The sequence below is a fragment of the Lactuca sativa genome, chromosome 2 (genome assembly GCF_002870075.4).
Source record: "Lactuca sativa cultivar Salinas chromosome 2, Lsat_Salinas_v11, whole genome shotgun sequence".
Lineage (NCBI taxonomy): Eukaryota > Viridiplantae > Streptophyta > Magnoliopsida > Asterales > Asteraceae > Lactuca > Lactuca sativa.
Genome location: NC_056624.2, coordinates 92,454,288 through 92,526,376, shown reverse-complemented (window position 1 = coordinate 92,526,376; position 72,089 = coordinate 92,454,288). Strand labels below are relative to the sequence as shown.

At 41.5% G+C, this 72,089-nt stretch overlaps 1 protein-coding gene across 2 annotated transcripts in view; it reads right to left on the bottom strand.

Moving 5' to 3' along the window:
* Window positions 1-72,000: 72,000 nt before the first annotated feature.
* Window positions 72,001-72,089, bottom strand: part of LOC111918353 (outer envelope protein 39, chloroplastic) — a 5,895-nt gene continuing 5,806 nt past the window's right edge. For both annotated transcript variants that reach the window (XM_023914027.3, XM_023914025.3), the window contains one exon: window positions 72,001-72,089. This exon is cut by the window's right edge and continues 206 nt beyond it. The gene's annotated coding sequence lies outside the window, so the exon portion shown is untranslated.

Sequence of the window (72,089 nt, the reverse complement as noted above, 5' to 3'; positions counted from 1 at the left end):
CCCAAATCTCATAATTATGAAATGCGGCAATTGCTAACATCACTCTAATAGATTTAATCTTCGCAACTGGTGAGAAGGTCTCATCATAGTCAACTCCGGGAGTTTGAGTAAAGCCCTTCGCGACCAATCGCGCTTTATATGTGTGTACGTTCCCATCCACGTCGGTCTTCTTCTTGAAGATCCATTTGCACCCAACGGTCTTACGTCCGGGCACGTAATCAACCAAATTCCAAACTTGGTTATCATACATGGATTGGATCTCGCTATCCATTGCCTCTTTCCATTTTACAGACTCCGGGCCTGCCATGGCTTCCTTATAGCTATTAGGTTCATCAAGATTTATTAGTGTACCATCACTAATATACGTGTCCCCTTCGGTAGTAATATGAAAACCATAAAACTGGGGTTGAACTCTAAATCTATCGGAACGTCTAAGAGGTAAGGATTCGTCAATCGGTTCAACCGGAGTTTCCTCCTCGGGTTGAACGCCAGCGGTAGAGGTTCCTTCATCTATCTCTTCAAGTTCGATTTGCCTCCCACTGTCTCCTTGGCTTATGAGTTCTCGCTCTCGGAAAACTCCTCTCCTCGCAACGAAGACAACATTTTCCTTCGGTCTATAGAAGAGATATCCAAAGGAAGTTTGCGGGTAGCCGATGAAAATACATCGCTCACTTCGAGGTTCAAGCTTGTCGTGAGTATCTCGTCTTACGAAAGCCTCGCAACCCCAAACCTTGATATGTGCCAACGAGGGAGCTTTCCCTGTCCACATCTCGTGAGGTGTTTTGGCAACCTTCTTAGTAGGGACTCGGTTAAGGATATGGGCGGCAGTCTCTAAGGCATACCCCCAGAAAGAAATTGGTAGTGAAGCACGACTCATCATAGAGCGAACCATATCCAATAAGGTTCGATTACGCCTTTCTGCCACACCATTCAACTGCGGTGTCCTAGGAGGCGTCAATTGCGAAACTATTCCACACTCCTTGAGATAATCGTGGAATTCAAGACTTAGGTACTCTCCTCCTCGATCGGATCGAAGCATCTTGATTTTCCTGCCCAATTGATTCTCCACTTCATTCTTGAACTCTTTGAACTTTTCAAAGGTGTCTGACTTTTGCTTGATTAAGTAGATATACCCATATCTACTATAGTCATCGGTAAAAGTCACATAGAAGCGGTTCCCATCCTTCGTGGTTGATCTAAACGGTCCACATACATCGGTATGTATTAGGTCCAATAGACCCTCGCCCCTTTCACAAGTACTCGTGAAGGGCGACTTAGTCATCTTTCCAAGCAAACAAGACTCGCATGTGTCATCTTCCCTAAGGTCGAATGACTCCAACACTCCATCCTTTTGGAGTTGGGCTATGCGTTTCTTGTTGACATGTCCAAGACGACAATGCCACAAGGATGCTTTATCCATACTAGTGGAAGAATCAATATTCAAAACATCATTTCCAAAGTCATCAACAATCATAACAGTTTCATATATTCCATTACATGGTATAGCTTCAAAGTAAAAGACACCATTTAGATAAGCCAAAATAGAACCATTCTCATTATTAAAAGAAAATCTAAATCCTTGTCTATATAAACCATGAAATGAAATGATGTTTCTTGCCATTTCTGGCGAATAGCAACAATTGTTCAAATCTAAAACTAAACTATTCCTAAGCACTAAGGAATACACTCCAATCTTGGTCACAGGCGACGATCTTCTGTTCCCCATGATTAGATTGATCCTTCCTTGCTCCACATCCCTACTTCTTCTTAGTCCCTGCACATTAGAACAAATGTGATAACCACAACCGGTATCAAGAACCCAAGAAATAGCATGATTAGAATCGTTAGATTTGATTGTATATATACCTGCGAAAGATGGCTTGATCTTTCCTTCTTTGATTGCTTGCAGGTAATCTGGGCAGCTTCTCTTCCAATGTCCTATCTTGTGGCAGTGGTGGCACTCTGCCTCCTTCGGGTTAGAGCAGGGCTTGGCGGGATCAACTTTGGTCCCACTAGAAGAGGCACCATCTCGGGCTTTCACCTTGCGATAGTTCTTCGATGAAGCTTTCCTCTTCTTTCCCTTCCCTTGTCCAATAGCCAAGACAGGAGCAGCGGGCGGATTGGGAGTAGGTGCAACAGACTTGTCTTTGAAGTTGCTCTCAGCAACCCTCAAGAGACCTTGGAGCTTGCTTAGGGTGACCTCTTCTTTGTTCATGTGGTAGGTCATCCTAAATTGGTTGTACATCGGAGGTAAAGAGTGAAGCACCATGTCGATTGCCAAGTCCTCACCGAAGTCAACATTTAACTTGCGAAGGCGGTCGACATACCTTTGCATCTTTTGCAAGTGCACGGTAAGAGATTCTCCATGACCCATCTTCGCGGAAATCATGTTAGTGAAAATCTCGTACCTCTCTTGTCTCGCGTTTTGGTGATACCTCTCCAATAAGTCTTGGTGCATCTCGTACGGGTACATGTCCTCGTAGGACTTTTGGAATTCGGAGTTCATGGTGGCGATCATGATGCAATGTACCTTCGTTGCATCTCGTTCATGAGTTTCAAATGCGGTGATTTCGGCTGGAGTAGCGATTTCGGTGTTGATTTTCTCGAGCTTCTCATCAAGGACATACTCTTTGTCCTCATAGCGAGCAATGGTGCGAATGTATCTTATCCATTCGCTAAAGTTCGTTCCATCGAAGGTGACCTTTTGGCAAAGGCTCATCAATGTGAAAGAACTAGCAGCAGCGTTGTTTGCGTTCGACATCTTCAATTAGAAAAAGACAAAGATAGATTAGAATAAGAATCCCTAATTATCACCCAATAAGAAAATTAGGGCTAGGATCCAACAATAACATTTACATACTAGAAAAGGGATGCCGTAATCTAACATGCAAATAAATTGAAGGTAAGTGAATGACGATTCACTAATTCTCCATCACGAAACTTAAACTATTAGTCCTAAGTGTTTTTGAGAATTCGTAGGTTCGGATGAGATTCATTGAAACTATTCAATGGCATGTTTAAATCTCGATATGCCCCTCTTGTTTGTGACTGGGATGCCGAGGATCACAAAGCGGGTGTGAATTACCATGCAAATTCACATGGCGCCTTCATTGTAACAATCACCTATTCGATGTGCCGGTAAACCACACACGCTCCATTGAACTATGATAAACAACGAATCACCCTTTGCCACCTTCGCTTAGAACCAATTAGTGTGCCGGTAAACCACACACGCTCCACCAACATCTTAGCAAGGTGCAAAGTGTAATTTCATGGGATTGCATCAATTCACTTTTCCTAAAGTAACTAGGATTGGGAAATTTTAAAATATGTGTAGTTACTTTGTATTTCTTATTATACTTTTAATGAGAGGATGAGGTTGCCCTATCCTACCCGTTCGGCTAACGACCCTCCACCAATCAAGCAAGCGGTGGGTGTGAGTGTACACCCATTAAGCGCCATTTTATAGGCCGCAACCTTATACCCACCTTATAGATCGGCTTCGTGAATGAGGCCTACTAACGGTAAGACTAGCATTTAGTTATACATATATATATTATTCTAGTAATATCATATTAGTATAGGGTTGTATTTTAAAACTTTTAAAATCTAGGGCTTGAAATTTAAGTTGTCTAAATTAAAGCTTTTAATCACAAAAGTAAATTTCAAAACATGAGGGTAGGTTTTAAACATTTAAAACATGGAGGATCAAATAACAAATAATTCCAATTAACAATTAATATCCTAATTATCTATATTTGATTTATTCAAGATTTCTTTTTAAGATAATTACCAAAATAATCAAAATAATTAATTAATTATCATATAAGGAAATTAAATATTTAATTAGTTGATAATTACCTTTAACTAGATCAAGATAATAGTTATATTTATCAGAAAAACGAATTAATATTGATCTAATTAGTTTATGGTAAGTTAAGATAAGATAAACACAAAGAAATCCCGAATCTGGCCATTCCTGACGCCTGGACTCGCCGAGTGCACAAAGGGACTCGCCGAGTCAGGCCTACTCGCCGAGTCCACTTTGAGACTCGCCGAGTCCATGACTCAGAAACCTAAAAATCGAATTTTGCAGGTTTGTTTCAGTTAATCAAGCAACAATTTACAGAAAACCAAGCTAGGCTCTGATACCACTGATGGGTTTTAGCCATAAGAACTTTCCTATGTGCGCATGCAAAACCCTAATGCTTGGATCTAGGCTTTCTAATAAACATGCTTTGTATCCAAGACTTCTAATTACTAATTAGGTTAAATAACAACATTGAAACAGATCTAGAATCACACCTTTGAGTTCCTTGTTGATCTTGAGGTCTTGGAGCTTCTAGAGTCACAAATGTCACTCCTCTAATGGCTTACAAACACCAAAGCAAGGAGGATGATTTGGGAGAGAGGAGAGGGGAGGAATTTCGACCAGAGTTCTCTTACTTAATCAGAGGTGTCGAATTCCCTATGCCATGGGGTTTATTTATACTTGTAGACTCCTTAAGGGTTACAACCTAAACCCTAATTGGATAATCTTCTCTTAAGGCTATCCAAATCCATTCCTAGATAAGCATATGGACGATTTTAGCTTTCCTAATCCTCTTAGAATTCGTCCATAGTATATCCAAATGGATTTACAGTCTAAAGCTTAACTATCAAACAATTGACAGTTTATACCCCTTTATTTAATTAATCTCTTTAAGTCACCAAATTAATTCTAATTAACTCTATGACTTATATTAATCAAATAACAAATATATTATTCATTATCCCATAATATATATTAATAATATTTACTCTCTCTTATTAAATCATCCTATCAAGTTGCTATGGTGAAGGCAACCCAAAAGGACCATGCACAACCGGATATAGTTACGGCCTTAGACACTATTCCAACAGTTTTTACTATTATGCAATTGTTATGATATTGTACATGACGTCCTCCACCCCTGAATGTATTCCGCCGTTCTCGGTTTTGGGGTGTGACATCGAACAAGAAAGAAATAAGAATTCTATAGTGAGATAAGAGGAATTGAGTAAAGAAATATGAGGAATTCATCATCTATTTATAGGGGTTTGATCATAGAGTAGGCCCTAAGTTTCTTCCGTATCATCCGCGTACGATCTCCGTTTTCTACGTTATGTATATCTACGTGTTGGTATTTACGAGTACTACAATTCTACAACTTTCATTTACACCCCGTCGGCTAATTCTCATTCTATCTCAGATTTACAAATCTATGTCGAATTTATCGCACTCAAAGAGTAGGGACTAAGTTTCATCCATATCTTTAACATACAAGCTCTATTATTGACATTCTTTATATCCACGTGTTGGTATTTACGAGTGCTACAACTTTCATTTAGACTCCGTTGGCTAATTCTCATTCTATCATAGATTTACAAATCTGTATCGAATTTGTCGCGCTTGAAGAATATGGACTAAGTTTTGTCCATATCTTTTGCATACGAGCTCCGTTTTTGACTGTCTTTATATCATTGAGCTCTTATTAACGAGATCTTCAATTCTCATAGGTTGTGTCGGCTAAAAATTGGCCGATCGATTTCCAGGTTGTATACTGCTACACTGAATCTTAGAAAAATCATAACTTCCTCTCATGAAGTTAGATTTGGTCGTTCTCTATATGCATACTCTCAGTTTAATGTATACAATGACTTTCGTTTAGATATCTAAGTCTAAGAAGTATTTCGTCAAAAATTCACTTTTTACGATAAGCGGAACCATGTCGGTTTAATCACAAAAACTTCAACGGGTCATAACTTCTTCGTTATAAGTCGGATTTCGGCTTTCTTTATATGTACGGAATCCTTCTGACATATACTATAACTTTGTCTAAGATTATTTATCCTAAATAATATTCTATCTAAAAGACATTTTTAATGCTTATTATCTCTAAATTGACTAGCCCGAATATGCAGGTGTTACATAAAGGCCTTTGACAACAAGTTTAAAATGTTTGATTAAATCATCTACCAGGATAGATAAACAAATTTTTTTTAATAAGTATTAGTTAGCAAATAAATGCATTGAACAGATGAATATCGCATAGCTTGTTCATGTCATATGAAGTAAGAATATACCATAACTTATTTACATGAAGGCTAAATGGCACTGTAATTTCATTAATATGTACGTGTATTAGAGCATATTACTTACATTCCTTGTGTACAGATCTTAATGACTGTACTTTTTTCTAAAAGAATTACTTATTGTCACGATCGAAAAAAACAACCAATTTTAAATTTTTCAAAACATCTCGATTCCATTAATTCTTTACAAAAAGGGTTTTCAATACAAAATATTTAACATGTTCCTAGAATCACAACACAACAAAATCATGAGGAGCGGTACGATCACGCCTTCGCCTTGCCACGATCTCCTGAAGAACCTGAAAAAACATGAAACCACAACTGTAAGCCCGAAAGCTTAGTGAGATATCCCCAAAATACCAACCGCAAGTACCATACACGCATAACATGCCATAACATATCCGATCACAGAACAGCCATGCACTTCGGGTTCTACTGTGTGACTGGTCCGCCGCACCGGCCTACAGTCCACCCTCCGAGTCTATCCACATACATCAAGCCTACAGTGTGATTGGTCCGCCCGCTTCTGGGCCTTCAATCCACCTAGTCCACTCTCTGAGTCTACAGTATGACTGGTCCGCCCGCACCGGGCCTTCAGTCTATCTGGTCCACTCTCCGAGCCTTCGGCACGTCTGGTCCACCCTAATCGGGGCCTACAGCCTATCCGGACCGCTCGCGGGGCCTTCGGGACAACCGGTCCGCCCTGGGTATCTTGGCCTACAGCACGCAGCAGGACTCGCCTCAACCCAACTCCAGTCCAAACAACCATGTGCACATATACATATAATCATATAGCAACTCACAGTCAACAGGCAGATCAAACGGATCACATAGCATATCAACCTCATAACCAGGATACCGACCTAACGGGTCACTAGCATAGCATCTCCCTATCTCTCAGGATACCGATCTCAAACAGATCTCTAACATATACCATCCTAGCTCTCAGGATGCAAACATAACAAAACAACAACATAATAACAACTACCCGGATCTCAATCCGATAAGGGCCGACCTTGGTGCCTTAGACCCTGTTGATATAGTGAGGATGACTCACCTCGAAACTGCCGACTGAACAGATAACCCGAGCTGCTCCGACCACTGATACGATCTCTACCACTGGATAACCGCCAATGCACAGAACTCAAAACAACAATCAGCAATTACCAAAATGCCCCTGGAAACCACTGGTCAACCCTTGGTCAAAGACAAGGTCAAAGTCAACCCCTGACTGACCCTACTCGCCGAGTCAACCCTATGACTCGCCGAGTTCCCATAATCAGAACTTCACTCAATCCTATCTTCAACCTACTCGCCGAGTTGTTCATACAACTCGCCGAGTTCCAGGCCATCTTCATCCAACTCTCCGAGTTGTTCTTCCAACTCGTCGAGTTCCAGCTCATATTCAAGCAACTCGTCGAGTACACCCATGTGACTCGCCGAGTACCACCGGTCTGAATCCATTCAGAAGCATTCCAGGCCATGCAATTGCTCCAAAACATAGATCTAGCCTCCTACAACTCATCCATCACGTAAAGTGGCAAACTTTACATGAATCCAAAGAGATCTATGCATTTTGCACATTAGGGCTAAGGTTTGGGACAAGATAGCTTCATCCAACACTCAACACAGGGACTTTCATGCATTCTAACTCTTCTCCATCCCAGATCTGAGGTAGCAACCCCATATCTAGCCTCTAAACTCCAATACATCCAAAGGATATGATCTCAACACCCCCAAAATGAAGAATCTAGACAATAACAGCTCAAACAATGGAAAGATACCTCAAAAGGAAGCTCCATGAGAAGATTATCCCGAATCCTTGCAAAGCCCTTTGATCCAAGCCTCTTCTTCTTTGGAATCTCTTCAACAACCACCTCTTCAAGCTCCAATTTGCTCAATAATGGTGCTTCTCCACGATTTTAGGGTTTCTGGAACTTAAGGGGGAACAAAGAGGCTAGGAGGAAAACATAATGATCTTTATATAAGGCTCAACCCCGAGAATTAGGGTTTTCTCCACTCAGCGCCTACTCGCCGAGTCCATCATGCTGACTCGCCGAGTCGGCTACTTAACACGCGACCCAGTCGCGACTCTACTCGCTGAGTCCACCCATGGACTCGCCGAGTCACTCATCCCCAAATACTCTTTTAGCCCTTCCACTCTACTCTTGATATTTCGGGATGTTACAATTCTCCCCCACTTAAATTAGGCTTCGTCCTCGAAGCCTACAGCAATTCAATCCCAATGATACTCCCCCAACGTGCCGCCTGGCCTTAACCGGGCCAAGTCCTTCAAGGCATACCCATCGAAACTCAAACACACTTTCTCTTTCCTTACGGTGTCCTGACCACCGTCTCGAGCCGAGCACCCGGCTGCACCCTCTGATAATCACCCTCAACAACCAAGAATTACTCAAGACGCATCACTGACCCAAATCTCAACATTCACTCGACCCATAAAGGCTATAAGGCCATGAACCATCGGATCCTCGATCCGAATCCCACTCTATCCATTCCGTGACGACGGAAAGACCCACTCTTAATCTCAGAGCAACTCCCACGAGTTCTCTTCTTGCAATCGCATACATATGCAGAACTAGCTCTAACACTCTCAGGTTGGGAAAACCTGACACGCGGATAATATCCTCCAACATCCCCCAGGATGAACCACTAATACATAGCCAATACCCTGATCAGAATCACACTGAGAGCCCAAGGCTCTCTCCCTGTATCCCTTCCGAGTCTCTTGGTTCTACATCTGCGGAATTCCTCCGCAACCTCAGCAGACATCCCAAACCGGATGAACTTCTAATCCACTGCCGCAAACACGCTGCTCAAAAATCATACTCGAATTACTCTAATCATAACTCTACTCTGCCGCTTTCACTTCCGTGAACTTGCACTCCCTCTCGGAGTCACACACCTCTCTCACTTCCTTTTCCAAGGAATCCACTTGGCCATAATGCCACTCCAACAAGTGCCACGATGCTCGCCCAACGCTACACCACCCTTTTTAGCGTATCCGCTATCCATCCAACACACATACTCTGACTCTCATCGCAGGGACTCTCAAGCCCATGCACTATCTCAACTAATCAAGATCACTACCCGGGGCCAGACCTTCTAATGCAATCACACTGCAACATACACTAACCACATCCTCGAACTGATCCAACAATACCTGCAGAGTCTTCAGCATGACTAGACCGCCTCACCAGGCCTTCAGCCCATCTGGACCACTCTCTCAGAACCTTCAGCCAATCTGGACCGCTCTCAGTGCCTTCAATTTGGCTGGACCGTTCTCCGAGCCTTCGGTCTGATTGGTACGCCTTCCGGCCTTCAGTCTATCCGGACCGCTCAACTATCAATCAACATTCCGAGTTATCCCCCTCGGAATTCCTCCCATGTATACCGTTCTAGCCCTCTAGGGGTTCCGAATTCTAACTCCATCATACATACTCGATCCCGGCCTGCTCCCAGGCCCTCCACCATCAATGCCCTAGGCCTGTATCCCGCCCCGCATGCCCGACACTTACTCCTATCAGCCTATACTCTGGGCTGATAGAACACTTGCTGAATCCCAACAGCTAAGCACTCTCGAATACTCGTCGATTTTTCCGGAGAATTCTCCAATTCTCCCCCACTTGGGCACTAACTGTCAACCATCGGTCGCCATCGCCGACCTCCCAGAGCAACTCTTGCACAAAGAAAATACTTACACGCGGACTGCTTCTCTCAAGCATAAACAACCTCAATGAGATCTCACATCAACACCGATCAACCTGCTCGAAATAAACCCAATCTACATCTAACCACTCCTCAGAAAACAGATGCTACTCGGCTTTCAACCCAATGTCGGGTTTCCACTAATAACCCTCATGAATGATAGCCAACGGACTTCCCAAAACCATAACCCATAACCAAAACCACAACCCGCAAAATGACGAATACCACAACGAAAACCAAACAAAATACCGGCTCATAAACATTACACCACAATAATCACAAGATAACAAGATATCAAGAAGAAACATACCCGCAGCTGCATCCGGCACTGCTCTGACCTCCTCTACCGCAAGCTGATAAGCACGACCCTGAGCCCTCGGGGGCTCTGCTCCACCCTGACCTCCACCTGTGATCCTCAAAGTGGCCGGTGCTGGAGCCTGCACCGATCCTGCAGCAAACTGTGGACAGTTGGCCCTCAAATGTCCAACCTGATGACAATGATAGCAGATCCTTAAATCCTGAACTGGCGTTGACTGCCGACAATCCCTCGCATAGTGCCCATCCCTTCCGCACTTACGGCATGCACCACCGGTCCTACAAACCCCGGTGTGACCCTTCCCACACTTCCCACAAGTGTGGCTGCTCAAATCCCCCACTCTAACATCAATAGTCTTGGACCGTTTTGGCGCTGGCTGCGACTGCACCGGAGCCTGCCTCAACTCACGCATCTGCAACTCAATCTCTAACTCACGCCGCCTAGCGGCCTCCTGCAACTCCAACAAGGTCTCGCACCTCTGCGCAGACACAAATTGTCTTATGTCCCTCTTGAGCATGCTCAGATATCGGGACATCTGGGCCTGCTCCGAAGCGAACTCTGGGCAAAACATCGCCCTCTCAGTGAACATCCTGGTGATCTCAGTCACCGATTCCGAATCCTGCTTCAGCTCAAGGAACTCCTGAGCCAATCTTCCCCTCTCAACTTGCGGAACATAACGAGTACTGAACATTTCTCTGAACTGATCCCACGAAACCGCAGACCTCTGTGCATCCGAATATGACCCCGTGGTCAATCTCCACCAATCCTTCGCCCCGAGCCTCAACAAGTTCAGAGCACACCTCACCCTATGATCAGCAGGGCATGAACACGTGAAGAAACACCCCTCCACGTCTGACAACCACCTCATAGCAACAATCGGGTCCTGAACTCCGTCGAATGTGGGAGGCTTCGTCTTATCGAAGTCCCGATACTGAAAACCCCGACTAGCTCCTCCCCCTGCCGCCGCTACAGCCGTTGTAGCCACCGCGGCAGCCGTCTCTGTGAGAGCCGCATAGCGCTCATCAAAATACTCAACCATGGCGGTCTTAATCGACCCGAACAACTCTGGCAACTCAGCCCGGAACAACTCAGCAATCTCATCATGCAGGATCTCACGAATCCTTGCATCCAACTCGCTCGTGCTCATCTGACCGATAACCTCGGGCGGCACCGATTCACCCGGAACTCTCTCTCCAGCTCCTGATCCTGACCCGAATCCACTCTCATCATGCCTCGGAATCTCCATACTGAAAAGAAACACCACACAAAATCTCATACTCTTCCCACACCCTGGGATCCAACTCTCTCTCAACCCACCCTAGAGATCATGGTTTCCCTGATACGCGTATGGGTCCTGTGCTTTCAGTAGTACGGGCCCATACTACCTTCCACACCTACCCATATTTGTATGAAGTACTACCACAACACCCTAGTGAAAACATGCATAATAACTCTCAACCCTCACCACTAGAGGAACTCTGAAAATATCCCACAAGGAATCCCTAGGCTACAGGCATCACAAATCAGGCAACATTATCATGAAATCCTGAAGATCCCTAGCCTAACACTAGCATGCTGTTCTATCAAAGCTCAAAACAAATAACATGCATGGTATTTTGGGGTTACTTACTGGCTCCGGCTGATCGTACCTCCGCGTCCTCCTTTACTCATTTTGAAAACCATTTTTAAATACTCTTTTGAAAACTCTCCTCGATTTGAGACTGGAGTCACATGAGTGTTTCTCCAATTCACTCAAACCAAGGCTCTGATACCATTTGTAACATCCCCCTCTGGCACGTATCACAATATCGTCCGCTTTGGGCCACTCGGCATGAGGACTTCCCAGGGGGTCACCCATCCTGGTACTACTCCCGCCCGAGCACGCTTAACTGCAGAGTTCTTATGGGATCTGCTGCCCTCACGGCTTTAAAACGCGTTGTGACAAGGAAGGTATCCACACCCCTTTATAAGGAAATGTTTCGTTCTCCTTCCAAGCCGATGTGGGATCAGATCTAACCCACTTTCACCCCCCATTATAGGGTTCGACGTCCCTGTCGAACACATCGACCCGTGCCCTAGCTCTGATACCAACTTGTAACGACCGAAAAATACAACCAATTTTAAATTTTTCAAAACATCTCGATTCCATTAATTCTTTACAAAAAGGGTTTTCAATACAAAATATTTAACGTGTTCCTAGAATCACAACACAACAAAATCATGAGGAGCGGTACGATCACGCCTTCGCCTTGCCACGATCTCCTGAAGAACCTGAAAAAACATGAAACCACAACTGTAAGCCCGAAAGCTTAGTGAGATATCCCCAAAATACCAACCACAAGTACCATACACGCATAACATGCCATAACATATCCGATCACAGAACAGCCATGCACTTCGGGTTCTACTGTGTGACTGGTCCGCCGCACCGGCCTACAGTCCACCCTCCGAGTCTATCCACATACATCAAGTCTACAGTGTGATTGGTCCGCCCGCTTCCGGGCCTTCAATCCACCTGGTCCACTCTTTGAGTCTACAGTATCACTGGTCCGCCCGCACCGGGCCTTCAGTCTATCTGGTCCACTCTCCGAGCCTTCGGCACGTCTGGTCCGCCCTAATCGAGGCCTACAGCCAATCCGAACCGCTCGCGGGGCCTTCGGGACAACCGGTCCGCCCTGGGTATCTTGGCCTACAGCACGCAGCAGGACCCGCCTCAACCCAACTCCAGTCCAAACAACCATGTGCACATATACATATAATCATATAGCAACTCACAGTCAACAGGCAGATCAAACGGATCACATAGCATATCAACCTCATAACCAAGATACCGACCTAACGGGTCACTAGCATAGCATCTCCCTATCTCTCAGGATACCGATCTCAAACAGATCTCTAACATATACCATCCTAGCTCTCAGGATGCAAACATAACAAAACAACAACATAATAACAACTACCCGGATCTCAATCCGATAAGGGCCGGCCTTGGTGCCTTAGACCCTGTTGATATAGTGAGGATGACTCACCTCGAAACTGCCGACTGAACAGATACCCCGAGCTGCTCCGACCACTGATACGATCTCTACCACTGGACAACCACCAATGCACTGAACTCAAAACAACAATCAACAATTACCAAAATGCCCCTGGAAACCACTGGTCACCTTGGTCAAAGACAAGGTCAAAGTCAACCCCTGACTGACCCTACTCGCCGATTCAACCCTATGACTCGCCGAGTTCCCATAATCAGAACTTCACTCAATCCGTGACCCAACTCGCCGAGTCACCCCGAGACTCGTCGAGTTCAACAACTCTGAGTCCACTCGCCTACAACCCACCGAGTCATCCCTTGACTCACCGATTCTCGACTCGACCAGAAAACATTGGCACTCTTTGACAAGACTCGCCGAGCCCAAGAACAGACTCGCCGAGTCTAAGGCTATCTTCAACCTACTCGCCGAGTTGTTCATACAACTCGCCGAGTTCCAGGCCATCTTCATCCAACTCTCCGAGTTGTTCTTCCAACTCGTCGAGTTCCAGCTCATATTCAAGCAACTCGTCGAGTACACCCATGTGACTCGCCGAGTACCACCGGTCTGAATCCATTCAGAAGCATTCCAGGTCATGCAATTGCTCCAAAACATAGATCTAGCATCCTACAACTCATCCATCACGTAAAGTGGCAAACTTTACGTGAATCCAAAGAGATCTATGCATTTTGCACATTAGGGCTAAGGTTTGGGACAAGATAGCTTCATCCAACACTCAACATAGGGACTTTCATGCATTCTAACTCTTCTCCATCCCAGATTTGAGGTAGCAACCCCAGATCTAGCCTCTAAACTCCAATACATCCAAAGGATATGATCTCAACACCCCCAAAATGAAGAATCTAGACAATAACAGCTCAAACAATGGAAAGATACCTCAAAAGGAAGCTCCAGGAGAAGATTATCCCGAATCCTTGCAAAGCCCTTTGATCCAAGCCTCTTCTTCTTTGGAATCTCTTCAACAACCACCTCTTCAAGCTCCAATTTGCTCAACAATGGTGCTTCTCCACGATTTTAGGGTTTCTGGAACTTAAGGGGGAACAAAGAGGCTAGGAGGAAAACATAATGATCTTTATATAGGGCTCAACCCCGAGAATTAGGGTTTTCTCCACTCAGCGCCTACTCGCCGAGTCCATCATGCTGACTCGCCGAGTCGGCTACTTAACACGCGACCCAGTCGCGACTCTACTCGCCGAGTCCACCCATGGACTCGCCGAGTCACTCATCCCCAAATACTCTTTTAGCCCTTCCACTCTACTCTTAATATTTCGGGATGTTACACTTACTCCTTCTAGCCTTGCTATAGGAAGAAAGATTAATCAAGCCCATACGTGATATAGACATGGATTACTCTAAGTCATTTATCATATTCAAGATCTGATATAGCATTTTGGTAGTTGATGAATTTTCCAGAAACCGTCCAGAAGAACTTGCCAATGATAGATTCCATATTTCTCATGTTATAGATCATTTATACCATATATGTGAAGAGTTTGTGTTTATGAATACTTATTATTCATGTTCGTAATTTCGCGTTGAAACCATTGCCAACCTTTGTGACATCAGGCTATGGTTCTTGAGCCACTTTAAGTTCCATGTGACTCCTACTCGTTTTGTCATTAGAAACTTGCTTTCTGATAACTCAACTTTCAGAGGAATAAGAGAACTTATTCTTGGTGGGTTTGTATAAAATAATTTAAGCAACCTTTTAGAATATTTTACAAATATGTAATTAGTATATTTGGATTTCAGAAGCTTTATTTTAACATAGATAAGGATGGAGTCTTTCCATACTAAATCATATAAAGTGTTTTTATCTAATTATTAATTTGTGTATGTATTCAATATACAAGTGATCATGATTAAGGCATAATCTCAAATGGATAAAGGAAGACAAATTTCACCGATTAGAAAGTCAACCATATATGTTAAGGTTTAGTTCATCCTTTATTATATCTAAGGCTTTAAATGGTACTACTAAGTTGTATCTCAAATTTATATTTGAAAACTTCAACAAAGGTTTGACAATTATCTTTTAAAACGCAAAATATAATTACAACGATTATAGTTGTTAGTAAAGTTGATTAGGAATCTTGAACCAAATCTAGATATTCATTAGAAAGGAAGTCATACATCACAATGTATATCTCCTTAATAATTATTTTTCTCTATAGTTTAGTGAAAATAAAATTAGTAGTCTTTTATATATAAATAAGATTCACATATGTCAAATAAACTATTTTCCTTCAAAAATCCATTTCTTGAAGTTACAATATGTGTATATCAGTTATATATTAAAGATAACAAAGCCATAGATACCTCGTTATGATATGGTGATATGTGTATATCAGTTATATAATAAAGATAACAATGTCATAGATACCTCGTTATGATATGGTGTTCCTTGGCCTGTATTGGTGTTTTAGGTGGTTCGTTGTAAGGATGATGATAACTTTTTTCCCAGGTAGTATTTTTGGTAATGACTGTTTTAGGAATGGATGGAAGAGTAGTATTATATGTTGCTATTGTTGGAATTTATTCAAGAGTCATAAAGACTGGATGTTGAGGATGCTTGTTGCATGGATTTCTATTAATATTGGGATGTTTATGGTGTTCAAAGATTTTTGGGAGGAATATTATGTTGATTATGGCTGGTCTGTGAAGATGATTATTAAGAGAAGTAGATATGGCTTGATTTTGAGGGAAAATTGCTATGATTGGATGATTTTGAAGCTTATCCAAACTTGGGGTCAAGAAGCTGAAAAAACTCATCCATGGAGATCAAAAAGGAAACTTATCAAGGTACAAAATTTATACCTAAAAAAGATGCACAATGAGGAATGGTTTCTGGATCTACAAGCTTGTAAGAAACAACTCCTTCATCTCTAGCCTCCTTCTTCAACAATATACACCAAAGTCACTTAATAAGCTCCCAAACTCACACAAAAAACTTAGACTCAGGATTAGGGTTTGACGAATGAATGATGGCTGATAAGGATAGTCCAAGGGAGGCATAAGATGATTTAAATAGGAAGCAACCCTTAAAATTAGGGTTAACTGACTGGGCTAGTACACACGGCGTACTACACGTACGCCTAACTTATTGGCAGCAAACCCGCGATCCCGCGTCACATGAGTACGTTGTCACACTCCAAAACCGGAACGGCGGAAACGTTCTGGGGTAGATGACGTCATGTCAAGTATCACAACACATGCATTATAGTAATCAAAGTACAACAACCATTGCATTAATAGTAATAGTTTTACATGGTTTACATTACAATACATCAAAGTAATACAAGTAAATATCATAAGTACAGCATGGTACTAAGCTATCTTCATCAACAGCTCTGGGGATGTACATGTCTAATGCTGACCTGAGAATACAAGTTATTTGAAAAGCGAGTATCAGCATTTTTACAAATGCTGGTGAGTTCATAAGTATTTAGTGCCATTTTATTCAAATAACTTTAATAAAAGTGGTAGTTTTAGAGTATCCAATAAATTAGAGTCTTTTCCAGAAAATCCTATATTTTCTTTAATAAATGCAGTCTTCTACCAAGATTGGACGGAGTTATGTGGTAAAAAGTAGTTTTCCCTTCATCGCTATCATTATCAAAATACAAAATTTGATTATTAAAGAAAGCAAGAGAAATCAGGGAAAATAACATATACCTCAGCAGTGAAGACTGCTGACTAAGGCAAAAGGACTCATAGACTCCAGGAGAGTATCGAACAAACGGCACCCCTGGCTCAGTCTAACAAAGGGAGACACAGACCCCAGACGGTACCAAAAGAAAGGTACGGCGAGCAAGGTCTAAAAACAGAGACTACAGACCCCAGACAGTATCAAATGAAAGACACAGCTAGCAAGCTCTAAAAACAGGGAATATAGACCCCAGACAATATCAAATGAAAGATACAGCTAGCAAGGTCTAAAAACAGGGAATACAGACCCCAGATAGTATCAAATGGAAGATACAGCTAGCAAGGTCTAAAAACAGTGTGACTCTGAGAGTGGGTTTTCAGCATACAGTGTAAAGTACAGTGTAAAAATACAGTGTGAAATATCGTTACCTTAAGGCCATGAATTATAAGGTAACCTGGGATACTCATAACCATACTAACCGACACTAGAGTACCTGACACCCTACAAGCGTCAACATAAAATATGACATTTGTCACCCCTTGGCTTGGTAGGCTGTGGACTATAGCTAGCAGTCAGGGTGCGGGGGTGTCAATCCCGTATAGATCTATACACACAATGTCCGCTCTCCCTACAGGAGACTCTGGTTACCAACTAGACGGCGGAGAAGGCCGTATCCCGAAGATGCATCCCAAATAGTGGGTAGTGGGTTTCCAATATAAGTGTTGAACTAGAGGTAGAGACTTATAACTGAACTGACTAGAGTAAACCTATATGTCTATGCTCGTATACATAATATATAACTAATGAATCAAACGACCTTCGGACGGCCATCCGATCCCACCAGACCACATCTCAACGAAGAAAAGGAAATAGGGGAAACAAGCCTTCCTAAGTCCTTCACCCATTATTTATATGCATCTATACAAACATAGGCATACTTCCAACTACGCTTGAGTGTGTAACAAGTGAAAACGTATCGTGAAGTATAACCAAATCGTGATGTATAACCGAGTAGTGTGGAATAACCAAATCGTGATGTATAACCGAGTCGTGTGGAATAACCAAATCGTGATGTGTAAACGAACAGTGTGGACTAACCGACTCGTGATGTATAAGTGAATCGTGAAGCAAAAGTGTCATCAAGTATAAGTGTACCCCGAAGTGGAATCGTTATTGGGTATAAGTGAAACGGAAACGAAATCAAGTATAAGTGAAGAATAAGCATATCACTAGGTAAAAGCGTATCACATAGGAGTTTAAACTAAGTAGAAGTGAAGCAGCGGTATCAAACATGTGAGGGTATATAACATGAAAGAAATCCTTGATGAAAAACCTGAGCAAAAAGCTTTATACTTAAGAAAAGCGCAGCTTAGTATTCTTCGATAAAATAATTTTGAAAACCTTTAGAAATCCTTTAGGAACCTTTATAAACAAGTCTTAATGAAACTTTGATAAAACAATATAAGTAAGAGTTTTGAACAAGTGAAAACATTTTAGAAAACCATTTATAGTATCCTACTCGGTAAAACAGTTTACAGTGTGGTAAATCCTTGTGCATGCGGGTTATCAATCACATGTGATTGATATGATAACTGGCATGTTTAACTTGTATTCCCCCCTATAAAACATGTAAAAACATTTAAAAAGGTTCATTCAGGGGTATGAACTCACCTGACGTAAGTGGATCCGACGAAGGTGCCGGTTGGGTGCTCGGTGTCAAGTAAAGACTTGGACACACTTAGTGACCTATTTAACATATGTTAACATATGTTCACATACAATTACTACATTTAATACTAATTAAACAAGTATACGCACTCTAAGGAGCGGAAATCACTTTGGTTAAGTGTTTGGGGTGTCCCGGGTAACATTTATGGGTGTGAATGGCTTAGGAATGGAGCTTACTCTCCAAGATTTTTGGGGTTAAACCACAATCCATGATGTTTAGAACAAGCTAGGGTAAGGGGACTTACGATTTGGAGGCGTTTGGTTGCGGATTTGAGGCGAAATCGGGCTTGTATGAGAGAGAGTATAGAGAGAGAGTGAAAAGGGGCGGAATGAAGTCCATTCCCCCTTATATATGGGTTGGAGTTGGAGCTCAGTGGGAATCTACCCGATACTGCCGTCAAATGGGGCTTTTTGGTCGCACCCGATTTAGTGGTCGTAATAAAATTTAACTTTTATTAAATCACTATGGAAATGTAATTTAAGTGTTTTTATTTACTTTATTACGGCTATAACGACATAAAAATATAAGTAAATAAAACATTTATTTATTTGGCGACCTCTAATTAACGGAACTTTTATAAAATGGAATATTCCGTTAACGGTAACAGGGTAATGTAACGGAATAAACTTTGGGTTGTCACATCATCCCCCCGTTAGAGGGAATTTCGTCCCGAAATTCAGGTCTAGGCAAGGTAGTAGGTATGAATGATAGAGGCAGGAGGGTACTTCCTATTCGGTTTGTCCTCGCATTCCCAAGTGAACTCTGGTCTGTGTTTGTCATTCCAACAAACCTTCACCTACGGGATGTGGATTCTGTCTCGTGTAGTTAGTGGGTTCCGACTGGTGTATCTACGAGGTTATGGTTCTCAATGGTTTCTATCTGGATGAGTGGGATACGAAGAGTGACGTCGGGTAAACACATATCAAGTCTAAGAAGTGGATCGATCGGGTGTGAAGCTTGTGGAATATACGAAAGTAGTAGTGGTCTGACGAGGGTTGGACCAAATCTCCATGAGGATTCTCAGATGGTCCTAAGCTCTCGGAAGGGTAGAGCTTTTCAGTACTTAGAACATAGTGTACTTCTATGGCAAGATCATCACTGACGTGATCGCCATTCCAAAGTTCCTAACGTTCTCTCATATTGGGAGTGTAGTCCTTCAGGTTGGTTCTTAGGAAGCTCGGGTTGTCTTTGATTTCACGTTTCCTGTCAATTGGTTTTTAGAGGCTTTCTAGATCATTGGATGGGTTGTGTGTCTATGGTTATCTGTTTGCTGTAGAGTGTCTATCTCGAGCTCGTGCAAAATGAACCTGCACTTGCGAATCTTGAGATATTTCTAACGGAAACCCTCGGGGTCAGGGAGATAGGGTTTCACCAGACGAGTGTTGGACTATCTCGGGATATGGTTCTACTATCTCTGCGTGAGATAGTATTCGTAGAACACCTGATAGTCCAATGAATCTTTGTAAGACATGCCCAAATTTCCAAGGCGTTAGTTTATTCTAGTGCGGAAAGCGCGTGCTCCAATATAACCCATCGACTAACACCTAGACTGGTGTCAAGTCTATAATCTCTTCGGGATCTGGGTTATAAGACTTAACGCAACTACTTTCGCACTTTGATCAAGTATTCTTGGCTGCGGAGGTTATCCTGTGGTTCTCGGTATTCTAGTGTTCCCTTCGGAGAATGTTGTCTATCGTCTACAGGGCGACAACGATTTCCTCCATGCGAGAGGATGGAGGGTCCTACGCACTACTAGTCTGTAACAAGGTGGACGAAGTGCCTGAGTAGTGCGAGCATCTACTGCAACTACTCTTCCGAAGGTTCTGAGTTTTTCGGGTCTAGGTCAAATCTAGTGAGTATAGGTTCCCATCACTCAGAACTTTAATCTCTTTACTAACTGAGGGTGTTAGTTATCATGTGAGCTTAACCGGTATGACAACAAATTTCGGATTTGTGTCATTATAGTAGCTCAACCCGCAGTGGTTATCTTGACTCCAGGTCCTATTTTATGGAATAGGATGAAGGGCTTTACTATGAGGTTCGTGGTAGAGCTCATACTTGGCTTAACCACTAATACTTGGTGTAAGCAAGCCGTATATAATTGAGGCCGGCAGGATGTTCAGTTGTGCGACTCCACCCTAGACCCACAACCCAACGAGGAACAGGGAGCGGGGAGGAAGCACACATCTTAAATCTTTTTGATCTCAACTATATACCACCTTTATGCATATACCTGGTTATAGTGGTCAGTCCCATGAGTTCTAGCCTCTGAGTTCATGAACCTGATGTGCGAGGTGCGAAGGGTCTTTCTGGGGAATCTACGGAGTATGCTTCAGGTGGTTATTGTCTTCTGGAGTATCTACAGTGTCTTTCGCTTCGGTTTCCATATGACTAAGAGGGGTCGGTCAATAGCGCGCGGTACCCTTCTCCTGGGTACCTCGGTAGGTTTGAGATAAGAGGGACGATTGACAGGTTGCATTAGGTTTGATTATTTGTATTATGTTTAGGTTCGGAAGAACCTTTATTTGCCGACATGGCCACGGAGAAAGTTCTTTTTACACAGAATTAAGGGTTTACACATGGTTGCACTACGTCAAACCATGATCAATAGAGGCGTCGAAGTTGGCACACTTCGACATGGTATAAAATGAGGATCGATAGAGTCATGTGCCGAACAGGCACACAAGTTCTAGGCGTCTCGGGTTTCGTCCTGTGTATCACTGCCGCGGATACTTGGACCTAAGTGTTTCTGAGTAGAGTGCCTTTTCATGAATGGATTCTCACGAGGCATTTCTATAATCGCCTAACATATACTAGTCATGTATAATTAAGGTGGGGAGGACTGTTGACTGAGCGACTCCGCCCTAAATCCACAACCAAACGAGGAACAGGAAATGAGGCAACATTCACTCACTCTAGGTCTATCCATCTTAACTATACATGGCCGTAACGTATATGTTTAGCCATTATAGTTTTACCTGATGAATTTTAAATTTTATAACAGTGCTGCGACTTTCGCCTTAATGGGGAAGTATTTACATTTGAATTAGCCTTTTTAATGTTTTGTGTTAGTTATCTGAGATTGAGAGACGTACCAAAAATCCACCGGGTTCCTTGATGCTTCTCCCTAAGCAGTAGAGTTAGGCTCCTCCTGTGTCCTTGTTGTTTCCTTCAGTTGGGAAATCTATTTTGAAGTGTCCAATCTCACCACATAGTCGGCAAACTGGATTGGCCGTCACATTGGTGATTGATGCAATACGCTCCACCGGAGCTCTGCATACACGAGCAGTATGCCCCTTCATGTTGCACCTAGCACATATGAGTTCCCGGAAGACACCATGATGATGGTAGCTGCACTTGCTGCAGTGGGGGAGGTTTCCTAGGTATGGTCTTCTTGAAGTTAGGAGGGGAGGATTGACAGGGGTATTAACTGCCTCAGCTCGCTGCCCTTAGAAGGTCCTTGAGCCGAGGTATCTCCCTCCTCGATCTTGAGTTTTCTCTTTAGTGGATTCGATTGAGGTTCTTGGGTGGCTGGGTATGCAGGGGTTGGTTGTTGTTGTCCATTCCTAGGATCGGGATTCCCGATAGGGCCCTTGCTAACATTGGCGTTGTTAGCATTCAGGTGAGCCATGACAGCTGCTACGGCTGCCGAGACTACAGCTTGGAATGTAGCTTCATCGAATAAAATAGTAGGTTTCTTGCTTGCGGACTGGTTACGCTTCTTTTGTGGCATGGTTTTTCCTCTGGTACTGGTTGTCTGAGTGTCGACGTACATCCCTATGATGTAGTCCTGGAAATCAAGGTAGGAGTATGAGTATCGGAAAAAGGCCATAAGATGCGAGTCGTTCCTACTAAGTTACCTTTATACTGGGAAAGGTTTCACTCTCCGTCCTGGAGAGATTTGAGAACAATTCGGAACGAAACCGCGGAAAGAGAGGCTTATGAAGACTTATGGCTAAATACTCTCAATAGAGGTGCGGGGATCCGCTCTAATCGTGTTACTGGCAACGGGAAACGACGATTTACCTAACACATAGCGTGAGTAGTGTAACCACTAACTCACTAAATTGTATTATTTTATGGGTGTATTAGCGTGACGAACACGAGGAAAAGACACTTCTCGGGTTCCATGTACTGGCTCCCTCTGTCTACCTCGTAGCTTTGACTGAAATCAGCGTTGGTTTCCTTCGGGTAGTTACCTAGGGTTCTTCTCTTGTGAAGACATATTGAATTTCTACTCCGCCTCACTTCCGAATCCGACTCCGGGTGTCATCACTTTATGATGGATGACTGGAAATTTCGGAAGTTTAGGCGAATTTCTCACCGATGTCCCTAAAAAGATATAGGCACTTGGTGAATTCAATAGTCTCAACCCAGTTCATTTATTTCCGAACAGAAAATCTTCTCAATGAACCTCTTCTGGGTCTGCATCAACTCTTCTGTCAAGCACTGAAGTGGATAGGGTTGTCTACAGGGTTCGTGCGAGAATGTAAATGTCTAAAGAATCCTAAAAGATTATTAACATTTCACTGGATGATCCATATCGAGTCCTGCTACGATTACACAGGATATACAAATCATATATAGCTTAGATCCGATAGGCCTTCGAATATGTGATACTACTCTATATCCACATCCCAACAAGGAAAAGGAAGTAGAGCGAAAGCACACATTCTTAGCCTATGGGATCCTTATTATATATAACCTTGGGAGTATACCCTCTGTAGTTGTAGGTATATCAATAAGGATCTTTTTAGTTCTTCACACAAGGTTAGTTATGGATCCTAAAATACCCCTATGGTATTTTAATTTCTTGTTTGGTTCTTATCTTCTGAATATGGTTCTGGGATTAGTGTGAGTCTTTTAGTGTTCCAAAATACTCCTATAGTATTTTAACTTTATGTTTGGCTCTAACATTCCTAGTTGGTAAGTTTCAGACTTGTTGCAACACCACTATCACTCCCGAGCACATGTTCATCGCATCTCGAATAAATGTAGTTGATCAAGTTACATTTATTCCAGCTTACGATTACATAACTGCCCAGCTTTGACGGTAATGCTCAACATCCGAAGACTTTTATTATTGTTCTTCTTGTGATACTTGTGTTCGAGTGTTTAGATTCTGGATGTTCTTATACTTTGGTAAAATATGGTTATATTTTAAAGTATAATTTTTGGTTAGAGTTTTTTATCCCTATGTATTTATAGGCTGTATATCTTTCATGAATTCATATACTTAGCTCACTATAAACAATGCTCTGATACCAATCTGTCACACCCCAAAACCGGAACGGCGGAAACGTTCTGGGGTGGATGACGTCATGTCAAGTATCACAACACATGCATTATAGTAATCAAAGTACAACAACCATTGCATTAATAGTAATAGTTTTACATGGTTTACATTACAATACATCAAAGTAATACAAGTAAATATCATAAGTACAACATGGTACTAAGCTATCTTCATCAACAGCTCCGGGGATGTACATGTCTAATGCTGACCTGAGAATACAAGTTATTTGAAAAGCGAGTATCAGCATTTTTACAAATGTTGGTGAGTTCATAAGTATTTAGTGTCATTTTATTCAAATAACTTTAATAAAAGTGGTAGTTTTAGAGTATCCAGTAAATTAGAGTCTTTTCCAGAAAATCCTATATTTTCTTTAATAAATGCAGTCTTCTACCAAGACTGGACGAAGTTATGTGGTAAAAAGTAGTTTTCCCTTAATCGCTATCATTATCAAAATACAAAATTTGATTATTAAAGAAAGCAAGACAAAATAAGGGAAAATAACATATGCCTCAGCAGTGAAGACTGCTGACTAAGGCAAAAGGACTCATAGACTCCAGGAGAGTATCGAACAAACGACACGCCTGGCTCAGTCTAACAAAGGGAGACACAGACCCCAGACGGTACCAAATGAAAGGTACGGCTAGCAAGGTCTAAAAACAGAGACTACAGACCCCAGACAGTATCAAATGAAAGACACAGGTAGCAAGGTCTAAAAACAGGGAATATAGACCCCAGACAGTATCAAATGAAAGATACAGCTAGCAAGGTCTAAAAACATGGAATACAGACCCCAGACAGTATCAAATGAAAGATACAGCTAGCAAGGTCTAAAAACAGTGTGACTCTGAGAGTGGGTTTTCAGCATACAGTGTAAAGTACAGTGTAAAAATACAGTGTGAAATACCGTTACCTTAAGGCCATGAATTATAAGGTAACCTGGGATACTCGTAACCATACTAACCGACACTAGAGTACCTGACGCCCTACAAGCGTCAATATAAAATATGACATTTATCACCCATTGGCTTGGTAGGCCGTGGACTGTAGCTAGCAGTCAGAGTGCGGGGGTGTCAATCCCGTATAGATCTATACACACAATGTCCGCTCTCCCTACAGGAGACTCTGGTTACCAACTAGACGACGAAGAAGGCCGTGTCCCGAAGATGCATCCCAAATAGTGGGTAGTGGGTTTCCAATATAAGTGTTTAACTAGAGGTAGAGACTCATAACTGAACTGACTAGAGTGAACCTATATGTCTATGCTCGTATACATAATATATAACTAATGAATCAAACGACCTTCGGACGGCCATCCGATCCCACCAGACCACATCTCAACGAAGAAAAGGAAATAGGGCGAACAAGCCTTCCTAAGTCCTTCACCTATTATTTATATGCATCTATACAAGCATAGGCATACATCCAACTACGCTTGAGTGTGTAACAAGTGAAAACGTATCATGAAGTATAACCAAATCGTGATGTATAACCGAGTCGTGTGGAATAACCAAATCGTGATGTATAACCGAGTCGTGTGGAATTACCAAATCGTGATGTATAACCGAGTCGTGTGGAATAACCAAATCGTGATGTGTAAACGAACAGTGTGGACTAACCGACTCGTGATGTATAAGTGAATCGTGAAGCAAAAGTGTCATCAAGTATAAGTGTACCCCGAAGTGGAATCGCTATTAGGTATAAGTGAAACGGAAACGAAATCAAGTATAAGTGAAGAATAAGCATATCACTAGGTAAAAGCGTATCACATAGGAGGTTAAATTAAGTAGAAGTGAAGCAACGGTATCAAACATGTGAGGGTATATAACATGAAAAAAAACCTTGATGAAAAACTTGAGCAAAAAGCTTTATACTTAAGAAAATCGCAGCTTAGTATTCTTCGATAAAATAATTTTGAAAACCTTTAGAAATCCTTTAGGAATCTTTATAAACAAGTCTTAATGAAACTTTGATAAAACAATATAAGTAAGAGTTTTGAACAAGTGAAAACATTTTAGAAAACCATTTATAGTATCCTACTCGGTAAAACAGTTTACAGTGTGGTAAATCCTTGTGCATGCGGGTTATCAATCACATGTGATTGATATGATAACTGGCATGTTTAACTTGTATTCCCCCCTATAAAACATGTAAAAACATTTAAAAAGGTTCATTCAGGGGTATGAACTCACCTGACGTAAGTGGATCCGACGAAGGTGCCGGTTGGGTGCTCGATGTCAAGTAAAGACTTGGACACACTTAGTGACCTATTTAACATATGTTAACATATGTTCACATACAATTACTACATTTAATACTAATTAAAATGGTATACGCACTCTAAGGAGCGGAAATCACTTTGGTTAAGTGTTTGGGGTGTCCCGGGTAACATTTATGGGTGTGAATGGCTTAGGAATGGAGCTTACTCTCCAAGAGTAAACTCTATACATAGTGTTTACGGCCTTGGGACAACTCCCCATGAGTTTACGGCCGTAAACTCATGGTGAGGGGGTTCTAGGATGTTTAAAGGTCTTATATTGATCGTGGAATTTTGCTAGGTCCAAATCTAAAATGTATGAATGGGTTTAAGTCATTTAAAGGGACCAAATGGGAGTTTACGGCCCATGAACCACCCCTATGGGAGTTCACGGCCGTGAACTCCTACCCCTTGATTTTATGGAAGTTTAAGCCCTTGTTTCAACCCTAGCATTTTCTAGTGAAGGTATAAGGCCATTTGGGGGTCAAAAACTAACATTTGGCATGGTTTGGGGGTGTTTACGGCCTAAGTATATGCTTGGGCCGTAAACTCCTTTCTACCCCCTCATTTTCATGTGTTTAATTGTTCCAAACCCGAAATAGCAAGTCCTTAATTTATGTCTTCAGCCTAAGGGTGGTTTGGGAGTGTATTGGACATGATTTTACAAGTTTAGATGGTGTATACGGCCTAAGCATGTGCTTGGGCCGTAAACCCTCTTTTATGCCCCAAAATTGATTGTGTTAAGGTGCAAACACTCCTAGGCTAAATCCCTGTCACACCCCCGAACCAGACGGCGGAAACGTCCGGGGGCTGTTGTGACTCAATTGAATACCATCACAATGAATATACATGAAACATAACATCATTCGTCACCAACATTTGAATATTACAACTGATAGTGCTTACATCCATTACATTGTCTCAAAATATGACATGCCCAAAAATAAATTGTTCATTGTTAATTAAACAACCGCAAAACATCATAGAGTACAATTCTTTCTTCACTTTATCTGTTACCTGAGAATACAAGTATTTTGAAAAACGTCAACATATGAAATGTTGGTGAGTTCATAAGTAATGTTTGAAATCCAATGTTTTGTATTGTTTGAAAACCACCAGAAAATCCGATATTTTCTGAAAAGAACTTAGTATAAAAAGTGTGAAGATCCATAAGTATGCTTGTTTGTTTCTATAAATGTAAGAGTACGATTTGTAAGACTCGGTATGTAGTTCAAAAGTGTATTAATTGAAAACCCTAGGAAAACCCGACGTTTTCCTATCTCTTTACTTTAATTAGTTTATGTGTTGTTATTTCGTTACGACAGGTGTATTCGTTGAGCTCCGGAGACGTTGGATTAACAGTGGGTTGTGAATTGTTGTAACGTACGTTAATGAAAACGACTAGTTGACAACCGTACTAACGATCCCTTAGGCGTCGCTCGCACTTATTCACATAACCCAACCCCCCGGACTCATGTAGCCCCACGACCGAGGGGAAAAAGAAGGTGCGAAGCCCCCGGTAATTCCCTACGTCGTTCAAGGCTATAGTGAATGCGAAGGGCCCTTAGCCCAACTCGCATTGGAGAAATCTCGACTTCGCTAGCAGTACCGAAGGACCCTTGGGGACCAGCAACACGTTTTCCATTGAAAGCCCTTTTACGCTGTGTTGGAACATGTAAGACCCAACAACTCGTAAGGTTGATGTCTTCGGGCCTAAAGATCAGGTCATTGGGCTAGCTAGGCCCAACAAACAAGATTTTACACTTTTGGGTCCAAAGATGGTGTATCGACGTCTGTGCACTCTCACGTGTGTATTGAATTCCCAAATTTTCTGTGTATGAATCGAGTTGTCGTCGTGTTAGTAGTTTCGAATTTGTTATTGATTCGAGACCGAATCAATTCGTTTGATAACGATTTTTGGTGTTGTTGTGTATATTAATTCGCCGGTAGTCGCAGTGTCAATATTTGATCACAACGGATGTATTGAATTAACATTGAAATTTTTCTGTTTACAGCCCCTCTTTACTTTGTAAATTTACCTTTTCAACCCTTTAAATAAATTAATTTCCGGTTTAGTCCTTAAACCATTTTTCTTGGCATTCTAACACCAAAACTTATTGAAATTGATATTTTTCAGCACATTTTTAGTTGAAAACAGTTTTAGTCCCTCAAAATACAGTTTTCTCGGCTGTAACCTCTCTTTTTCGCAATTTTTACACTTTTGGCCCAAATTGGAAAAATTTTGCAACTTTGGTCCTTTTTAATTATGAAAAGCATTTTTAGCCTTTGAAAAGGACTTAGAACACTAGTAGCCCACTGTTTTACAGAAAAACACAGTTTCGACCCCTCAAATTGGAAAATTTCGCATATTGGGCCCTATTGAGCCGAAAATGTCATTTTTAGCCCATTAAGCTTGAAATTTATATTTTTAATCCTCCAAAAGGGTATATTTCCAGAAAATACATTATTGAAACTGTTTTGACTCATCTCACCCATCAGAATTCGTAATATGTCATTTTGGGCCCTTTAACTTTATATTTTTAACATTTTGTGTCCAAAAATGAGTTTTTAGCCCAAAGAAGATGTTATTAAGCCACTTAGCTATTTTTCTTGTAATACTTTATATGTAGAAATATAATTGATGCTAGTATCATTTAACATAAAGTATATCTCGATTTTTAGGGGCTTATGACTAGATCCAACATCATAATCACACAAAAACACACATATAAGCATAAAAATCATACAAGGCATACAAATACATATAGATCTACACATTTGCTTGTATTCCCCCCCCCCCCACAAAACTTATAAAACAGAAAAATAGGGAGTATGAAGCTCACCTTAGGGTGTGGTTTCGGTTTTTGGAGAAAAGATGGAAGAAATGAAGTGATTTTTGGCCTTAGCACCCTTTTCTTGAAGATCTCAAGTTTGAGGGGTTCTAAGACACAAGTTTATGATTTCATGAGAGTTAAGAAGAGATTTTAGATAGATCAAGGAACCTAGATCATAGAATTTAGTATAACCTTACCTTGGATGGTGATTTTTGTGAAAAATCTCCTTGGAATGCACTTAAACCTCGAAAATTTTAGGAGAGGGAAGGAGGAGATGTCCTTCACAACTTAGGGAGGATGAAATGAATTTTGTGAGTGTATGTGTGTGTGTTCGGCCGAGAATGAGAGAGAGAAAGAAGAAGAGACCTTAAGGTGATGTTTGCATGGAAGAATGAGATTGTATGGATGTTTGGAGTGTAAAACATGGATATCCCCAATGTAAAAGTGAGGTGTCATGGTAATAGTCAACTTCTTCCTCTTGGGCTTGTCTTGGGCCGAAATTTGGAAAGAAAAAGAGAGTATTGGGCTTTAATGCCCCTAAGCCCAATATTAGAGTTAGGTTGGATGATTTTTGGTCCAAATAAAATATAATATGATTTTTACACTTTGTTGGGCTAGTTTGAGTTAATTATGATTCATAATATTTAATTTATTTCATTCTAGGCCCAATATGGCCCAAAATGTTGAAATGAATGAATGTGGGTCCAATTAGAGCCCATTTAAAGGTTCTAAGCCCATGATAGTCAAATTGGAAGCTTATTGGGCCATTGAGTCCAATAAGGAAGTCCTAGTCCAAAATGGACCTAAACAAGAACTTCTAGGGTTTCCAATTGCTTATTGACTATTTGTAGCACTTGTATGGTGTATTTGATTGAAATTTTGTTGTCATAGAGTAAGTATCACACATGCCTTTAAGTTTTTGATTCAACATTTTACTTGAGTATAGTGATTACAACACACAAAATTTCTAGTTGTGACAATCCCTAATTAGTTTTCAAGCTTTTAGGGACAAATTTGGGTCATTTTGGCCTCTTTTTAGGGGTTTACGGCCTAAGGAGGTTCTTAGGCCGTAAACTCCATTTCAACAACTTATAAGGTCGATTTTTGGGATTAAACCACAATCCATGATGTTTAGAACAAGCTAAGGTAAGGGGACTTACGATTTGGAGGCGTTTGGTTGCGTATTTGAGGCGAAATCGGGCTTGTATGAGAGAGAGTATAGAGAGAGAGTGAAAAGGGGTGGAATGAAGTCCATTCCCCCTTATATATGGGTTGGAGTTGGAGCTCAGTGGGAATCTACCCGATACTGCCGTCAAACGGGGCTTTTTGGTCGCACCCGATTTAGTGGTCGTAATAAAATTTAACTTTTTCTAAATTACTATGGAAATGTAATTTAAGTGTTTTTATTTACTTTATTATGGATATAACGACATAAAAATATAAGTAAATAAAACATTTATTTATCTGGCGACCTCTAATTAACGGAACTTTTATAAAATGGAATATTCCATTAACGGTAACGGGGTAATGTAATGGAATAAACTTTGGGTTGTCACATACGCTGCGCGTACCCTCAAGTATGCCCAGCATATAGCTAAAGTGCGAAGCTTTTACCACAAGGGACCAATTATGCAACTTTGACAAAGTTAAGATCTAAATTAATAATACCTGGTAATCGGATGTTATAGCTGGGCGTATAGATTGGTACATTGGGCGTATGTGCGAAAGTCGTAAACCCTAATATTTAGGGTTGGACCCTATTTAAGCATCCTTAAGTCCCCAACATGCTTTCTTTCATTAGCCTCCAACCCTCTTTCGTCCCCAAGCAAACCCAAATTATTTTAGAGCATTCTTAAGCATTTTACGTATGGTTTGGTAACCTTGATCAAGAGAGGAAGAAGAAAAGATCATCTTGTAGGAGTGGGGCTCTTTGGATCCAGAATAGCAGCATCATTTAGCATCATTTGGAGGTAAAGATCTCTAAACTTGATTAAGAGTTGTTTAGATTTTGTTTAGTTATGAAATGGTGTTCTTTTGGTCCCATATGGGTTACTCTAAATCATATAAGTTGTCCTTTCAGACGTTTTGAAACATCTAGAAGCATAAAAAAGTAATCTTGATTGTTAGATTCCTTTCATGCATGAGTTACATGGTCTTAATGGTTTGAGTATTTAGGGTTTTTGCGTTTGGGCAGTTAATAGCCATGCAGAACCATAAATATGGAAACTTTATGGTTAATGGCGTTAGTTTAGGGTTAGATCTGAAATTTGGACAAAAGAGCTTAAGGAATAAGATCTTAATGGAAGGTTCGAGGGAAGGCAACGTATGTTGGGCATAACCCAGGTAGGTTGGGCGTACTAAGTCAACCAGCCTGTTTTGTCAAGCCTTACATATGTCATGTGTACCAGCTGAGTACGTTGTACTCATCTGTGTTGACCAGGTTTGACTTTTTGACTTTGACCAAGTTTGACCTAAGGGTATTTTGAGTATTTGAGTTGTGTTTGAGATTAGTCACTATTTGATTAATAGGTGACTGGTAGAGTTGATTTTCGGAGCAGATACCTATCCATCTATTTGTTCGGACTGAGAGGTGAGTTTTCCTCACTATACTTATGGTTCGAAAGCACATTGTAGTGGTGTTGATTATGATGGCATGTGCGGAATAAGAAAATATCTAGTGAATCATCATGTAAAATCAAGAACACAAGGAGTAAATAAATATGTGTAAGCTCATATTAGATCTAGAAAGAATATACAAATGGGTTTGTACAAAGTTTCTCTCTTTAGTCTAACACTCCAAAATGGTTCCTTACATAATAGGAGTCACTCACTTCCTATTTATAGGAAAGACTCAACCCATGTACACATACAAGAAGGTAAAACCTAAGACTCCGCATCCAAGCATGACTTTGTACCCTAATACCAAGGCCGGCCCATTGGATTAATATCCTGATATACGTTGATTGATGATATGTTAAGCATGTGGTAGATCTGCATGATTATATGATAGTTGTTGATATACGTTAGACTGGTAGAATTGTAGGACTTCCTGTGATTTATGGCTGTATGATTATATGTTTCTTGAATATGTTTGTTATTTGTTAATGTCGACATGTTATGTTAGGGTTGAGGCTTCACTGCTTTGTGTGTGAGCCAACAGACCGAGGTATTCCAGTCTGATGACTTAGTGGACCCGAGGGTATTCCAGTGAGATTATTGAGTGGACCCATTGTATATTGGCACTCTAGTTCGATGACTTATTGGGTCAGGCATATTTCAGTCCAATGACTGATTGGATCCAACATGCAATGCTATATATGTTTTGTTGTATGGTGGTATTTTGGAGGAACTCGCTAAGATTTGGCTTACAGTTATAATTTTATGTTTCAGGTATTTCAGATGATCGAGACAAGGCAAAGGCTTGATCGTGCACATCATCCTGGATTCTGTGAGATTATGATTTTTGGGATACTCTGATTACTAAAATACACTTTTGAAACAATGGTTTTGTAAAAATTATGATTTTGGATTTTTTAAGAAAAGTTCAAATTTATTGTGTTTTTTGGAATGTTACAAGTTTGTATCAGAGCCCTAGTTTGAGTGATTTGGATGAACATTCGTGTGAATCTATACTGAAACTAAGGATATGTAAAAGTTTTCGAAATAATTTTCAAAAAATAAATTCATATTATTTTCAAAAATAACCAAGGGGGTGAGATGTGTAGGATCAGCAGGAGCAAGAAAGTTTATCCAAATATACCCACACTATTATTTGCTTATAATGCTATGATAGAATCGCATGCTAGAGAAATGTTAGGGATCTTCAGGAATTGTATGATAGAATTTCCTGATGTATGATGCCTAATAGCCTAGGAGAACTTGTTATATGTTAGATTAAATTGACATCATTACTGTAGTAACTTAGTTTGTGCATCATAGTTGCACATAACAAAGATTATGTAGCCTGAGAATGTTTGATTTAGCTTTATTTCCTTTTCTTTTATGATTAAGGGCTTAGGGTAGAGTCAAGTATTCGACTTTCTATGGGATCCACCGTTATGTATGATTAGCATACACTAGTGGCTGCAGGGTTGGTGGAAGTTTCATTAGATAAGGAATGATCAGCCACTCTTGAGAGAGTGAGGATAGGATGAGTCATGAGTGTGTATCCTAGATGCTTGATTCTGGAGGTCGAAAATTATGTATGAGAATCTTCTTGGTTTTATTAAGTCTTAGTGCCAGCCGACTCCACTACTCGAATGCTACTTGCTTTGTGCTTTGTGGGACTCATATTGATGTGAGTTAACTATCAATTGAATATGTTGTATTTGATGGGTTTTAGCCATAAGAACTTTCCTATGTGCGCATGCAAAACCCTAATGCTTGGATCTAGGCTTTCTAATAAACATGCTTTGTATCCAAGACTTCTAATTACTAATTAGGTTAAATAACAACATTGAAACAGATCTAGAATCACACCTTTGAGTTCCTTGTTGATCTTGAGGTCTTGGAGCTTCTAGAGTCACAAATGTCACTCCTCTAATGGCTTACAAACACCAAAGCAAGGAGGATGATTTGGGAGAGAGGAGAGGGGAGGAATTTCGACCAGAGTTCTCTTACTTAATCAGAGGTGTCGAATTCCCTATGCCATGGGGTCTATTTATACTTGTAGACTCCTTAAGGGTTACAACCTAAACCCTAATTGGATAATCTTCTCTTAAGGCTATCCAAATCCATTCATAGATAAGCATATGGACGATTTTAGCTTTCCTAATCCTCTTAGAATTCGTCCATAGTATATCCAAATGGATTTACAGTCTAAAGCTTAACTATCAAACAATTGACAGTTTATACCCCTTTATTTAATTAATCTCTTTAAGTCACCAAATTAATTCTAATTAATTCTATGACTTATATTAATCAAATAACAAATATATTATTCATTATATTATTCCCATAATATATATATTAATAATATTTACTCTCTCTTATTAAATCATCCTATCAAGTTGCTATGGTGAAGGCAACCCAAAAGGACCATGCACAACCGGATATAGTTACGGCCTTAGACACTATTCCAACAGTCTCCCACTTGGATAAGTCTAGTAACTATACAAGTACAATTCGGTTTGCAATCGTTGCTCTCAAAGACGCTGTCAACTCTGATCTAATCAATCTTGTCCTTTAGATAAGGGAACGTACAGTCCTCTGTTAGATATCATGCTGACAATCCTATGGAATGGTTAGTCAAGCATTTAGGTTTCTCGATCTCTGATTTATTTGACATAGAACTTAATCGAACACATCAATTCAGTTCTGACCGGGCCCGGCACATAAGTCAAATCAAATCATCGAGCGGCCGAGATATCGCTTTTACCTTCTTAGATAAAAGTTACAGATAAACTTCGACTTATATGCATTTACTTATTCATTTACCAACTATACACAACAATACGTTTTATAACATCAAGTTACTGATGCGTTTTCGTATTATCAATGTACAATCAATTAACAAATAATAAACCATATATCTAGGTTTTAAGACTATATGATATTATCGTCTTGCGATCACCCTTTTATATCTTATTCCATAAGGTGATTCCAGCAAGCGCGGGTTTATTCCAATGCTCAAAACTAGTTCATAAGCACTCATGAACGTTGCAGCAATCCTTTGCTATGTCTAACACCATTTAGACATTCTACACACCAATTCATGACAATCTTCTTTCATATCTACTTCCAATATATGAACGATTGTGGACCATTTGAACAATTCTATTATTCCTAATAATTTCAATTATTCTGGAAGTCAAAACATGCAAAGTGAAACAATAGTTAAACAATTAACATAAGATAGTAACATTACTCATAAATAAAACTCCTTTATTTAATCATCAAATGTCAATTACATTTATCTATTACGCGTTTCTAATACTATCTAATCTATGCTAATATCATCCTTCAGCCCAATACTCCTAGCATGCTGCAAGTGCTTAACCCTACTCAGTCCCTTCGTAAGCGGATCTGCTGGGTTATCTTCTGATGATATCCTCTTAACTACGAGTTGTCCTTCTTCTACACGATGTCTAATGAAGTGATACTTTCTGTCGATATGTCTTGATCTACCATGATCCCTCGGTTCCTTGGTTAAGGCAACCGCACCTTCGTTATCACAGAAAATCTCCATTGGCTCCTTTATGGCAGGTACGACTCCAAGATCACCGATGAAGTTCTTTAGCCATATTGCCTCCTTCGACGCTTCGCTCGCTGCAATGTACTCTGATTCGCACGTTGAATCAGCTACGGTTTCCTGCTTGGAACTTTTCCATGTCACTGCTCCTCCATTTAGGGTAAAGACCCAGCCCGACTGCGAACGGTAGTTGTCCCTGTCGGTTTGAAAACTGGCGTCACTATACCCTCGCACCTTCAAGTCATCACTTCCTCCGAGGACTAAGAACCATTCCTTCGTCCTCCGAAGGTACTTAAGGATATTCTTCACCGCAATCCAATGTGCTTTGCCAGGATTCCCTTGATATCTGCTAACCATGCTCAAAGCGAAGGCTACATCAGGTCGAGTACAAGTCATAGCGTACATGATTGAGCCAACTGCGGAAGCGTATGGTACTCGGCTCATTTCTGCTATCTCAGCTTCGGTACTCGGACTTTGAGTCTTACTCAATTTGGCATTACTTTGTATCGGTAGTTCTCCCTTCTTTGAGTTTTCCATACTAAAACGTTTTAGTACCTTCTCTAAGTAAGTATTCTGACTAAGTCCAATTAGTCTCTTACTTCTTTCTCTTACTATCCTTATTCCCAAAATGTAAGAAGCCTCTCCGAGGTCCTTCATAGCGAAACACTTCCCGAGCCAGGACTTTACCTCCTGCAGAGTCGGGATGTCGTTTCTTATGAGTAATATGTCATCGACATATAGAACGAGGAAGCTTACTATACTCCCACTGGCTTTGACATATACACAAGATTCGTCTTTGCTTCGTACAAATCCAAACTCTTTGACTTTCTCATCGAAACAAAGATTCCATCTGCGAGATGCTTGCTTAAGTCCATAAATGGACTTCTCAAGCTTACACACTCTATCCGGATGCTTCGGATCCACAAACCCCTCTGGCTGAGCCATGTAAACATCCTCAGCCAACTTTCCGTTAAGGAAAGCGGTCTTGACATCCATTTGCCAAATCTCATAATCATGAAATGCGGCAATTGCTAACATCACTCTAATAGATTTAATCTTCGCAACTGGTGAGAAGGTCTCATCATAGTCAACTCCGGGAGTTTGAGTAAAGCCCTTCGCGACCAATCGCGCTTTATATGTGTGTACGTTCCCATCCACGTCGGTCTTCTTCTTGAAGATCCATTTGCACCCAACGGTCTTACGTCCGGGCACGTAATCAACCAAATTCCAAACTTGGTTATCATACATGGATTGGATCTCGCTATCCATTGCCTCTTTCCATTTTACAGACTCCGGGCCTGCCATGGCTTCCTTATAGCTATTAGGTTCATCAAGATTTATTAGTGTACCATCACTAATATACGTGTCCCCTTCGGTAGTAATATGAAAACCATAAAACTGGGGTTGAACTCTAAATCTATCGGAACGTCTAAGAGGTAAGGATTCGTCAATCGGTTCAACCGGAGTTTCCTCCTCGGGTTGAACGCCAGCGGTAGAGGTTCCTTCATCTATCTCTTCAAGTTCGATTTGCCTCCCACTGTCTCCTTGGCTTATGAGTTCTCGCTCTCGGAAAACTCCTCTCCTCGCAACGAAGACAACATTTTCCTTCGGTCTATAGAAGAGATATCCAAAGGAAGTTTGCGGGTAGCCGATGAAAATACATCGCTCACTTCGAGGTTCAAGCTTGTCGTGAGTATCTCGTCTTACGAAAGCCTCGCAACCCCAAACCTTCATATGTGCCAACGAGGGAGCTTTCCCTGTCCACATCTCGTGAGGTGTTTTGGCAACCTTCTTAGTAGGGACTCGGTTAAGGATATGGGCGGCAGTCTCTAAGGCATACCCCCAGAAAGAAATTGGTAGTGAAGCACGACTCATCATAGAGCGAACCATATCCAATAAGGTTCGATTACGCCTTTCTGCCACACCATTCAACTGCGGTGTCCTAGGAGGCGTCAATTGCGAAACTATTCCACACTCCTTGAGATAATCGTGGAATTCAAGACTTAGGTACTCTCCTCCTCGATCGGATCGAAGCATCTTGATTTTCCTGCCCAATTGATTCTCCACTTCATTCTTGAACTCTTTGAACTTTTCAAAGGTGTCTGACTTTTGCTTGATTAAGTAGATATACCCATATCTACTATAGTCATCGGTAAAAGTCACATAGAAGCGGTTCCCATCCTTCGTGGTTGATCTAAACGGTCCACATACATCGGTATGTATTAGGTCCAATAGACCCTCGCCCCTTTCACAAGTACTCGTGAAGGGCGACTTAGTCATCTTTCCAAGCAAACAAGACTCGCATGTGTCATCTTCCCTAAGGTCGAATGACTCCAACACTCCATCCTTTTGGAGTTGGGCTATGCGTTTCTTGTTGACATGTCCAAGACGACAATGCCACAAGGATGCTTTATCCATACTAGTGGAAGAATCAATATTCAAAACATCATTTCCAAAGTCATCAACAATCATAACAGTTTCATATATTCCATTACATGGTATAGCTTCAAAGTAAAAGACACCATTTAGATAAGCCAAAATAGAACCATTCTCATTATTAAAAGAAAATCTAAATCCTTGTCTATATAAACCATGAAATGAAATGATGTTTCTTGCCATTTCTGGCGAATAGCAACAATTGTTCAAATCTAAAACTAAACTATTCCTAAGCACTAAGGAATACACTCCAATCTTGGTCACAGGCGACGATCTTCTGTTCCCCATGATTAGATTGATCCTTCCTTGCTCCACATCCCTACTTCTTCTTAGTCCCTGCACATTAGAACAAATGTGATAACCACAACCGGTATCAAGAACCCAAGAAATAGCATGATTAGAATCGTTAGATTTGATTGTATATATACCTGCGAAAGATGGCTTGATCTTTCCTTCTTTGATTGCTTGCAGGTAATCTGGGCAGCTTCTCTTCCAATGTCCTATCTTGTGGCAGTGGTGGCACTCTGCCTCCTTCGGGTTAGAGCAGGGCTTGGCGGGATCAACTTTGGTCCCACTAGAAGAGGCACCATCTCGGGCTTTCACCTTGCGATAGTTCTTCGATGAAGCTTTCCTCTTCTTTCCCTTCCCTTGTCCAATAGCCAAGACAGGAGCAGCGGGCGGATTGGGAGTAGGTGCAACAGACTTGTCTTTGAAGTTGCTCTCAGCAACCCTCAAGAGACCTTGGAGCTTGCTTAGGGTGACCTCTTCTTTGTTCATGTGGTAGGTCATCCTAAATTGGTTGTACATCGGAGGTAAAGAGTGAAGCACCATGTCGATTGCCAAGTCCTCACCGAAGTCAACATTTAACTTGCGAAGGCGGTCGACATACCTTTGCATCTTTTGCAAGTGCACGGTAAGAGATTCTCCATGACCCATCTTCGCGGAAATCATGTTAGTGAAAATCTCGTACCTCTCTTGTCTCGTGTTTTGGTGATACCTCTCCAATAAGTCTTGGTGCATCTCGTACGGGTACATGTCCTCGTAGGACTTTTGGAATTCGGAGTTCATGGTGGCGATCATGATGCAATGTACCTTCGTTGCATCTCGCTCATGAGTTTCAAATGCGGTGATTTCGGCTGGAGTAGCGATTTCGGTGTTGATTTTCTCGAGCTTCTCATCAAGGACATACTCTTTGTCCTCATAGCGAGCAATGGTGCGAATGTATCTTATCCATTCGCTAAAGTTCGTTCCATCGAAGGTGACCTTTTGGCAAAGGCTCATCAATGTGAAAGAACTAGCAGCAGCGTTGTTTGCGTTCGACATCTACAATTAGAAAAGGACAAAGATAGATTAGAATAAGAATCCCTAATTATCACCCAATAAGAAAATTAGGGCTAGGATCCAACAATAACATTTACATACTAGAAAAGGGATGCCGTAATCTAACATGCAAATAAATTGAAGGTAAGTGAATGACGATTCACTAATTCTCCATCACGAAACTTAAACTATTAGTCCTAAGTGTTTTTGAGAATTCCTAGGTTCGGATGAGATTCATTGAAACTATTCAATGGCATGTTTAAATCTCGATATGCCCCTCTTGTTTGTGACTGGGATGCCGAGGATCACAAAGCGGGTGTGAATTACCATGCAAATTCACATGGCGCCTTCATTGTAACAATCACCTATTCGATGTGCCGGTAAACCACACACGCTCCATTGAACTATGATAAACAACGAATCACCCTTTGCCACCTTCGCTTAGAACCAATTAGTGTGCCGGTAAACCACACACGCTCCACCAACATCTTAGCAAGGTGCAAAGTGTAATTTCATGGGATTGCATCAATTCACTTTTCCTAAAGTAACTAGGATTGGGAAATTTTAAAATATGTGTAGTTACTTTGTATTTCTTATTATACTTTTAATGAGAGGATGAGGTTGCCCTATCCTACCCGTTCGGCTAACGACCCTCCACCAATCAAGCAAGCGGTGGGTGTGAGTGTACACCCATTAAGCGCCATTTTATAGGCCGCAACCTTATACCCACCTTATAGATCGGCTTCGTGAATGAGGCCTACTAACGGTAAGACTAGCATTTAGTTATACATATATATATTATTCTAGTAATATCATATTAGTATAGGGTTGTATTTTAAAACTTTTAAAATCTAGGGCTTGAAATTTAAGTTGTCTAAATTAAAGCTTTTAATCACAAAAGTAAATTTCAAAACATGAGGGTAGGTTTTAAACATTTAAAACATGGAGGATCAAATAACAAATAATTCCAATTAACAATTAATATCCTAATTATCTATATTTGATTTATTCAAGATTTCTTTTTAAGATAATTACCAAAATAATCAAAATAATTAATTAATTATCATATAAGGAAATTAAATATTTAATTAGTTGATAATTACCTTTAACTAGATCAAGATAATAGTTATATTTATCAGAAAAACGAATTAATATTGATCTAATTAGTTTATGGTAAGTTAAGATAAGATAAACACAAAGAAATCCCGAATCTGGCCATTCCTGACGCCTGGACTCGCCGAGTGCACAAAGGGACTCGCCGAGTCAGGCCTACTCGCCGAGTCCACTTTGAGACTCGCCGAGTCCATGACTCAGAAACCTAAAAATCGAATTTTGCAGGTTTGTTTCAGTTAATCAAGCAACAATTTACAGAAAACCAAGCTAGGCTCTGATACCACTGATGGGTTTTAGCCATAAGAACTTTCCTATGTGCGCATGCAAAACCCTAATGCTTGGATCTAGGCTTTCTAATAAACATGCTTTGTATCCAAGACTTCTAATTACTAATTAGGTTAAATAACAACATTGAAACAGATCTAGAATCACACCTTTGAGTTCCTTGTTGATCTTGAGGTCTTGGAGCTTCTAGAGTCACAAATGTCACTCCTCTAATGGCTTACAAACACCAAAGCAAGGAGGATGATTTGGGAGAGAGGAGAGGGGAGGAATTTCGACCAGAGTTCTCTTACTTAATCAGAGGTGTCGAATTCCCTATGCCATGGGGTCTATTTATACTTGTAGACTCCTTAAGGGTTACAACCTAAACCCTAATTGGATAATCTTCTCTTAAGGCTATCCAAATCCATTCCTAGATAAGCATATGGACGATTTTAGCTTTCCTAATCCTCTTAGAATTCGTCCATAGTATATCCAAATGGATTTACAGTCTAAAGCTTAACTATCAAACAATTGACAGTTTATACCCCTTTATTTAATTAATCTCTTTAAGTCACCAAATTAATTCTAATTAATTCTATGACTTATATTAATCAAATAACAAATATATTATTCATTATATTATTCCCATAATATATATATTAATAATATTTACTCTCTCTTATTAAATCATCCTATCAAGTTGCTATGGTGAAGGCAACCCAAAAGGACCATGCACAACCGGATATAGTTACGGCCTTAGACACTATTCCAACAGTATTGCATGCTATGAAGGTTAAATAATCTTAGAGTGAAGGATTTGTTCTTATTGTGCAGCTCTCGTTTGAGTCTAACCGTTGTAAGGTTGGATTTATTAGTCAAAAGATTATTTAAGTTTTGTTGCATGTAACTATATTCATGAGGTGGTTAGCTGACATTAATAGAGGTTCTTCAGTAGCTAATTGCAGGGGAGGTGGGGAATCCTCGGAAATCCTAGGAAGCGCTTTAGTGCGCGTTCTATGATGTTTGGTGGTTGTTGTAGGTACCATCATGAGTAGGTAACTCAGAGGACTTAGGATGATTCTTGAGGAAAGTAAGAATAAGTGTGGAAGGTAGTATTGGGCCAATCCTACTGGAAGCACAGGATCCATACTCGAATCGAGGGAAGTCATGAGGATTCTAAGGAGCTGGTTGAGGGTAGATGGCTTGTTTGATGTCGTGATTCGTGACAGTGTTTCAGTATATGTAGATCTTTTGGTTATGGATGTTCAGACTAGAGATGAGTTTGGTGATTGTTTGGGCTTTGGTGGGCATGTTTGGGCTTTAGTGGGCATGTCTATTTGGGGTTTGATTAATGTGGACCTAAGTAAGTTAAGATGATTTTGAGGTCTCGATAGCCTTTCTCGAGGTAGTACCAGTCGATTCGTGGGACTCAAGAAGGAAGTTATTGTAAGGATCGGATTGAGGATTGCAGCCGGAGGCTGAGTGGTTGACAGATGGATCGGAATGTCATAATCTACGATAGAGGTTATGTTCTTCCAACTTTCCATGTTAAGAAGAAAGAGACGGAAGTCAGATGATTTTCATAGATGGGATGTAGACCTATAATGGGGCTAGTTGGTTGTTGTAACACCGCAAATTTCAAAACAATTTTTTCGCATTTTATAAAACATAATTCATTTAATATTCATAAAAACAATAATGTTTGAAACTCAATCCATGCCATATAAAAATCCCAAGATCTCATAACATAAAAATCCCGTGAGTGAGTACTGATCAAGCCGGCGCCTTCCCACGGTCATCACTAGTACCTGAAACAAATAACACCAAACATAGTAAACACAAAGCTTAGTGAGTTCCCCAAAATACCACACATAACACATATTAGCCACTCGAGGCTATAACTCTGTGGGTCCGTGGACCCTACTCTGTGAACCCTCTGGTTCTATCTCTGTGAACCTTCCGGTTCCAACTCTATAAACATGCACAACATAAATCACATAGAAATAATGCAGTGCAACACATAACATACATATAGCATACAAATACTCTGTCACATAACTCTGATTACCTACTCAAGGTAAAGTATAGTGAGAAGACTCACCTCGCGTATCTCGATAACTCGTAAATCCCGGAAATCACTCGTGCTCGATCCCCCAAGCTATAATTCTCCTATAACACAATATATCTCTAATTAACACCTTCACAACTAAGGTTGACTAACCCTATCAAGTCAACACTGGTCAACTCTGGTCAATGGTCAACGGTCAACTTTGACCGGACTCGGCGAGTGCAATAGAGCGACTCGGCGAGTCTATACGTTTTCACTGACTCCCTCGGATCCTCTCTTGACACATTGAGTACCTCCCTAACTCGACGATTTCCACCTGGCATGAATCACGGGGCCACCACGACTGAACTCGCCGAGTCTTAAGAACAACTTGGCGAGTTCCGGCTTGACTCAGCCCCCTATTGACTCTCCTTGACTCACTGGGTCATCCCCCAACCCGGCGAGTCTAATCGCTGAATAATTTACATGAAACCCCAACCCTACTCGCCGAGTCTCAAGAACAACTCGGCGAGTTCATTCCATGCACAAACTCTATTGACCTTCTGAGGTCAGATCTGCTTCCCTAAACCATAGATCTGGCCTTCCCAAGCATGAATGTCACATAAAGTTTGAAACTTGATGCTTGCATAACCCCCATAAGGCATCAAAAGGAGATTTGGTCCCAAAAATGACAACCTAGGTCCAATAACTCCATAATAACCCAAAAAGCTCCAAGGGTTAGGGTCTCTGGACCTCTTTGAGTCAGATCCAAGGCACAAACTCGAAGAGGGACCATTTGCTTCACATAATCACTCTCCAAAGAGGCTAGAAAACCCTAACTCTAAAGATCAACCCTAAAACTGAAGGAGGTTCGAACTATTACCTCAAAATGAAGCCTCTGGACTCTGGATCTGCTGGAATCTCACCTCCTCCTTGCTCTTGCCACCTTCTTCTTGCTAAACAATGAATACAAAGGCCCAAAAGTGACTTCCTCTCTCCCAAAATGATTTAGCTCTCTTAGGGTTCTCTCAAGGGACTGGTAGCCGTAATGGAAAGCTATAAGTGCCCTTAAATAGGCTCCAAACCCGGGGAATTAGGGTTTCATTAAACAGCGTGGACTCGCCGAGTCCACTTTTGGACTCGCCGAGTCCAGACGCGAACCCGTGCCCATAGTCGCGATCATACTCGGCGAGTTTGAGCTCCAACTTGCCGAGTCTCCTCACAATCACCACAATTGTAAAAAAAAAAAAAAGAATAATACCTGGGAATCCGGGCTGTTACAATTCTCCCCTACTAGAACTAGACTTCGCCCTCGAAGTCTCGCTCTGCAAATAACTCCGGATGCTGCTCACACATCTCACGCTCCAGCTCCCAAGTCATCTCGGACCCCTTCCGATGTTGCTACTGAACCAAAACCAAGGATACCTCCTTGTTCCTCAGGACCTTGATTTTCCGATCTCTGATTGCCACTGGTCTCTCGGCATAATTCAGGCTCGCATCCACCTGAATATCCTCTAATGGAACTACTGCCGACTCATCGGCTATACACTTCCGTAATTGTGACATGTGGAAAGTGTCGTGAATCTGCCCCAACTCTGCTGGCAATTCCAAACGATAGGCTACCCTGCCTACCCTCGCGACCACTCGAAATGGACCGATATATCGGGGCCCCAACTTGCCCCTCTTCCTGAATCGAATCACTCCTTTCCAAGGAGAGACCTTCAGGAGCACAAAGTCGCCGACCTGAAACTCAAGCTTGGACCGGCGTCTGTCTGCATAACTCTTCTGACGACTCTGAGTGGTCAACAACCTTTGTCTGACCTGCTAGATCTGCTCTGTCGTCTGGAGCACGATCTCTGTACTGCCCATCACATGCTGTCCAACCTCTCCCCAGCAAATGGGGGTCCTACACCTCCTCCCATACAACAGCTCAAAGGGCGGCATACCAATGCTCGAATGATGGTTGTTGTTGTAGGAAAACTCTGCCAATGGCAAGTACGTATCCCAACTCCCCCCGAAATCCAACACACATGCCCGGAGCATGTCCTCGAGCGTCTGAATCATCCGCCCACTCTGTCCGTCTGTCTGGGGGTGATATGTGGTACTAAAATGCAGCCTAGTACCCAACTCCTCGTTAAACTTCTTCCAGAATCTGGAAGTGAAACGTACATCCCGGTCTGAGACAATCGAGATCGGCACCCAATGTCGAGATACCACTTCCCTCACGTACATCTTTGCTAACTTCTCTGCGGAGGAGCTCTCACTAATAGCAAGGAAGTGGGCGCTCTTCATCAACCTGTCCACAATCACCCAAATTGCATCGACTCCCCTAGCAGTCCTTGGCAATTTGGTGATAAAATCCATGGTGATCTGTTCCCACTTCCATTCGGGAACCTCCAACGGCTGCAACTTACCATGCGGTCTCTGGTGCTCGGCCTTAACCCTACGGCAGGTTAAGCACCTCTCAACAAACCACGCAATATCTATCTTCATACAGGGCCACCAATACTCCCTCCTCAGGTCCAAATACATCTTAGTGGCCCCAGGATGGATCGAGAATTTCGACCGATGAGCCTCTTCCATCAAAATGGTACGCGCCCCTCCCACAAACGGTACCCATATACGCCCCTGAAAAGTCATAAGCCCCTGACCATCGGTAACGAACTCCGATACCAACCCAACAACTCACTCTCTCTTCTGGTTCTCCGATCTCACGGCCTCAGCCTGTGCTCCATGAATGGTGTCCAACACCGGAGCCATCACGGTCAATCGCAAACATACACCTCGCAATGGGGCGCTCTCCGCCCTGCGACTCAGGGCGTCGGCTACCATATTAGCCTTGCCCGGATGGTACAGAATCTCACAATCATAATCCTTGACCACATCCAACCACCTCCTATGCCGCATATTTAGGTTGGGCTGATCCATCAAATACTTCAGGCTCTTATGGTCCATGTATATCGTACACCGAACCCCATACAGATAGTGACGCCAAATCTTGAGGGCGAACACCACTGCCCCCAACTCTAGATCATGGGTGGTATACCTCGTCTCATGAGGTTTCAGCTGCCTCGATGCGTATGCTATCACATGCCCTCTCTGCATCAGCACCGCTCCCAACCCCAAGATCGATGCATCAAAGTATACCACAAAGTCCTCCATCCCCTCCGGGAGGGCTAACACCGGGGCTTCGCATAACCTTTGGCGAAGCGTCTCAAAGGAGGCCTGCTGCTCGGGTCCCCATGAAAAAGTGACACCCTTCCGGGTCAACCTGGTGAGTGGCACTGCGATTTTTGAGAAATCCTTGATAAATATCCGATAATAACCTGACAACCCTAGGAAAATCCTGATCTCGGAGGGTGACCTCGGCACCTCCCAACTCATCACCGCCTCAACTTTGGCCGTGTCGACTAATATCCCTTCCTGGTTAACGAGATGACCCAGGAACTGAACCTCTCGCAACCAGAAATCACACTTGGAGAATTTGGCATAAAGCCTCTCCGATCTCAGAACTCCGAGGATCTCCCTTAAATGCTCCTCATGCTGCTCTCTAGATCTCGAATATACCAAAATGTCGTCGATGAATACAATCACCGACCGATCCAGCATCGGCCTGCACACTCGGTTCATGAGATCCATGAACACTGCCGGGGCATTGGTGTGCCCGAAAGGCATCACCACAAACTCGTAATGCCCATAACGCGTCCTGAACGTTGTCTTCTGGATGTCCTCATCTCGCACCCTCACCTGATGATATCCAGACCTCAAATCGATCTTGGAGAACCAGGATGCTCCCTGTAACTGATCGAACAAATCGTCGATCCTCGGCAACGGGTAACGGTTCTTGACCGTCAGCTTGTTCAACTCCCGATAATCAATGCACATCCGGTGTGAACCATCCTTCTTCTTGACAAATAGGATAGGCGCTCCCCACGGCGAGCTGCTCGGCCGAATAAACCCCTTTCCCAGCAGCTCCTGAAGCTGCGAGGATAACTCTTGCATCTCTGGAGGTGCAAGGCGATAAGGCACCTTAGCGATAGGCGCGGCCCCCGGAACCAAATCGATACTGAACTCCACTTGCCTCACAGGAGGCACACCCAGCAACTCCTCCGGAAATACATCCGGAAACTCACGCACTATCGGAACCTCCTCAACTGACCTCGGCCTCTCGGAATCCACTTGCGTATCCGTCACATACGCCACGAAACCCTTACAGCCCTGCTGAAGACACTGCCTCACCCTAGCGGTGGAACAAAACGCTGACCCAGAACGTGTACCCTCGCCGTACACCGTAAGGACTCCCCCACTAGGGTCTCGTATGGTCACCAGCTGTTGCTCGCAGTCGATAACCGCATCGAATCTGCTCAACCAGTCCATGCCCACAATGACACAGACATCACCCATCGCAATAGGAACCAAATCAATCGGGAACTCAACACCGAAAATCTCGAACACGCACCCCCGGAGAACCTCCATGGCATATATCACCCTCTTGTCAGCTATGGAAACTCTCAGAGGCCGACTCAATGCCTCACGACTAACACTGATATGCTGACTATAAGCCAAAGATACAAAAGACCGACTCGCACCCGAGTCAAATAACACCAAGGCAGGTACAGAATTCACAAGAAAAGTACCTACGCATAACATAATATAAGCATAATATCGCAACATCAAAATAAATACACGAAAGAATACATACCAGCCACGACATCGGGCGCTGCGCGGACCTCCTCCGCGGTCAACTGAAAAGCTCTCCCTCGTGCCCTTGGCGCCTCGGCCTTCACTGGCCGACTCTCTGTAGCTCTGATGGCGGCAGGGGTAGATCCCTGAGCTGATCCCCGCAACTGCGGACACTCCGCCTTCCGGTGTCCGGTCTGGTTGCAGTGAAAACACACTGCAAACCCCTTGGGGCAGTCCTTGGCCATATGCCCCTCCTTGCCACACTTGTAGCAAGATCCAGCTCTATATACTCCATCATGACCCTTGCCGCACTTTCCACAAGTGCGGCCCTCCTGGCTCCCCGCTTTGGGATCAGTGGGCTTGGCCCGCTTGGGTGTCGGCTGGGACTATGCCGGTCGTCGATCCCTCCCCTAAGACTCCGCCTCCTCCTGGCCTGAGTCTCTAGCTCGATCTCCCTCTTCCAGGCATTTGCCTGAAGCTCAGCAAATATCCAGTACGAGGAGTTCGCCACGAACTCCCGAATGTCTCGCCTCAAAATACTCAAATATCGGCTCATACGTGCCTACTCAGTGGACACGTGCTCAGGGCAGAACATCGCCCTCTCGTGGAACATCCTGGTAATCACCATAACAGACTCAGTACCCTGCTTGAGGGTCAGAAACTCCTGGGCCAAACGCTCCCTTTCCACCTGGGGAACGTACTCATCTCGGAACATTGTAGTGAACCTCTCCCAGGTCACTGCCGCAAGCTCAGCCGGCGTAAAGTGCGCCGTCACAAACTTCCACCAGTCCTTCGCTCCCAAGCGAAGCTGGTTCAGCGCGAACCGAACCTTCAAATGCTCAGGAGATGAGCAAGTGAAGAAACACCCCTCTATGTAAGAAATCCATCTCATAGCCGCCACCGGGTCCCGGGTCCCATCAAACTCCGGCGGTTTTGTGTTGCTGAACTCTCGAAACAGCAACGCATCACCACCCTGCGGCCTCGCGGCAGCAATAGCTGCGGTTGTCACACCCTGAAAACCAAAGGCGGAAACATTTCCGGGGTTGACTCCACGTTGAGTATCAAATCCAATGCACATAGTAAAGTAGTAATCACAAAACATTACATTACATAATATTGTTTACATTGGTTCAAAAGTAAAATTGTACAAGTGTTTTACATATGTAATATGAACAAAAGTAAAGACGAGTCTTCGGGACGCTCCGTCTTCTCCAAAAGGTTGCAATGTACCTGTCTAACGCTGACCTGAGAATACAAGCAGTTTGAAAATCAGCATAAAGCTGGTGAGTTCATAAGCGGTTTAGTTTTGAAAAGACGAGTTCCTTTACGTTTGGGAAAAGTTGTTGATGAAGAAAATCCCATATTTTCTTATGAAAATAGTTTGGTTATCCTTTGTTATGTAACAACGCAAATTTTCAAACAAATTTTTCATTTAAAATCAAGTGATTTTACTCAACCAATAGCATTTATTCCATGTTTCATATCAAATACATATATAAAATCCCCAAGATCTCAAATAGCAGCAGTGTGTATGCATCATGCCGGCGCCTTCCCACGGTCCTTGCTAGTACCTGAAACACATACATAACAACTTGTAAGCATAAATGCTTAGTGAGTTCCCCAGTATACGACTTACACATATACGCCTTTCCAGGCCCTGACCTTCCGGTCCACAATACGTTGCCTTCTGGCCCGTAACATAATCGCCTTCCGGCCCATAACATATTGCCTTCCGGCCCGTAACATATTGCCTTCCGGCCCATAACATATTGCCTTCCGGCCCGTAACATATTGCCTTCCGGCCCATAACATATTGCCTTCCGGCCCATAACATTTACGACACATAATACATTTAATCTAGCACACATAGCACATATATCATACATCATACCTGACCTTTCTGTCACATAACATATCGCCTTCCGGCCCGTATAAACATACATATCATGCATAGCAACTACCTTTCTATTTATAGCATAAATAACACATATTATATTCGACCTTCCGGCCTCACAGTCAAACCCTTCCGGGTGTAGTATAGTGAGAAGACTCACCTCGTGGTAATGAAAACTATCAACTCTTGAAACCACTCGCACTCGATCCGCCGATCTGCAGACTCCCTATAATACCATATACCCTTATTAATACTCTTATCATCCAAGACAACTGACCCTAAGAAATTACATGCAGGTCAACTCTGGTCAACGGTCAACTTGACCGGAGTCGTCGAGTGCAAAGGCGACTCGACGAGTCTAGACGTCCTCCCCAACTTTCCCTGTTGTTCCCTTTCTACTCGTCGAGTATCCCCCTTGACTCGACGAGATCCACGTGGAAGAATCGCGGGGCCACCCCGACTCCACTCGCCGAGTCTGAAGAACAACTCGGCGAGTCCCAGTGAATCTTCAAGCTACTCGCCGAGTCTGAAGAACAACTCGGTGAGTCCCAGTAAATCTTCAAGCTACTCGCCGAGTCTGATCATTGGACTCGGCGAGTCCATGCCATGCAGACGAGCAACTGCTTCCTGAAATACGTATGGTCCCGAGATATACAATCATGGGACTTTCTGGACTTCTAAACATCTTATTACTGGGGTATAATCGTCTGGGTAATAACATAATAACCCATCTAATCACTAAATGGGTTTCATAAACCCTAGATTCGTATACACATCAAAATAACAGAAATGGTCCGAGTATTACCTGAAAACGCACTCTCTGTGTCCCCAAACCTCCGAACTCGATCCTCCTTGATATTCCTTTGGCCAAACTCTTCTTCTTCTTGCCTAACAAGTTCCTCCAAGTTCCAATAGCTTTCTCTCCTGCTCTAGACGTCCACAACGATTAGGGTTCTTCTCAATCGGCCAAAAGACGGACAATGACGGCCTAAGAGGCGTTATATACGATCCAAAACCAAACGGCTAGGGTTTCTGCTGAACAGCGTCGACTCGCCGAGTCCATATCTGGACTCGTCGAGTCCAGTCGCGAACCCGCGACCAAGTCTGCGGTCCTACTCGGCGAGTCTGGCTCCAACTCGCCGAGTCCCTTCCTAAAATGCCCCCAAAAATAGTTTTAAAGCAATACCTGAAATTCCGGGCTGTTACAACTCTCCCCCACTAGAACTAGACTTCGCCCTCGAAGTCTCACTCTGCGAATAACTCCGGATGTTGCTCCCGCATCTCACGTTCCGGCTCCCAAGTCATCTCCGATCCCTTCCGATGTTGCCACTGAACCAACACCAGAGGTACCTCCTTGTTTCGCAGAACCTTGATCTTCCGATCCCTGATAGCTACTGGTCTCTCGGCGTAATTCAGACTCGCATCCACCTGAATATTCTCTAACGGAACCACTGCCGATTCATCGGCTATACACTTCCTCAACTGTGATACGTGAAAGGTATTGTGAATCTGTCCCAACTCTGCTGGCAACTCTAGCCGATAAGCTACCCGACCTACTCTTGCAATTACCCGAAATGGTCCTATGAACCGGGGTCCCAACTTGCCCCTCTTTCTGAACCGGATCACTCCTTTCCAAGGAGAAACCTTCAGGAGAACGAAGTCGCCAACCTGGAATTCAAGCTCGGACCGGCGTCTGTCCGCATAACTCTTCTGTCGGCTCTGGGCGGTCAATAACCTCTGCCTAACCTACTGAATCTGCTCTGTCGTTTGGAGTACGATCTCTGTACTGCCCATCACTCTCTGTCCCACCTCTCCCCAGCAAATGGGAGTCCGACACCTCCTACCATACAACAACTCAAAAGGTAGCATACCAATGCTCGAATGATGGCTGTTGTTGTAGGAAAACTCAGCCAAGGGTAAATGCGCATCCCAGCTACCCCCGAAGTCTAACACACACGCTCTAAGCATGTCTTCCAATGTCTGAATCGTCCGCTCGCTCTGACCGTCTGTCTGGGGATGGTATGCGGTACTAAAATGTAGTTTAGTACCCAGCTCCTCATGGAATTTCTTCCAGAACCTGGAAGTGAAACGTACATCACGGTCTGAAACAATCGAGATCGGCACTCCATGCCGAGATATTACCTCTCTCACGTATAACTCTGCCAACTTCTCCGCTGATGAACTCTCGCTAATGGCAAGGAAGTGTGCACTCTTCGTCAATCTATCCACAAGCACCCAAATTGCATCGACTCCCCTGGCAGTTCTCGGCAATTTGGTGATGAAATCCATAGTAATCTGTTCCCACTTCCACTCGGGAATCTCCAAGGGCTGCAACTTACCATGCGGTCTCTGGTGCTCGGCCTTAACCCTACGGCAGGTCAAACACTTCTCAACGAACCATGCGACGTCTCTCTTCATACAAGGCCACCAATATTCCTTCCTCAAGTCCAAATACATCTTCGTAGCACCGGGATGGATCGAGAATTTCGATCTATGAGCCTCCTCCATCAAAGTAGTACGCGTACCGCCCACAAATGGTACCCAAATCCGACCTTGAAACGTCAGAAGTCCTCGTCCATCCTTAACGAACTCTGAAATTAACCCAACGACCCGCTCTTTCTTCTGCATCTCAGATCTCACAACCTCGGCCTGCGCCCCACGAATAGCATCCAATACCGGAGTCATCACCGTCAGTCTCAGACATACATCTCGCGATGGAGTGCTCTCCGCCCTACGACTCAATGCATCGGCTACCACATTAGCCTTGCCTGGGTGGTATAGGATCTCACAGTCATAATCCTTAACCACGTCCAACCATCTCCTCTGACGCATATTTAGGTTGGGTTGATCCATCAAATACTTCAAACTCTTATGGTCCGTGTATATAGTACAACGAACCCCATACAGGTAGTGACGCCAAATCTTGAGAGCGAACACTACTGCCCCCAACTCCAAGTCATGCGTGGGATATCTCGCCTCGTGAGGCTTTAATTGCCTCGATGCATAAGCTATCACATGGCCCCTCTGCATCAACACTGCACCCAGTCCCGAAATCGATGCGTCGCAATATACAACAAAATCTTCCATCCCTTCCGGGAGGGCTAATACCGGGGCTTCGCACAGTCTCTGGCGTAGTGTCTCGAAGGAAGTCTGTTGCTCGGGTCCCCATGAGAATGTAACACCCTTCCGGGTCAATCTGGTGAGTGGTACTGCGATCTTGGAGAAGTCCCTAATAAACCTCCGATAGTACCCCGCCAACCCAAGGAAACTCCTGATCTTGGAAGGTGACTTCGGTGCTTCCCAACTCATCACTGCTTCCACCTTGGCCGGATCGACCAATATCCCTGACTGATTAACAACATGTCCAAGAAATTGGGCCTCCCGCAACCAGAAGTCACATTTGGAGAATTTTGCATATAGCTTCTCCGACCTCAGTACCTCAAGGACCTCTCTCAAATGTCCCTCATGCTGCTCTCTAGTTCGCGAATACACTAGGATGTCGTCGATAAATACAATCACAGACCGATCCAGCATCGGCCTGCATACCCTGTTCATGAGGTCCATGAACACTGCCGGGGCATTGGTGAGCCCGAAAGGCATCACCACGAACTCATAATGCCCATACCGCGTCCTGAATGCTGTCTTCTGAACGTCCTCATCCCGTACTCTTACCTGATGGTACCCTGATCTCAAATCGATCTTGGAAAACCAAGATGCCCCTTGCAACTGATCGAATAGATCATCGATCCTCGGTAACGGATAGCGGTTCTTGACCGTCACCTTGTTCAACTCCCGGTAATCAATACACATCCGGTGTGAACCATCCTTCTTCTTGACGAACATAATCGGTGCTCCCCACGGCGAGCTACTCGGCCGAATAAATCCCTTCCCCAGCAACTCCTGGAGTTGCGAGGACAACTCTTGCATCTCTGGAGGTGCAAGACGATAAGGCACCTTCGCAATAGGCGCAGCCTCCGGAATCAGATCGATACCAAACTCCACTTGCCTCGCAGGAGGTACTCCCGGCAACTCCTCGGGAAAAACATCTGGAAACTCACGCACCACTGGAACCTCCTCCACTGTCCTCGGTCTCTCGGAAGCCTCCCGCGTATCCATCACATACGCCACAAAACCTTTACATCCCTGCTGTAGGCATTGCCTCGCCCTAGCGGCCGAACAAAAAGCTGATCCTGAACGGGTACCCTCGCCGTATACCGTAAGAACTCCCCCACTAGGGTCTCGTATAGTCACCAGCTGGCGCTCACAGTCGATGACAGCGCTGAATCGGCTCAACCAGTCCATGCCCACGATGACACAGACATCCCCCATCGCAATAGGAATTAAGTCAATCGGAAACGCAACCCCGAAAATCTCTAGTACGCATCCCCGAAGAACCTCCGTGGCACAAACCACCCTCTCGGCCGCTATAGAAACGCTCAGAGGCCGACTTAACGGCTCATGACTAATGCTGATATGCTGACTAAAAGCTAAAGATACAAAGGATCTACTCGTACCCGAATCAAATAACACTAGAGCAGGCATAGAGTTCACAAGAAAAGTACCTACACATACATTAACATAAGCATAACATTTCGACTTTAAAGTAAATACGTGAATTACAGCATACCTGCCACAACATCGGGCGCAGCGCGGACCTCCTCCGCAGTCAGCTGAAAGGCTCTCCCGCGAGCCCTCGGGGCCTCGACCTTCGCCGGTCGGGTCTCAGTAGTCCTGGTAGTCGGTGTAGATCCCTGACGAAGCTGCGGGCACTCGGCCTTCCGATGGCCTGTCTGGTTGCAGTGAAAGCAAACCATAAACCCCTTAGGGCAATCCCTGGCAATGTGTCCCTCCTTACCACACTTGTAACAACCACCAGCTCGACACGCCCCCTCATGACTCTTGCCGCACTTTCCGCAAGTGCGGCCCTTCGGACCTCCCATCTTCGAATCAGCGGACTTGATCCGCTTGGCTGCCGGCTGAGACTGAGCTGGCCGCCGATCCACCTGCCGAGACTCGGCCTCCTCCCTGGCCTGGGTCTCCAACTCGATCTCGCGCTTCCTGGCGTTCGCCTGAAGCTCAGTGAAAGTACGATAGGTGGAGTTTGACACAAACTCCCGGATATCCCTCCTCAAAACGCCTAAATACCGGCTCATCCGTGACTGCTCCGAAGACACCAGCTCTGGGCAGAACATCGCCCTCTCGTGAAACTTCCGTGTGACCACCGCAACGGAATCAGTACCCTGCTTAAGGGTCAAGAACTCCTGAATCAACCGTTCCCTCTCCACTGGGGGAACATACTCGTCCCTGAACATCTCAGTAAACCTCTCCCATGTCACCGCTGTAATCTCCGCCAGAGTGAAGTTCGCTGTCACGAACTTCCACCAATCCTTCGCTCCCAGACGGAGCTGGTTCAAGGCGAACCGTACCCTCAGATGCTCCGGGCATGAGCAAGTGTAGAAGCATCCCTCAATGTCGGCGATCCACCTCATCACAGCAATCGGGTCCTGCGTCCCATCGAACTCAGGGGGTTTCGTGTTGCTGAATTCCCGGAACAACAACGAATCGCCCCCTTGCGGCCTGGCAGCGGCCACAGCTGCGGTAGCGGCAGCGGCTGCAGCATCAGTCAGTGCGGCGTACCGCTCCTCGAACGTCTCCATCAATGTGGTCTTAATAGACCCAAACATCTCCGGGATCTCGGCCCGGATCGCTGCAGCTACCTCCTCCTGGATCATCTGACGAATATCCTCGTCACTCACGGTGCTCGAACTCGCCCCATGACGTGTGGTAACCATGATGTCTCTGAAATACCACATAAAATTATCAGAGACTCCATCAAGTACTATTGTACTCGATAACGCAACCCTACTCAGTCTCCGATATCCAGGGATTCTTACTTGGGTCTTCCACCGACCCGGTGCCGTCGGTAGTACGGGCCCAATACTACCGACCACACCGTATCAGTATTCGTCCCAAATCTTCCTCCCCAAACCCCGAATAATGAGTACTCTACTTCTAGTATGCACTATCTACTTGCACGCTACTGAATATCTCATATAAGTAATCTCCCTAGACTAAGGCATCACAAAACAGGCCATTCTAGTCCTATCATGTATACCTAGTCTTCTAGCATGCATAACAATTCATAATTCAGTGCATAACATAACATTGTAAGGTATTCTGGGGATCTTTACCGTTCGGGCGCTGGCTGATCGTACACACTGCTCCGTTCTTGTTTACCACTTTACCATTTATAAAAATTTATGTCTTTATTATTTTTAAAAGATTTTTTTTCCTCAAATCCTCGGTTTGAGTTCAGTTACACCCGAAGGCACACTTGAATCCCTCAAACCAAGGCTCTGATACCAATTGTAACAACGCAAATTTTCAAACAAATTTTTCATTTAAAATCAAGTGATTTTACTCAACCAATAGCATTTATTCCATGTTTCATATCAAATACATATATAAAATCCCCAAGATCTCAAATAGCAGCAGTGTGTATGCATTATGTCGGCGCCTTCCCACGGTCCTCGCTAGTACCTGAAACACATACATAACAACTTGTAAGCATAAATGCTTAGTGAGTTCCCCAGTATACGACTTACACATATACGCCTTTCCAGGCCCTGACCTTCCGGTCCACAATACGTTGCCTTCCGGCCCGTAACATAATCGCCTTCCGGCCCGTAACATATTGCCTTCCGGCCCGTAACATATTGCCTTCCGGCCCATAACATATTGCCTTCCGGCCCGTAACATATTGCCTTCCGGCCCATAACATATTGCCTTCCGGCCCATAACATTTACGACACATAATACATTTAATCTAGCACACATAGCACATATATCATACATCATACCTGACCTTTCTGTCACATAACATATCGCCTTCCGGCCCGTATAAACATACATATCATGCATAGCAACTACCTTTCTATTTATAGCATAAATAACACATATTATATTCGACCTTCCGGCCTCACAGTCAAACCCTTCCGGGTGTAGTATAGTGAGAAGACTCACCTCGTGGTAATGAAAACTATCAACTCTTGAAACCACTCGCACTCGATCCGCCGATCTGCAGACTCCCTATAATACCATATACCCTTATTAATACTCTTATCATCCAAGACAACTGACCCTAAGAAATTACATGCAGGTCAACTCTGGTCAACGGTCAACTTGACCGGAGTCGTCGAGTGCAAAGGCGACTCGACGAGTCTAGACGTCCTCCCCAACTTTCCCTGTTGTTCCCTTTCTACTCGTCGAGTATCCCCCTTGACTCGACGAGATCCACGTGGAAGAATCGCGGGGCCACCCCGACTCCACTCGCCGAGTCTGAAGAACAACTCGGCGAGTCCCAGTGAATCTTCAAGCTACTCGCCGAGTCTGAAGAACAACTCGGTGAGTCCCAGTAAATCTTCAAGCTACTCGCCGAGTCTGATCACTGGACTCGGCGAGTCCATGCCATGCAGACGAGCAACTGCTTCCTGAAATACGTATGGTCCCGAGATATACAATCATGGGACTTTCTGGACTTCTAAACATCTTATTACTGGGGTATAATCGTCTGGGTAATAACATAATAACCCATCTAATCACTAAATGGGTTTCATAAACCCTAGATTCGTATACACATCAAAATAACAGAAATGGTCCGAGTATTACCTGAAAACGCACTCTCTGTGTCCCCAAACCTCCGAACTCGATCCTCCTTGATATTCCTTTGGCCAAACTCTTCTTCTTCTTGCCTAACAAGTTCCTCCAAGTTCCAATAGCTTTCTCTCCTGCTCTAGACGTCCACAACGATTAGGGTTCTTCTCAATCGGCCAAAAGACGGACAATGACGGCCTAAGAGGCGTTATATACGATCCAAAACCAAACGGCTAGGGTTTCTGCTGAACAGCGTCGACTCGCCGAGTCCATATCTGGACTCGTCGAGTCCAGTCGCGAACCCGCGACCAAGTCTGCGGTCCTACTCGGCGAGTCTGGCTCCAACTCACCGAGTCCCTTCCTAAAATTCCCCCAAAAATAGTTTTAAAGAAATACCTGAAATTCCGGGCTGTTACATGTTACAATTTCGAAAACGGTTGGTTATGACATTCCAGGAATATCCCATATTTTCCTTATAGTTTTAGTTATTCGTTTGTTTCTTTATTCGTTTATGTGCTGTTGTGTTACCCAGGAAAATCCCATATTTTCCTATGTGTTGAGTTGTCTATTAGTATCTAGGTTTGTTACTGATTTTAATGTTATCCCAGGAAAATCCCATATTTCCCTATGTGTGGTGTTTTGTTCTTAAGTCTGATTTCGAAATACCAGTAATCACCATGTGAGTAGTATTAGTTATGTGTTCTACTTCCTTAGTTATTCTACAATCGGATGACTATAATCTACTAACTTAGTTGAAATTTCGAATATTTGGAATCACACAGAAGCGTACTTTATAGTATTTTCGAAGTTCTGCTGAGTTCCAAAGGAGTATATTAGTTGTGTATTCGAAGCTCTGTCAACATTCTGAGGCGGATATATTTGAAACTCAGTAGAGGTCCAGAGGTGTATTTTCGTAATAAATTCAAAACTCTGGTGACACTCAAGGAGTACACTAACTGTATATTCGAAGTCTTAGTGTCAACCAAAGGCGTCATTTCGTATTCGTAGTCGTATTCGTATTCATAGACGTATTCGTATTCGTAGACGTATTCGTATTCGTATTCGTTCTAAATTACATTCGTATTCGTTCTAAATTACATTCGTATTCGTTCCAAATTACATTCGTATTCGTATTTGTAGACGTATTTGTATTCGTATTCCTATTAGTATTCGAATTCGTTATTCGTATTCGTACTTAGTTATATTCGTATTCGCATTCGTTCTATCCTATTAGTTATATTCGTTATAATTAGTATGATTTCTTTTACAAAAGACAATATAGATCAAAACACTTTTCAAAAGAAATCTTTAATTAACCTGCAATTCGAAACATTAGTTATCATATTCTTTGGAAATCATGACATTTAGAAACTAAAATCATTAAGTTGTAAATCAGTTTAAGTACAAGATACACTTGTACTTTTGCTTGTATTCCCCCCTGAAAACAGTTAAAAACAGTGAAAAAGGGTTGGGGTATGAACTCACCGAACAAGAAACGTGACGATTTCGGATGCTAAACGTTGGTCCGGGGCTTGCAAATGCACGAGGTTCCTAAGTATAATGTAAAGATACACATTTGTATCTAATTAGGACTTAGTTTATTTATTTGTTAGGGACAAATACTTGTAGTCGTGGAAACACCCCATTACGAGTGTTTGGAGGGACCCGGGTGGCGTTTAAGGATGTGAAATGACACTAGGGACTTGGGACTTGAGTTTATTCCCCATGAATAAACTCATACAAGAGTTTTTGGCCAATAACACCCACTCCCCATGAGTTTACGGCCGTAAACTCATGGTGGGGTCAATTATGGGCAAAAATGGCTTAAATCACTTAAGGGAATTTTTCTAGGTTTGGTTCAAAGTCTTGGAATGGATTTTAAACATCAAAATGACTTATTTATGGGATTTTACGGCCTAGCATAGGCTCCTGGCCGTAAACTTCTTAATACCCATGAAAATTGTGTTAAATGATTCTAAAACAAATCACATGTGATTGGTAAATTTATCCCAAGGCCTTACATGCAAATCCTTGATATTTTGGAGGGGTTTTTGGAGTTTACGGCCTATGAGACCCCCCTCATGGACGTAAACTCTCTTAGAGGGTGATTCCATATGTTTTAAGGCCAAAAACTTGATTGTAAGGACTTCTAAAATTCATTCCAAGGCTTTAGGGGTGTTTAGGTGGCATTCTAACACCATGAATCAAGGAGTTTACGGCCCAAGCACAAGCCTTGGCCGTCAACTCATATAAATCCCTCAAATAATGTGTTTAAAGTCCTTAAACTATTTTTGGTTGGTCCTATGATTTATTCCAAGGCTTTTGGTGGTGTTGGATGGCTTTCTAACACCTTGAAATTGAATTTATACCATGTTTCAAGGAGTTTACGGCCCAAGCACATGCCTTGGCTGTAAACTCACATAAGTCCCTCAAATAATTATGTTTAAAGTGTTCCAAGGCTAAAGCAATTATTCTAGAAGTCATATCCATGTCTTGTAAGTGATTTGGAAGAGTTTAAGGTCATAAAAGTCCCAACTTTATGAGTTTACGGCCTAAGCATGAGGCTTGGCCGTAAACTCCTTCAAATCCTTCAAAATGCATGATTAAAGTGCTATAAGTCCATTTCATGAAGTTATTTAATCATATCTAGGTCCCAAAATTGTCTAGGAGGGGTTTAAGGGCTCAAAACCCTTCAAACTTGGTGTTTACGGCCTAGGCATCTACCTGGGCCGTAAACTCTCATACAAGGCCTAATTTCATGATTCAATCCCGAATTTGAAGGTCTAATATGCTATACAATAAAGTTAGAAAGGTACCTTAGGGATTTGAGGCCTTAAAATTGAGTTTTGGACCCTTGAACTTAGATTTAGGAGAGAGGTTAGAGAGAGAGTAGAGAGAGGAAGCAAAAGCTTCAAATGAAAGTTTAAACACGTTTATATAGGTCCTAAAACTTGGACACGGTGGAATTCTACCCGATACCGGCACTAAACGGGGCTTTTGGTCGCACCCGATTAAGTTTCCGTGACTCGGCGGGATTGTTTCTAAAATTTTTGGGATAATTATTTTGGGTTCGTTTCGTGAGTTCCTAAAGGGTTTGGACACTCATTGGATTATAATAAACATATAAATTTATTTACTTTAACCCAAAACAGAAACGAAACGAATTGATTAACGGCGAATTTTACGGGTAGAACGGGTTTTTCGATGATGGAAAACTTCGGGTTGTTACAGCGGTGGACGCTGCAACAGCAGCCTCAGAAAGAGCAGCAAAACGCTCGTCGAAAGTCTCTATCAACGTGGTCTTAATAGACCCGAACATCTATGGTATCTCTGCCCTGATGGCCGCAGCCACCTCCTAATGGATGATCCGGCGGATCTCCTCATCACTGGCCCCACTGCTCTCAGGCATAAGACGTGTCCTCACCATGATCTACCTCTGAAATACAACATATGATAAATTAGAATCCATTCGAGCATACTCACACTCGACAACTCATTCCTCCTTGATCCTTGGCATTCCAAAGATTCTTACTTGGGCTGTACACCGCCCCGGTGCTTTCAGTAGCACAGGCCCAATACTATTGTCCGCACCATATCAGAATACACCCCAAGTCCTCCTCTTCGGATCCCAAATTCCATGTACTCTATTATGCATGATCCACTCTCTAACAGATCTCTCATAAGCCCCTCGTTGCTACCTACTCACTCTCAAGCATCTCATAGCAGCTCACCTCTCCCGAGGCTAAGGCATCACAAATCAGGCCACTCTAGTCCTAATAGGAGTACCTAGCCTACTCTAGCATGAGAATACACCATATCAATATCAATATCACATAACGTGAGGGTATTTTGGGAAATCACCGTTCGGGCCCGGACTGATCGTACACACAACTCTGCTCTGCGTTTTTCCAAAAATCTTTTACTCTTTATGAAAATACTTCTCAAATCCTCAGTTTGAGTTCAAATACGCCCGAAGGTGTACTCAAATCCCTCAAACCAAGGCTCTGATACCAACTTGTAACACCGCAAATTTCAAAACAATTTTTCGCATTTTATAAACCGTAATTCATTTAATATTCATAAAAACATCAATGTTCGAAACTCAATCCATGCCATATAAAAATCCCAAGATCTCATAACATAAAAATCCCGTGAGTGTGTATTGATCAAGTCGGCGCCTTCCCACGGTCATCACTAGTACCTGAAACAAATAACACCAAACACTGTAAGCACAAAGCTTAGTGAGTTCCCCAAAATACCACACATAACACATATTAGCCACTCGAGGCTATAACTCTGTGGGTCCGTGGAACCTACTCTGTGAACCCTCTGGTTCTATCTCTGTGAACCTTCCGGTTCCAACTCTATAAACATGCACAACATAAATCACATAGAAATAATGCAGTACAACACATATCATACATATAGCATACAAATACTCTGTCACATAAGTCTAATTACCTACTCAAGGTAAAGTATAGTGAGAAGACTCACCTCGCGTATCTCGATAACTTGCAAATCCCGGAAATCACTCGCGCTCGATCCCCCGAGCTATAATTCTCCTATAACACAATATATCTCTAATTAACACCTTCACAACTAAGGTTGACTAACCCTATCAAGTCAACACTGGTCAACTCTGGTCAATGGTCAACGGTCAACTTTGACCGGACTCGGCGAGTGCACTAGAGCGACTCGGCGAGTCTATATGTTTTCACTGACTCCCTCGGATCCTCTCTTGACACATCGAGTACCTCCCTAACTCGACGAGTTCCACTTGGCATGAATCGCGGGGCCACCACAACTCAACTCGCCGAGTCTCAAGAACAACTCGGCGAGTTCCGGCTTGACTCAGCCCCCTATTGACTCTCCTTGACTCACTGGGTCATCCCCCAACCCGGCGAATCTACTCGCTGAACAATTTACGTGAAACCCCAACCCTACTCGCCGAGTCTCAAGAACAACTCGACGAGTTCATGCCATGCACAAACTCTATTGACCTTCTGAGGTCAGATTTGCTTCCCTAAACCATAGATATTGCCTTCCCAAGCATGAATGTCACATAAAGTTTGAAACTTGATGTTTGCATAACCCCCATAAGGCATCAAAAGGAGATTTGGTCCCAAAAATGACAACCTAGGTCCAATAACTCTATAATAACCCAAAAAGCTCCAAGGGTTAGGGTCTCTGGACCTCTTTGAGTCCAGATCCAAGGCACAAACTCGAAGAGGGACCATTTGCTTCACATAATCACTCTTCAAAGAGGCTAGAAAACCCTAACTCTAAAGATCAACCCTAAAACTGAAGGAGGTTCGAACTATTACCTCAAAATGAAGCCTCTGGACTCTGGATCTGCTGGAATCTCACCTCCTCCTTGCTCTTGCCACCTTCTTCTTGCTAAACAATGAATACAAAGGCCCAAAAGTGACTTCCTCTCTCCCAAAACGATTTAGCTCTCTTAGGGTTCTCTCAAGGGACTGGTAGCTGCAATGGAAGGCTATAAGTGCCCTTAAATAGGCTCCAACCCCGGGGAATTAGGGTTTCATTAAGCAGTGTGGACTCGCCGGGTCCAGACGCGAACTCGTGCCCATAGCCACGATCATACTCGGCGAGTTTGAGCTCCAACTCGCCGAGTCTCCTCACAATCACCACAATTGTAAAAAAAACAAGAATAATACCTGGGAATCCGGGCTGTTACAGTTGTGGTGTTTGGTTGCAGTATAACAGTGTGGGAATGCACGGGATGCCTTGAAATGAGACCAAGGGTTTGCTTCCTAGGATATAGGCAGTTCAGGTGTTAGCTAATTGTTTCGGGCGAATTGGGAGTGACAACTTTGTTATCTCTAATGTATCCCGGCTATGAGGATAATGCCTTTTGTATGTGCAAATGATTTTTGTGGTGATCTCACAGTTAGGGATTTGTAGACGAGGAGTGTGGTAGTCAATTTATTCTAGATAGGGAGTTGGTGTTATGAAGGATTTTTCATAATTATTGCTTTTGCATCTGCATGAGATTCGTGATATTAGAGGTGGTTATGATTGGAAGTTCCCGAGATATCCATCTAAGATTAAGACTCTTTGGAGTTGCTTGGTCTTTATCTAGAAGATCGTCTTGCGATGTGATATATATATATATATATATATATATATATATATATATATATATATATATATATCCCAAGTGTCAGGAATGTTATGTATCTGGGTGAGTCGGTTAAGTTTTGGTATGTTTTGTAACTTCAATTGGTGGTGCTACAAACCCTAAGTGAGGGAGAGTTGGATATCCTATTTAGAGGATCATCGATCTGTTTGAGTTATGGTTTCAGAGGAATAGGTCAAGAGGCGGTTGGGTCATCCAGGCTGAGTATTGATTTTTGAATGACTTGTCAGCTTGTTGTATATATTGGTATCTATAGACTAGGTTAGGTAGTTGTTGATTAGCCAATTAGTTTATTTTGTATGTTTAGCTCCACGTAGGTTTTGGCTCAGTGGGGCATTCGATCATGGGATTATTTGTCAATGCATCCTCGATCGTTGATCATTTCGTTCATCATCAATAGCGGAAATTCTTTAGAAGTTTCTGGTTGTATCAGTGAAGTGCAATGGATGAGTCAACCTATCATCAAGTTCAGCTCGAACTGGAAGATGTATTGGGTTATTGGAAGTTTAGAAGTTGTTCAGTTTGTCCAGTTGGGGCAACGTTGTTCAGTTTGTCCAGACGTGACATTAAATTGTCATAGAATCTAATTTTGGCATGTCATTCTGGTAGGGTTGGTAACCGGATGGATCCGACCAGAGTTTTAGCAAAAGTTCTGGATAACTTTAAAAGTCTTATCAAGATAGTTACGTATTTGGGGTCTGTTCAGTCTCAACCAAGGTATGGGATCTTGTTTTGATCATTCATGAGAAGGTTTTATGTTTATGATTGAGGTTCGTCATCTCCTTAGATCTTCTGGTACTTCGACCTTCGGTTGAGGTTGTGCGTTCCCTTAATGGTGTGTATTGTGGTACATTCATTGGATATTTTTGTTAGGGGTGCGTGTGGGCTGGTCAGGATAGCAATGGAGTACTTGGTTTAAATTATTATTTTTTTTTTATATGCATGGTTCTTATTTGGGTTATAGCCTTTGAATTGGAACAAGAGTGCAACCATCTATTCTATTCTCGGGTCGTGTGCGACTATGTTTTCGTTGGGTTTTGCATTGGTAGCGGCCTGTACTGTGGAAGGAATTGAGCATGGTAAAAGATTATGGCAGCGTTATGTTCGGTTCACGTTAAGAGGGATATTGTTTGGGTTCCTACAAAACGGTGGAAGGAGGTTGAGTATCTTTAGGCCCGTGGTGCTGGTCGTGAGTTTTTCAGGCGAGTGATGGAATGAAATCAAGATCGGTGGGTACTGTAAGCTTATCATTTTAGTGGTTAGATGGTGTCACGATGTAGCGTGAACCAATGGTTGTATCTTTAATGTTGGCGAGACCCGATAGTCAATTAGTTGAGACTCTTAGGTCCCAAGATCGTTAGTCTTATTGGCATGTTTGGGATCGACAGTTATTTTGAAGCCCAAGATACCGGTAGCATTCCAGACATAGGTTGTGGGCCTAGTGATCATGTTTGTTTATTTTTTGCATGTAGTCCTTTGGATATTAGTGGATTGTTGATAGTCGGGAGAGTCAGTGACCAGCTAGTTTGGATCATGTGATCAGTAAATGTTTGTTTGTTTGATGTATTGGTTGTGCATCAAAAGTCGCTTGATGAATGTTTGCAATGGTGGATCTCGTTTCCTTGTAGGTTGTTTATTAGAAGTTTGGTTACTAGTGTTAGGTATTGGTTCTGAAATCTCGAGTCACGAAGTTTGTTGTAGATGCATTGAGTGATCTCTCAGGTGGAGGTACACATAAGCTGATAAGGGATTTGGATGCAACGTGAAATTCTTGGATGGATCATCATTATGCTCGTGGGAACAATGGGTTGGTAATGACTTGTTAAGAAGTCAAGGGTGTATTTAAAGTTTTTGGGCAAAACTTCCGGATTTGAGGATTTGTTGGAAATTCACGATCGGTGTCTTCTAAGTATTCTATATGCACGAGTTGGTGGTGTTCCTATTCAGGGACTAAGAGTATGTACGACATATGGTTGATCATCAGTCTTAGGGTATGGTTTCTGAAGTTTGGACTGATAGGTTCCCAGCTCATAGAAGTATATTGATAGAGTTGATTTGTGGTTGTAGTTTTGAGAGTTCCCGGTATGAGTGGTTCTCTCGGGATGTTGGGTCTTACAGTTTTGGTTGCAGATGAGCATTTTCAAGTTTTTGGGTTGTTTGTTGGCAGCTGCGGGTTTCCGAATGGTTTCTCGAGTTTTCCTTATATGAAGCCATGACTTTGAAGTGGTTAAAGGGATTTGTGGAATATGTCAGCCTTGTGTGTGTGTGTGTGTTTCTCTACAATGGCTTTTTGGCATAGACTCGTATTTGGAGTCGCTACGTTATCAAGTTGAGCGTTTAACAATAATGAATAGTTAGTCAAGGCTTTGGATATTCGGATTTCGCACAGAGTAGTAATGATTATGCTTCAAGGGATAAAGATAGTGGGTCAAGGATTCATTATTATCTGGGGTATGTAATTCTTCTAAGACTGTGTTTCGATTGTTGTATGGGAAGGCAGTCGCTTGTAGGAGACGAATTCTCAGTTCAGATCGGAGATGTGGAAGAATTGTCCAAATTGTCGGGTATGCTTGAAGAGTAGTGAGGAGTGACTTCGAGGACAAAGTCTAATTTAAGTGGGGGAGAATTGTAACATCCGTATATTGATGTGATTCCATTTTTAAACCCTAAGTATAAAAATTAATTTCATATTCAACTATTTGTTCGGACAGAAATATGAGTTTTCCTCACTGTACTTGTGGGTCAAAGGCACCAAGGTTGGTCCATTAGATTGATATCCAACTATACATTGATTGATGATATGTTGTGTATGTGGTAGATTTGCATGATTATATTATAGTTGCTGACATGCGTTAGACTGGTAGAATTGTAGGACTTCCTGTGATTTTTCGTTGTATGATTATCTGTCTGTTGAATATGTTTGTTATATGTTATATTTCGACATGTTATGTGGGGGTTGAGGCTTTACTACTTTGTACGTGAGCCAACATACCGAAGTATTCTAGTACGATGACTGAGTGGACCCAAGGGTATTCCAGTCTGATGACTGAGTGGACCCATTGTATATTGGCATTCCAGTCTGATGACTGATTGGGCCAGGGTATTCCAATCTGATGATTGATTGGACCTAGCACACAATGCTATATATGTTTTGTTGTGTGGTGGTATTTTGGGGGAACTCACTAAGCTTTGGCTTATAGTTTTCGTTTTATGTTTCAGGTACTTCAGATGATCGAGACAAGCCAAAGGCTTGATCATGCACATCATCCTGGATTCTATGAGATTATGATTTTTGGGATACTTTGATTACTGAAATACACTTTTGAAACAATGGTTTTGTAAAAAAAAAAATATGATTTTGGATTGTTTATGAAAAGTTAAAATTTATTGTGATTTTTGGGATGTTACAAGTTGGTATCAGAGCCCTAGTTTGAGTGAATTGGATGAACATTCATGTGAATCCAGACTGAAGTATGGATATATAAAAGTTATTGAAACATTTTTCACAAAATAAATTCAAATTATTTTCAAAAGTAACCAAGGAGGGATGAGATGTGTACGATCAGCCGGAGCAAGAAAGTTTATCCAAAGATACCCACACTGTTATTTGCTTATAATGCTATGATAGAACCGCATGCTAGTGAAAGGCTAAAGATCTTCAAGAATTGTATGATATAATTTCCTGATGTAGGATGTTTGATAGCCTAGGAGGACTTTTTATATGTTAGATGAAATTGACATCATTATTGCAGTTGCTAGTGTGTGCATCATAGTTGTACATAACAAAGATTCTATAGCCTTAGAATGTTTGATTTAGCTTTATTTAATGTTCTTGTCTGATTAAGGGCTTAGGGTAGAGTCAAGTATTCGACTGTCTATGGTATACAACATTATGTATGATTAGCATGCACTAGTGGCTATAGGGTTAGTGGAAGTTTCATGAGTGGGTACAGTTTATAATAGGTCAGCATGAGGAATGATCAGCCACTCTTGAGAGAGTGAAGGCAAGATGAATGTGTATCCTAGATGCTTGGGTCTGGAGGTCGGAAATTGCGTATGAGGATCTGACTGGTTTTATTGTGTCTTAATGCCAGCCGACTCCACTACTTGAATGTTGTTTGCTTTATGCTTTGTGAGACTCATATTGATGTGAGTTAACTATCAATTGAATATGTTAAATTACATGCTATGAATTTTATTGTGATTTTTGGGTATATATATATATATATATATATATATATATATATATATATATATATATATATATATATAAGCTAAATTAAAACATACATTGTTCCAAAATAAATATTGTTTTACAATACAAATACTTTATGTTCTAAGCATAAATAATAAACTAAACTCTGAGAGTGACGTTTCAACTTGCTTGTGCTTAGTTGCTGACTCTTCTTGAAATATTTTCAAGCCTTTTACAAATTTAGATTAACATTAAGTACCAAGTACATGAGTGTTATATGAAAAGTATAAGTTCTATGTTATAGATACTTATAGTACTAGTTTCTCCAGACTTTCTTCTCTGATAAGATGGACAGTTGCTCTTACAATGTCATGTTTCTCTACAGAAGAAACAAGATCCATCTCTGTGGACCTTTCTAGATCTCTTGGGCCTAAAGGTGACCTTTCCATGAACTAATGGCCTTGCTCACATATGATGACTCTTTTCAGCCTTGCATTCTTCCAATTCTTGAACAGGTTCAAACCAGGTTCTTCAGAAAATATATATGATTCACCAGATAAAACATATGAAATGCTTCTAAGTTTTCCAGTTCCTTATTGTCAGGAAAAATTATACCCAATATGATTTCTGAAACATCTTCAGCATCACATCAATGCTTCCACCAAGCATTATTTTCAACTCTATTGGTAAGTGCAGGTTGTTTAGGAATAAGACTTTTAAGAATGTACAATTTATTATCCTCCTGAGATTGTCTCTCAAGACATGAATCCATTCGTTTAAACTATATTCATCGAAATTTATTGTCTCTTATAGGTCAGCAAGAGAAAGATGATGCATAGTTACGATATTGGATTTTGTTTTCATATACAAAACTTTAACAAAATTCATTTAGTATTTTCGATATTTAAATCTTCAATAATTAATACCCTTAATTTTTCAAAAACATTAATTATTAAAGTCTAGTATACAACTTGCAAAACAAATAAACGGTTAGGTGACATTTATCTCATTCATTGAATTCAACTAGGTAGATATCAAGTATCAATTATATTATATTATATTATTTCTATCTTTATAAGATCGTTAATAACAAAGTTTAATAGACATGTTTGATCCCATATATGCCTCGGATCTCTATTGCCTAGGTGACCTTTATCAAAACATATTTCTGATCAAATCATCTAGTTTGAGGCACTTGTGTAATCGACTTATAATTAGGTTATAGAAATCGTGAATACACATCGGCCATTAAAAGATGACATTGGCGCATATAAGTGACATGTGAGTGTTATTCAAATAGGATTGATAGATTTGAGTTTAATAAGGGGCCTTCGATGTTTTTTATAATTCTAGTTTAAAAACATTTGATATTATGGTTATTGTATGCATCCAATAAGTCATGATATACTTATATTTAAAATCACATTTTAGCAATGTTCTTTTATAAAATCCAAATTTTATATAATCGACGCGATCAAATTTTAAAATTAATATGTAGTATTAAGTTTGGACGTTTGAACGTTAAAGAACATTTATAAACATTTTAATAAAACTTCCATATAAAAAATAAGGGTTGGAGTATGATAAGTCTCTAAAATCTCAATTTTAAGCTTATATAATTTTAATCATTGAAATTTACCGGCAGCTAGTTTTAAACGGTAAAACTCATTTTATTTTTAAAACTTTTTTACCATCTTATATTAAAAGATAAATTTCATTAAAACAAAACTCTTTGTGATCATTTTTATGTTTAAAAAATATATCTAGCATTTTGAAATTTTAATTTTATAAACATGTGATATATAAACATAAAACAAACATTACAAACAATTAGAACATATATGCATAAACTAATGGCATTTTTTGAGCTATCACAAAAATGACAAGTCCATTCGTAAGTGACATAAAGGAACCAAAACTTTTTGTAATGTCTTCATGATTCCACATGCTTCAACACCTTGTAGCAAGTTCATAAGAATAATTTCATAAAGTTTATAAAACTTTAATAAAATCATGTTTATGAACTTTTGATCTTCAAAATGGTCATCATCTTCATTCTTGTTACATTTTTATAAAAATAAATTATTTCTAAAACTAATCTATTACTTAGAAAAATAAAGAAAATAAAAACTATTTATTTAATGATTATATATCATATGAATAAATAAATATTACAACCATTTTAACAAATCAACATAAACTACATCACAAGAGGTCAATGGCTAGTTATGCACATTATATATATATATATATATATATATATATATATATATTATATGTGTACCCGCGTAAAACGGCGGTGATCAATAACTTTTTTCAGTGAATAGTTTTTTATAGGGAAATAATTATTATATTTTATTATTAGTTATTATGTAATAAAAGTTACCACTTTTAAGTAAAGTATTTATGTTTATACCTTATATTTATATTGTCTGTTTATACTATTGATGTAAATTAATTAATATTGATGTTTAGTTTAAGAAATATAAATTAATTTATATATATGAAGTTAATATTTTAAAATTTTCATTTTACTCCAAATTGAATTTCTTAATTACTTTCCTTAATTCAAGTCTTAAAACTTTTGGCAGGTATTAATGAATTATATATGCATAATTGATTTGTACAAAAAGTTTTGTAACTTATACTTCATAAAATTCAAGATATGACCAATATGCTTTATATATATATATATATATATATATATATATATATATATATATATATATATATATATATATATATATATATATATATATATACTCAAAAATATATAAAACAACACGTTTTTCTAAGACAAATTTGGTGACAAAATATGCATGTAAACTTTTGTCACTAAAAAGTAACCATTATAAAGATGTTATAAAAAATATGTACGGAATTTCACACGAAAAGAAAACCATCCATGGTTTCAAAAAACAAAGGTTATACCAAATAATCTAATAATGTGACTAAGCTTGCAAAAATAGTTATGATATCAATTGTTGGGTTTTATTGAAAATTGTTTTTCCAAAAATGCTAAAAATGGCAATGGAAACTTTAAAATTAGAATAAGCATAAAAGCATTTTAACCCACCAATGTTCATTTTGCAAAGCATTAAAGATTAAAACAACCACAAAAAAATAAATAAATAAAACCTTTGAAGACTTTGATTCTTCTCGGGAGGTTGGAAGTTGATGAAGATGGCAAGCAACTTAAAGTACAGCTTCGCTAGAAGCATCCACCAAGCAAGAGTAAACCACCAAAGATGGTAGTCTTTACTTATATATAAGTTGTTCTTAAGATATTAAGAACTTACACAAAATAAGCCTTAACGGAGAAGCAACTTAGTACACTCAAAGCATGCACAAATTGCAAGACATGAAGAGAGGATAGAAGCATTAAGTTCTTAGCAAATAGAGAGAAAAAGAGAAGAGAAGAGTGTGAAAAAACTAACTAGATTTTGGCACTTACTCTTCTTTATATACTAAGAAATATGTAGGAAGGGCTCTTTCAATATATATATATATATATATATATATATATATATATATATATATATATATATATATATATATAGAGAGAGAGAGAGAGAGAGAGAGAGAGGAAGGGACCATATCATCTAACTACTCAAAGCATTGCCTTAAAGGACAAGTATGGGTGAACGAGATTAACTAATAAGCGACCATCTTCCCATGAAGATGGACCTACGGTTTTGACTACAAACCAGTCAAAGTTAGTTTTTCTTCTACTTAAAATATTAACTAGTTAGTTACATATGTCAATTAGATGATTACTCAAAGTGTCCAAATAATTATACATGATTTATATATTCATACCTTAAGAATATAACTATTTTTGTTCTATTTTATTATTATTTCCTAGAAACAATAATGTCCAATCTGTTGGTAAAATATTATTTTTATAAAATAATGGTTTTCCATTTAAGTACAAGTGTTTATTATATTTATTAATAATCAAATTACTTTAATAAATAATCAATTAGTAGTAACTTGCTATAAGGTGTGGATCATATATCATTAACAAATATATTTTTATTATGACTATTGGGCATAAAGATCTTTCATATTCCCGATGCCTCATCGAAATACTCATCAACTTGTTTCTTCTAGTAATTGACAACACTGACATTGAGATCTGGTACATTTTTCAGGATATACCGGACCACTGATTAGCAAATGACCTAATCGGTTTTTTCAATGGTGGCAGTTGTAGGAAAGAACCCTTCGGAGATGGTTGCAAACTGTGAAAATCGAGATAAGCAATTTGACGTGAAGATAATGGTGTTATCAAAATTATAGGCTCTGATTTAATTTAGTTACCATAATTTTAGGACAATAAAAAAAGGTTTTATATATATATATATATATATATATATATATATATATATATATATATATATATATATATATATATATATATGAAAAAAAAAAGTTGTATAAAATATGCTTTTGTATAAAAAAGGTTTTATAAAAAAAAAATATTTTTTTTCAAAAAATGTATTTTTATATGTATTTCTCACATTCTTATATGGAATATGTAAAAGAAATGGGGCAATAAAACGTTTATTAGTTCGTTGGACCGGTGGTAAGCTCTTTGATTATTCGTGCAAGTTACCCGCGTTCGAATCTAACTCGTCCTCTTTTCAACAAACTTTTGCATGTGTATCTGTGTTAATTATCTTCCATAATATAAACAAATTTTAAGAAGCAATAAACAAAATGAGCCTCTGGGTCAGGGCTAACGGCGTCGCCTATGAATGGGCAAGTCCTCGATTCGAAATAGACTTGCTCCCTTATTCTTCTGTGCTTTAAGAATTTGTTTAATAGATTGTTGATGTAGCGATACAATCTGCATGCCATATCAGCAAGAGCCGATAATTCTTCTATGCTTTCAATTGTTTTTAAAAGACATGTTGATGTAACGATACAGTCTGCATGCCACATCAACAAAGGCCAACATATCAACATGTCGGTTGGTAACGTGCTAATCGGACCGTAAAGTTTGAGTTTTTTGTAGCATTAACCCTTTTTAAGGGTTACTTTTTCTTTTATGAAAATGAATAGGTATTAGTTAGCAAACAAAATGTTGTATTTACATGAATTAATAAGATTATGAGATTTTTGGTTCCAAACAAAATTTGTTGGCTTTAACCTATTTTC